This window comes from Tinamus guttatus, unplaced genomic scaffold (assembly GCF_059628265.1).
Source record: "Tinamus guttatus ecotype Peru unplaced genomic scaffold, ASM5962826v1 Tinamus_guttatus_pri_ptg000115l, whole genome shotgun sequence".
NCBI lineage: Eukaryota > Metazoa > Chordata > Aves > Tinamiformes > Tinamidae > Tinamus > Tinamus guttatus.
The window spans coordinates 9,724,758-9,796,846 of record NW_028288649.1 but is presented as its reverse complement, the minus strand read 5'-3'; the positions used below and the strand labels follow the sequence as shown (position 1 = coordinate 9,796,846).

Below are 72,089 nucleotides of genomic sequence, written 5' to 3'. Positions count from 1 at the left end.
TCTCCCCCTTCAGCAGCCCATACCGAGGCTTATGTGATCCAGCCATCACTCAAGCCCTAAAATATGAAAATAAGGACAAATATTGCCCCAAGCCTGCATAGATTGCTAAGAAATTGAAATAGCAAGCTTCTTTCCCCCACCACATCCCCTTTACCCTGAAAATTTGCAGTGCATGGTTCAAAGTGAACAACAGCCAAAGATAACACAAATACGTGTGCCAGTGCTTTAAAAAAATGGCATTCAAGTCAGAAAATCCCATCAAAATGGTGTCACAAACTGCTGTTCTACTTATTCTGACAACCTTTAGCTTGCAAAACTATTTAATGAGAGGAACACTGTCAAAAATTTGGCCACTTGCATAAAGATCAGAGGTGAACATGAAAACACTCTGTCTCATTTTTAGACAAGGATTATGATGGTTTTGATCATCTCTCACGTACAGAGTTTGGGTTTGTGTCAGAGATACCGATTTAGATGTGGAGTTACACAGACACACACAAAGTGGGACAGGGGCTTGGGGAGGTCATTATTTCTCATTCGCTAGTGCTGTGTCCTACAGCTCAAGTGCTCCGAAATGAGCAAATTACTGTCAGATGTTAATAGACTGGTGGTGATAGAATAGCCTAATATAACAGGTAGGGAAGAACGAGCATTATCTAAGGAGGCAAAACAACAGCAGAAGACTGGAAAATCAAGTCACGATCACAGAGGTCAGCAAATAGATAAGACGAATTCTGACCCTTGATTGTGACTATAGATAGGAACAAAGTGTGATCAGGAAAAGAACAAGAAATAACGCTATTCTGACAGTCTCAGCCTTTCATTAAGTCACTTATGTCCATCATATGGCTTCCATGGCTTTGTCAGATCAGTATGAAAGTCCTAAATTTAAATCCAAATTTAGCCGAGTATTTCTTTGTTATAATTTGCCATAATTTGTTCCAAAGATTAAGCATGCTATAGATTCAAAGCCTTAAAAGACAACTTTGCCTAGACTGCAACTGCTCCAGGGTTATGCACAGACCCTTTGCTGCTTTGTAAGGCTTCCCCCCGCACCTATCAAAGGCTCACAGAAAATACATTTACTCACATAGTTATTTAGAAAACTAACTTCAAAATGGAACAAATAAATTCTTTAAAGTATCACAAGTACCACAGTATTTTTTTTCCCCAATTCTTTGCTAAAATTCACATCTTCAACTCTTAAGTGTTCCCCAGTACAGTCTCAAGAAGAAGTTTGGCAAAGCATGCCAAATCTACTTTTGGTGCAGTTCCATAGTTGAACCGAATAGCATCAAGGATAAATCTAACCCCTGTCAGTTAGATTTAGGTAGAGCATAGTGCTTAACAGCATTCATTTTGGTAAACTTCCAATTAAGTTATAATTTGACTTTGCTAGAAAGTATATTCTAGAGTGTCAAGAGAGGTCAATGGGGCTAACGCAGTCTGCCCAATGGACCTGCCCATGGAGTGCAGGATGTCAGCACAGGGATGCAGGTGTCTCGACTCGCCTCTGAATTTGCCTGATTTTGGCACCTTTTGCTCATTGAACAAATATGGCCACATCCAGAGAGTGACCTGGTCCTCTTAAAACAGAGATCCTCTGCCACTAATTTAAGGAAACAAAAAAAAATATGTCTGCTTCCATCCAGCTGCAAATCTACCATTTTTTCCATTACAGCATTTCACATTCTGCATGATAGTCTTGTGAGTGGGAAAACTACAACTCTGTCTCTCAAGTGCTGCCCAGCCTGATAGGATTCAACTCCATCTGCCACAGGAATACTCCTCTCTGCTTTTTTGAGTTGTTGAGCCTGCAAGAGAGCCTAACTTCAGCTTAATGGTTAGCATCCCCAAATTGGAACAAGAGGGCTTGCAGCAAGAAGACTTGCTGCTCTATCCGAAATGGTGGGAACTTTTTCATTATCTGCTTCTTTTTTAAAAACCCAGGTTTTTAAACCAGTGGTCTAATGTAAAATATTCGCCCATTCCATGAAGCTGTCCCTGAAATCCCAGGCATCTTTCCTCCGTGCTCAATCTCTTACATTCTCTGTAGAAAAAAAAGAGTCAGAAAACAGAAGACAGATAAAAATCACTTTAGTTATAAATGTATTTATGAATCAGCATCACGATCATTTCAACACCCAACTCCATTTTTAATAAATGGAGTTTGGGTTACTACACTCCAGATTTCAACACAGGAAACATCACCTCAGGAGAGGCAGAAAGCCATATCTGGAAAAAAAAATAACCATATCCCCAGTTAGAACAAAAATATTTAGAGTGTAAGTCTACTGTATAGCTAATTTTGTTACTACCTATCTATATCCTGCTTTGGTATGTTATTAAAATTCATCAGACCATTCTCTTTGGAAAAGCATGGTATAATCTCTCACCACATGTAGTTCAGATGCAGTAAAAGAAGAATTTTTTTGCTCGAATACACAGAATTTCAAAAATCATTCATCTCTTTAGAAGCCCTGGAGTCTTTACCCCTCATGAGGACAATACTGAGTTGATCTTGAACAAAGGTGATAAATGTAAAGGTTAAGGTTAAATGTAAAGATAATCTTAGGGGTTTTTTTCTTCCCCCTTCTCTTTTTACAAAGACATGAAATCTCACATAATGTCATTTGAAATCCTCAGCAAATGGATGTTTAAAGCCATTCTAACACACAGAAATAAATGTCAGTACACAGAAAATATCTATTTTGCACTTTAGGTGTGTTTGATGCTTTGCTTCATCTTCTGTACAAGTTCCGAAGCATCCAACAAAAGGCAAGGATTATTTTTTTAGTTTTTGTTGGCAGCAATTCAAATTACAGGATTTCAAAAGGGTTGTTCAGTATAGGCATAGCTTACTGAGAATAGTTTCCTCCCTTTTCCCACCTCCCTATCTGCCCGTCTCACGTGTTATTGAGCATGCACACTTCCATGCGACTGGATGCACTTATGGGGCTGGAGAACACCCCCCATCAAATCAGTGTAGTCTTTGCCTATTCCATTTTGTGTAGCATCAAATGCAACCATACTGCATCCTCTGCATGATTAATATGTCCTACTGAGGGTAAGAGAACATTACGTCCATATTCTAAGTTAAATTTTCTCTAAACATCTTAACTGATTGCTACAAAGCTTTCACATTTATCTTAGCAACACTTTTGGCCTCTGGAATTTGTTTAAGACTTGAGCTACTGGAATCTTTGCAGATATTTTATCTACCTCTGTGTCATTTAGATAGGAATTACCTCCTGGATATTTCTGCCCTCCTTGCAAAACCTTCTTTTTTGTTGTTGTTTTTTTCTTAAATATTTTAGTTTTCTGAGCTGAATGTTACATGTTTATTTAAGTATTTAGAGGGGAAAGGAAGTTGATGTTCTGTAAAGGTTTCTCACTTAAACAGTTTGCTTGCAAGAAGACTTATATTCTTGTTAACTGCTTTCCATGAAGGTTTATCATTCAGATTTTATCAGATGTTTCTGATGCTCACATGAAGTAAAACTTCATTTAATTTACGGTTAAAGTGTAGCTCCAGAAAAAAAGAGAGCAAAGGTCTGCTGAATTTTGACACTCTACAAGAACGAGAAGAAATATGAAGTTGCCAATCTTGTTAATGGCACTTGAAAATTTGCTTTCAAATGGCTTTTTTTCTTTTTGCAGAGTAGCACAGGTCCATTTTGGAGGAGTCTGCAGGCTACGGCAGCTCTGTAATCTGTTGTGCAGTGCCTGCCAATTGCTTCTCCTGCCTCACAGAACAGCTGTTGGCGAGTAACAGCTCCCATTTGGTCTGCTGGTTGTGACTGTCACCCTCCACAAACTATCACCTGTCACTGTGTCACGGTAGCTCCTGGCACTGGAGCCTGGCATCAAAATGTGCTGTATTCTCTTTTATTGTGGGCATAGGTGAGACGGGGTGAGGGAGCAAAAGTCAGGAATTGATGCCGCAGCTGCTGCGGCCCCTTCCCATAGCCGCGAGAAGCTCCGTAGGGAACGGACTGGGCTGATGACGCACAGCCTTCCCTGCGGCAGGGAGGCCCTGGGGACGTGGCAGTGAAAGGGAACCCGTGGAGGTTTCCCTGCGATTAGGCGAGCCAAGCACAGCTTATTGCACCAGGAACAGCTCTTTATGTTTCCATCTCCTTAAACAATGATTGGCATCAGTCTAAACAGTCAAGCCTGGCTCAGCCACAGAATAGCACTCCATCTGCTATGTTAATAAAATGTAAAGACAAGGTAGGCACAGTCCCCCAGATGCACCCTACTTAGTATGTCTGATGTGCCTTGTTTACTCCATTTTTTCCCCCCTCTCTACAGAAGTAGAGATTTTGCCTCAGCATTCTTCTGACCTTGACTGGAAGCCCTCAAAATACGCATGAACCAAGTGACAGGTCTTAGTCCAGCGCAGCTCAGCATAAATGCAAATATTCTTCTCCTAGGAAGAGGCAGGTCTGTCTCAACACAGGAACAAGCACACAGCTGCTTCCATGCATTAGTGCAGCTTGCTCCTGGATTTCCCAAGTCTGAAGCTAATGGCATAAAGATGGCATCTTAGAGCTCTAACACTATACTTCTAGTTAAAAGTATAACTTTTATAACCTGAGTTTTAAACTTCGAGTTTTGAAAACTTGAAATTATAAATGATATATATCTCTCTGGACATGAAGGTATTATCCTCCTTATCTTTATGTCACAGTCTGTAACTACTGTAAAAATAGTGATCTCGTATTATTAATACATTGTTTAGATAAAATCCTGGATGTTGAGATTTTCAAGAGAAACAGAAGATTTTGAGCGAGATTTATGCACTGAAGTCTTAGGCCCATTTAAACCTTATCCTAGATGTAATATTCCAAAACCTGCAAAACTTTTCCAGATATTAGCAGCCTTTTCAGGTATTCAAATGCCTTCTGGTTATGTGCGTCCCTTTAGAGCGTTTTGATGACCAGTATCAGCAGTTCATAAAAATGCATATTAAGATACTAATTATATCATTAAGTAAATGTGCATTGATATAAAATTAACCAGAAGTCACACTATAGGAAATTCTACCATTTTTCATATCAGTTGCATTGGAAAGATATCATGGAGGAAGAAAGCATTTTTAGTAAAACAAACTTTTTAATTTTTGCAGTTAGTATCATAGAATTATAGAATGCTTAAGGTTGGAAGGGACCTCTAGAGATCATCTAGTCCAACCCCCCTGCACACGCAGGGTCATCTAGAGCATGGGGCACAGGACTGCGTCCAAGGGGATCACCTCCCTCAACCTGCTGGAGCAGTTGCCCACCTACCCTTTAAAAGTATTTTTAAGGTAAGATATACCATGCCTCATGATGTTCATATTTTCTGAAAGTAGTGTATTTTTATGATGACTCTCCTGAAATCTCTTTCACTTAGTTGCATCTCCTGGCTCCACATCTCACAAATGCATAATTAAACTGCACTATTCTTTAGGAAAGCTTAAAAGATCAATGCTCCGCTAAGGTTATTCACTGATATTATACACAGAACAAATCTGAATATACAATGCATTCAAAATCTAAAAGTAACATAATAATATCTTGTTTACCTTCTTTGCTGCAATATTTTTGGAGAAACTCAGCCACAACTGATCTACTCAAGAGCTGCATAAAGCTTATTTTTATTGTTTTCAGAAAATAATTCCTTCCTGCCTCACACTTCTCTCCAGGAAAAAATATTTTTGTTTTATTCATAGAAGTATATGCGAGAGTCCCAATTCTTCCATATTCAGAGGAAAGAAGAGAGCGGGGCGGAAAAAAAAGCAATATGGAATAATTTCTCTAACTTTCGGGCCCTTTTTCAGGCAGCATTTATCCCAAAGTCACCTTTTTTTTTTTTTTCTCCCTAATAGTATTTCTACCTCTCTAGTTGAACTATATTCTTGTTTTTCTGCTGCTTCTCTTCTTGCCACTTGTCACAAAACAAAACCCACATGGGTTCAGTTTCTAGACAGGATTTCAGTTTCCTATATTGGACAATATTTTTAGAACCAAGTTACTGAAACCACTAAAGGTTTTAATAGCTTCTGGAAAGGAAAGACGCTTATCACAGTCCATGAAATTTTCCCCTTCCACAATAGGCTGAGATTCTGATCCCAAAATACATCAACTACTACAGACTTTGAAGCGATTTCTTGGAGGCAGTCTCATTTAGGTTACCACTAACCTTTCTCATAGGGCTTTTGATGGATTATCATTATTTGGCAGTCTGTAAGTAATAATCATTCAAAAACCAATTTTGAGAAGAGATTGAGAATCTGGAACAAAATTAAAAATAAAATAGCCCACGCACAGTGAAAGAACTTGCAGGTAATTTATACCCAAGAAGTTTTTCACACAATGAGACAACAGTTTCACTAAGCATACAGCTTTGCAAAATTGAATTTCTTTCTCCGCAAAATTATTTTTTGCCCTCTCACTGAGGTGGAAGCAAGTGATATCTACCATGGCTTCAATATTCTGAAAGTTTTTGCATCTCTAATCAAAAATTTAACTGTGTAAGTTAGATCTCAGAGTTTCCTTAGTTTTGAATATACGGATTTCTGCTGTTATTTGACAAAAATTACAAGAGAATGCAGAAAGAGAATTTTCTCCCCTCCTCAAAAGTCTAAGTTCAAGGCTCTGAACTTTACAGAGTCTGGGCAGGGTTTTTTTTTTTGCTGTTTTTGAAAGTCTTTCTAAACAGAATGCCACTTGTTTATAGAAAGTGGCATTGAACTTTTGGAGGCAACCAAACCTGGAGTAGTACAGCAGAAGATTTGCTCATGCTCCCTTTCTACTTGTTTCTTCCCCATATAAAATGCTTTCCTGACCCAAAAAGCAACTTAACCCTCATTCCAAATTATCTAGTCACCAAAGCTCAGTCATAGAGCCACCTTCCATGGTCACATTACTGAGACACCAGCATAGTCTAGAGGAAGGCATACTGTATTCAGGAGTTTGGCTTATGTATATCAATAGTTCCAAAGATTTTGAATCTTTGGATCTTCCAAAGATATTGGATCATGGATCTTCAGGAACTTTCCCTCAGTGTTCCACCAAGGTGGAACCACAGAGAAATTTTAAGAACATTTCCCCAGTAAAAAGCAGAGAAGCTGTTCTGGCAAAGATGCATATTACTACTGTCCAGGAACTTCCCAAACTCTAAATAAACACTAAAATACAAAGATTTAATATTTATTTTATTCTAAATGTTTATATTTGTAGGTACCAATTATGCACACACAAGGTAGGAGACTTTCTTACAAAGTTTGGCATTGTCCTCCTGTTTTAAAAATCTGATGGTTGGATCTTTATATTGCACCACAAATATAAGAAGAAGAAAAAAAAAGTGGTACAGGACACAGTGATTTCTATCAGTTTGGCTTATCTTTAGGCTGTGGGTTTTATTAAAGTCATGTTTATTTCACTTTCAGAACAAAATTGTTGAACACAGAGCCAAACACCCTCCCTTCCCCAGACATGTATTGTATTAAGAAATACTTTCACAAATCAATATAGAACTGGCTTAAAGTCCTTCAAAAGGAATCTTCAGTGCTGTAGACTTCTTAAATGAGCTATTGTAAGTCACATCATCCCTGCAATGCACTGAATAACATATAATCTTAAAGATAGGAGAGTTTTTTTTTTTTAAAGAAGAACTTAATCAATTTTATTGGTTAATACATGTTCTGAGAATTGTGATTTACTGCTGTGAACAAAAATTCAAAATGAATATATTTTTCCTAAAAAATAACCAAGATATGGAAAAAAAAAGGGGGGAAACCACCACTCATTTGTTGTTCTCTTGCAATAAAATTTATGACATAAGGGCTCCTTCCATGCAAGTTTGTGTGAATGGGATCTATAAGCATCTAAAAAATCAGACAGAGAAACAGCTGTCAGAAACCATGATGCCAAAGAAGGGAAAAATAAGTGCTGAGAAGAGGTTGTGTGAAAATTTCCCAAGGGATGAAAAACTCTGGAAACTGCAAGGTCACTAAGCCCGGATCACAGAATTCTGCTGAATCTATATGAGACCAACAGCATACGCCAGCATCAACAACAGGTCGTGCAACTCAGCCTTCCTGGCAGACGAAGCTGCAGGAATATTTATGCTCCTGCTGTAACACTGACCTCTCGAGCACTTCCCTGGAAGGCGGTGGTACATAAACACAGCCTGCTGTTGCTGAATGTTCAGCTGGGGCTGGTCTTCCAGTTTTCACCCCAAAAAATAAATCACGAGAGAATGTGCAAGTGAACTATATTAAATTAATGTTTTGTGTGAACAGTTAACTGCTACTAATAAAAACAGCCTATCGAATATGGATGTTCTAAATAATGCTAGTGAATTGTTTTTTTCCCCCCTGTGACATCTACAACCCATAGGGTAACAAAATACTGCCAGCATTTTCCTACCACACTCTAAGAAGAAAATTTGAGATATTTGCTCCTGATGCTTTTATGATCATATTTATGTGCATTTTTGACCTAGAGATCTTTATGCCAATATAACACATCTATTCAGTCTCCAGATATGTTTTCTTAAGCAATGGCTATTGGAAGGATTATTGCACATACAGCTCCATGAACTCCATTTAAAAACATCCTCATAACTGTATGCTTCCACATTTACAGCTACATTTCTACCAGCTAACCTTATTCCAGCGTGTTTCATACTCACTGGCTACCCAGAGCTTGCTTTAAGAAAATTCACATTGCCTCTAAGTAAGTGTAGTGCCGCAAGTAAATCTAAGAGCAAATTGTCAACTAACACATTCAGTCTAATTCAAAAGGAAATAACAACAGGCGAGCTGCTTTCCATAGCACCGTGCTGACTGGCACTGGCTTTGCTGAGTGTTGCAGCCTGATTGCATTCCACACACACACATCTTGCCAGTGTCAGTGTCAAGGCAACCAGCCCAGTTTCCTAGGTTATTTTGTCTATTTTGTTTCACTACTGAAGGGACCTTAGCTTTTCTTCCTGTTTTCTGAAGCTTCATCAGACTTGCTTTGTATATTTAAGAAAATCAAAGCCAATGTTAATTTTGTAACAGTTTCTATTTTTTTTGTCTGTGAATATTTTAAAAGCTTTTAATAGCAATGGTTGAAGACTTTCCACAGCTCTACTCTGTAAAGTTTAGTTTTATATACATTAACATGTATTACTTATTTCTACTAAATAATGAAAATATAAATATATACAGATACAACAAACCGTCTATTGTGTTATTGACTCATACCAGGAGTCAAAAAAGAAGAGGCCTTGGCCATCACAGCTTACTACATATTATATTAGCCAGAGACTAATAGTGAACATAATTTTACACTGATTTGGAAATATTTGGAACAATAGTTCCAACTGTATTGGAACTTTATGGTGTCTTTGTCATCATTTGGCAAAGACAAGAGTATAAAAAGAATTCAATAAATCTTCCTCTCTGTTAAAAAAAAAAAAAAGTACAATCAGAAGTGTTTCCATTTTAGAAAAACTTTCTTTACAAGGAACAATGTAAAAAAGCTTATTGGCAACATAACAAAACAAACAGGGAAGAAAAGTGTTTCTTCCACACATTACACAAAGGCCTTGTGCCAATATCCTCAAAGAGAATAGATACTTGAAAGGACAGCAGATTTATACTCAAAACATTTAGTAGGAGATTATGTAGTTTTACAGAACATCTCATTGTGCATAAGCAATTACATATTCAACCTTTACCTACAAAGGTGAAGGTAATTTTACTGTATATTAAAAAAACAAACTGCCATTATTCTGACTCAGGTAAGTGCTGCTAAGCAAACACTACCGCTTTAGTGCAAAATTTAGTTTCAACTGCATTTTTCTACAAAACAAAACAAAATAAAATAAAACAACAACAACAAAATTGCCTCCACAAACCTGTTGCAGGCTGACAAAGATTTTTTTTTCCTGATTGTGAGTCTCTCTTCAGTAACACATACATGAAAAAAAATAAAAGGAAAATGAATGTAAACTAAAGATGACCATCACAGAATCAGTCTCACTTGCAGTCTCATGTATTTGTGTTTTATAGCACCTATATTCTTTTGGATAAGCAGTACAATGTGGGAACTCAAGGTACCTACTGCTTTCCTGAAGCCTGCTGAGAAGTCCAAGATTCATCTAAACACTTCTGCTATAACTTGCCTACTTCCTTCTGTGCAAGAAAAAAGATATTTGGAAATGTCTAAGGAAAAGCAGAGATCGTAAGAAATCCAAAAATATTCAAAATAATTACTTTTCAATTTCATGCACCTTGCCATATTACAGCAAATTATATTTTTCTTTCTTTTCCACTCTCCATAAGTAACCCAACTGAAACTTGAGTTTGGACTAACACTTTAGATTTTAGGCAAGTGATTCATAATGATAATTTAGTGGCCTAAGTTTGATTTACGTCATTTTTGTTGCCGACATCCACATTCCATCATTCTTACTATTTTTGAACTTGTCAGGGGAGCCAAGCTAGGATTACTCTTTTTTTTTTCATATTCTATCAATGGTAGTAGATTAGGGTAGTTATTCTTGTCTTTCCTAGCAGCTTGAACAAAAAAAATGATTCGTCATTTATATCAGATTAATTCATTCCTTTACTGTACCAATCTTGAGAAGAAGAAAATAAAAAAGAGGAATGATTTCAGTGGCTCAGAGCATAACTATTCAATTAGCTTGAAAACACCACGCAGAGTTGGTAAGTTTTCTTTAACATATGCCATTATCAGATGAGCAACATGATGTAGCACAGATCAGGGAAGTTTCTTAGTATTTTTCAACAGCACTTTAATCCTGTTGTACAGAAACAGTGCAGTACCAGTACTGACCTTGTTAGTAATTCCCTTTTCTTCAATAGAAAATAGCTTAACAACTTGGCCTCTAAGCTATAAACCAGAAGAGAACCCAGAAGGAGCTCCCTGCTTTATCACCTACTACTTCATGTGACCTTACACAAGTCATTGGGAGAACACCGGGAGATTTAGAAAAAAGAGCAACACCTTCGACTCCAGACCATGATACAAAGATAAATACCTCAAGAAATGTCAGATATTTAGTTACTGTTTTAAATGATGGCTACTGAACTATCCAAGAGACATCTAATAGCATGAAGAAAAGCACAGCTCACACAACCGTATTAGGCAGCTGTGTTTAGCACGAAAGTCCACAATAACACTTTTTATCCATGTAGTCTCCTCCCCATCTCAGAGAAGCAATGCCTTTTACTATCTTTGTATTTAGTAGACTTCACTTAGTTGTACCAAAGATAAAAGACACAAAAATGCATATGAGCACCAGGAGAGAGAGAAAAAAAAAAAAAAAAAAAAAAAGAAGCAGTCAATGTTCTCCAATGTCCTTCATGAAGAAAATGTATTTAAAACTTCAGGGTAGGCCACTAGGTGTTGCATATTGGCACAAAGCCATAGCCCAGACGTATGAGAGCCACTATGCATGACTAGAGTGTGTAAGCTCTATAGAGAGGATACTTGGATTATTTCTTGATGGACAAGGTGAAGCAGCCCTGACTGCTTCACTTCACTGCACAAAACAATGATTCTCAGTTGCCTATCTTGTGTAATTATGTTCAAAGAAAAGGGAACAACCCATATCACCCTATTCTCTTCTGTCTCATGAGACACAAAGAAGTGTCAAATCATAAGCTTTTCCTCAGCACTGTGACATCAATTTTACTTTGAAGCAGCAAGCAAAAACCGAGATGAGAATTCACCAAAACAAAATGAAAAGCAAGAATAGATTTCTAATCCTGAATGAAATCCAAAAATCAGAATACAAAATATATATTGCCACATTTGCTGCTGTTTATAGGAATTGATTTTGTTAGAGTCTTCTTATGTAGAGAAGCCAATAGTAATTCTACACCAGCCTCTACATCAAAAGAGGCAAAAATATCCAGGACGCAGATTTCACACCTAAGGTGGTTAGTGACATTAGCCAAAACATTTAACCTTGGTAAGAAACATCTGGTGTTATGAGGACAAAATTCAAATAATTAGATAACATTCCAGTTGAATTTCTGCATCGACAGACTGCTCAGCAATCACCTTTTATTCATTTATGGTTAAAAAACACCAAGCACCTTCTGTTCTATATACATATATTCATAACAGGCTGACTGTTTTCCCAGTTTGAATGCTGTCAACCATTTACAAAAAGACAATGTGGCCATTCAGTTTAAGATTCACAGTACATTTTATTAAGCTGAAAGATCTGTATTTATATGCTCCTAAACATGCGGGGTCCAGACATTAATCTCAGAGGTATAATCACTGTTTCGTACAGCTAAGTGTTATATCCAGGATGCCACTGAAAACAATAATATTGTTCAAGTGTACACCAGCCAAGCCACAACACCACACTTTTCACACTTTTGTTGAAGAGATGAGATCAGGTCTAATTTAGCTAAAACAACTTTATTAAATCAATTGGTTTAACCCAGTTATAGCACGGTACATGTTCTGCATTTCATTGACAAATTTAATCTACCACCTCATAAGAGGAAAAGGTAAAAAGTAGCTTACACCACATTCAGCCAAGAAATAGCCATGCATTGTGTGCACATATTAGCAATAACTACATAGGGAATTAAAGCAAAAACTTAGCATACTGCAAATTCACATCATCTTACCGTGCTGTAACTTCTCTCAATAGGCAAAACGAAAGGATAATGTAGTAACTGTGTTTTAGGCACAGAGGGTCCATCAAAAATACAATAGTTTGCATTTGTGAAAATATAAGGCAGATAAAAAATCCCATCAAACCCAGATGGCAACTTATGGTACAGCACGAACAGCTATTAGTGGGGTGAGGTAGCAGAGGGTCAAGCACACTGAGACATGAGCTTCAGAAACGTTGATGATACATATCCAAAAGTCGTGAAGAAGAAAACAAATAAAATTTGAGAAAGTATGTTTGGATATGCTTTAGGAAAGCTTCATGTTTTAGGGAAACTTCTTATGTCCCAGGAAAACGGGAGAAACAAATAAATAGGCATGCTCTATCCTTGTGTTTCAGGTCCTTGATTCACTTGTATATCCCAGGTTCAAAAGTTATGATTTGCCCAATTTGAAAAATATAGCAGCATATTTTAAAAACTTCAACAACTATAACTAAAATCATTAAAAATAACTATATTCTACATTTATATAATAGACTCTGGACACATTTTCAAGTTTTTTTTTTTTTTGAAACCACAAGGAAAAGTAATGCATTGTTTTGTTTTCTAACAGAAAAAAATGTCAGAAATAACTTTTTTGCTTAAATCCAGAACTGTGGCTTGAACAAAGGAGCACAACCACATACATGCCAGAAAAACTAACAAGACTGAAAAATATCATTACATACCTCTTTTTATAACATCCTAGGTGAATTTATTGCAGTATTGGCCTGTACCCAACCACAGAATGGAAAAACCAGTCCAAGAGAAAGCAGAAAGCTAATTCTGCTATGGCATATAAATTAAGGACACTCTGCTCTCCACCTTTTGCCTATACAAATAACCGATGAATGAGATCTCAAATAAATTATATAGTGAAGAAACAATACAGGAGAGATAAAGGGAAAAATAAAAGAAGGAAAAAAGGGTTTTTTTTTTTTTCTTTTATTCCTTTTGCCTTCAGAGAGCTATTTTCAATTAATGCAAACAGCTGTGACTCTTCCCCAGGTGAAAGACATGCTTCCTTTTCTGCCTAGGGGCAAGATATTTACACTCTGACCCAGCTTTCTACTGCAATTAAGGTAGACGTACCTGCCAGAAAGAGCAATAGAGAGGGCAGGGCTCAAAACAAAGAGAGCAAGACCAGTCTGAAACAATTCTACCAAATTGTCCCTTGAGTCCAGTCATTTTTTTTTTCTGAGAATGTTGCATACATATGAATATAAAAAATGTTTAATTTGATACAATGTAAAATTTCATTAACAAGATTATGGTGAAAATTACTCATTTTTCTATTTTACAGAGGCCTTTGTTCTAAATTTCCTATATTTGTGAAGTTTGAATGACAATAGATTTTGACATAGTTACTGAACTTGCTAGTATATTTGGCTATTAAATATTTTCCACCCTTTTTAAAGGGGTTATCCTCTTATATATAGACCAATAAGTACTTTTTTTTTTAAAGGTTTAAAACTGCAGGGAAGAGCACAGTAAATGAAGTTTTGTTTTTCTTTTAGAATGACAAAGATAATTAGCAATTACATCTGGTTTTGTTAATGAATACATACAAAGTATACTTACAGAGAACACATTTCCTGGCTTTTCTACCTTACCTATCAATTTAGTGAATGAAAAAGTAACCAAAATGCAAAAAAAACCTATTTGAATTAAAATACAGTGAAAGTAAATAAAGAAGACTATAGCAACAACCGAGCTGGCTAGACACAGCATTAAGTTATACAGCTAGCCTGCATAACATCTTTCTCTAAAAGTAGAGAAACTGCATTGCGGTTACATGTGGAACAAAATGAGTATTAAAGAAACTGATTTAGAAATAGCTTCCTATTGTTGTTTAAGAGCAGTTGCAGCTGTGGCTTAATACTAATCTTAGCCCATTGCCTCTGTTGATGTTGTTTCACTGTCTTTGGGTACTTAAAATCTAAAAGAAATGCTATGCTGAGACCTCAGCACTAGTTGTTGCTTAGAAGCATTTTAATGGAGTAAAAAAACAAGAAGAGTAACTTATTGGGTTTTTTGGATTTCTTTTCTTTTTTTTTTTTTTTTGGTCCCCCTTTAGGGAAATCAACAACAAACCATTCCGAAAAATATTCATTTACTCCCTCTTCTTTGTGATACAGACGCAAATCTCTGGCTTACTCACTTTTTACTGACCGTCAGGTGACAAGCAAATATATGCTATAGCATCAGACAGTAGAGATAAACCACACTCTTCACAAAGAAGGATCAACCAAGGCATCACACTTCATGTAGTTTGATCACCCTTGAAACAACAGAGCACTAGCAATCAGTAAAAAAACATAACCTCAGTTACTTCATTATTTTGGTATCTAACTTAGGTACTCAAGCATTTTACCAACACATTTAATACAGCCTCATCATTATGTGAAGTCCAAAAGCCAGAGCAGGTAGGAAGAAACATTGGATTCAGCGTCGTTTGTGGCTAAGTTCCTGACTCATCTGTAAGTCTATATGTATTTAAAATCATATTACCTCAGGTTTCAGCTCAATGTAAATTGTGCTAGTTATACTTATTTCAATCTATAAAGAAAGCTTGTTTCTCCCTGCATCATTATCCACTCTGTATCTTGGCAGTTTTTTTCTCTCTGATTTATACCTATAAAGGTGATATTACTGTTAGAAATCAGTGCCCACTGGCAGAACTGTCACAACCCATAGAATCAATTACTATAAATTATCCTTACTATACTGGCAGTGCTAAGTAGAGAATTATCAGAGTCAGGAATTCTGAGCAATAGAAGAATCTTTTCTTCATCATCCTGCTTTGATTTCAAGGCTGAAGTTGCTGGAAGCAGCAAGTATACCAAAGTGCCTAAAGTGTTTATCAACCTTTGCATACATATAAACACACAAGTGTGCATGCACACACACAGTGTCCCAAGCAGCAAGGAGAAAACGCTGTGGAATCATGGAAAATTCAAGTACACTATTTTATTATAACTTCCAACTGTTATTTGTCTTGATTTTACCACATACAACTTTAGTCTATTTTTTTTCCTTTTGTTTTCCTGCTAGTATGCAGCAGTAGTAACATGAACATTGGCGTGATAGAACTATTTCAAAGTTTCATCCTGTACAGAAGGACATAAACATATCATTACAAATTTTCAGAGAAGCGCCTTGCTTCCACAAATGTGCTGCACTTTAAAAGCTGTCTAAGGCATACAATAAGTTCAATAGTAATCATATAGGCAGATAACATACAAGAGCTGGAAAACATTGCTCCTCTATAAGTGGGTGACAGCACCTCTAGCTCCTATTTTTCCCTGAATATGGACATTTCTGGTCATTGAGAGCTAGGATTTGCTGCCTCACATAACCAACTGGTGATCTCTCAGCATTTGACAGTAGCCTGTTTTGCTCACACTGATTTGGGAATTTAACCGCAGTTGAAAGCTTCAACAAGAAACATCTGCGAGAGGCAGCAGCCTCAGACCAGCCTTCTTGTGGGCCATTCAAAACTGACCTATAATCATAGTTCTTGATCCTTTAGCTCTCTGCATTTTTATGTTCAGAATTGCTCACATTCCAGGTTTTTTCACCACTGCATTTATCACTTGACTTCCACGCCTATCTACACCTATCCGCAAAATGTTCTTCAAGTATCTTGCAGTTGTACACGAAGCACAAGGAAGCTCAGATGCACCCTAGGAGTGGAGATGTATTTTTAAGGGCTTCAAATATCTTTCAAATGGTTCACTGCTAAAAAAACTAAAAATAAAAATAAGGATAGGGAAGGAATTTATTTGGTACACACTAAGATGGTTTTGTGTCATACTGTCTGTTTGTGTATGATGTGAAAAGGCAGAAGAGTGAGAAGTGGAGCAGACACAGTGTTAGACAAAAGGCTAATTCAAGCACAAGGAGTTGTAAAGGGAAGTAGAGACCAGAGAGGGTAGAAAGAACAAAATACCAGAGCGGGGTAGCTTCATTGGCAATGATTATTTCATTTAAAATGATGCCAATAAAAAGAGTGGGGAGATGATGTGAAGATAAAGAACACAATGTTGAAGTAGCTGAGACAAGTGAACTGAGATTTTAGAATACTTCTAGAGAACAATTAAAAAGGAGTATGCAGAGACGAGAAAGGCTCATCAGGAGAAAAATCTTAATATGACAGTAAGAATCCAGGAGAGAAAGGAAAGTAAGGCTAAGAGAAATGTTTAAGAGGGACGACATGGAAAGAGAAGCCTTCATCATCATGAGATAATAGTAATTTCAGGATAGATGTCAGAAATGAGAGTTTTCAGAAAAAGAGAGGAACTCAGAAGTTCAGAGTAAGACACTTTGATTGCAGCCAGAGAGATGAAAGCCTTGGCAGTGAATCAGTTCAACAGAGTGAGTTTGAGAGAGAAATAATATTGCTAGTTCCAACAAACTCACTTTCATTTAACCTAATTAGTTATACTGGTTTCAAAGCATTGGAAATAATTTTAGACTACCACAATAAAATAGTAGATAGGTGAACACTCTTTGATTAGATAATTTCATTTTCACTTAGAAGCCTCCTCACTGAACACAAGTACAGAACATAGTTCAAATGATTTCCGGTTGTTCATGGTCAAGTTCTGACCATGAACAGTTTGTCCACTTGTCCAAAACGCAGTGCCAATTTGTTGGCAACTTCTATGTTTAGCCTGGAGGAGATGACTGAGAGGAGATTTGATCAACATGTACGACTACCTTCGGGGGTGAATGTAGGGATGATGGGGCCAAAATCTTCTCCGTGGTGGCCGGTGACAGGACAAGGGGCATGGGTGCAAGTCGAAACACAGGAAGTTTCACCTCCACATGAGGAAGAACTTCTTTACTGTGACGGTGACAGAGCCCTGCAACAGGCTGCCCAGAGAGGTTGTGGAGTCTCCTTCTCTGGAGATCTTCAAAACCCACCTGGATGCCACCCTGTGCCACAGGCTCTGGGTGTCCCTGCTGGAGCAGTGGGGTTGCACTAGATGATCTCTAGAGGTCCCTTCCAACCTTAACCATTCTGTGATTCTGTTTGTGTATGATTCAAATTCAACTATAACGGTAGATTCAAACCACATCCAAGTCTTTTTACATGAAATCTTTTTAAATTTTACCAGCCTTTAAGAAAATGCTGTTAAGAAAGAAGCTCAAAACATTCCTGATGGCTCAAAACATTAGGATTTGGATTTTTTCCTCCCCCTATAATCACCAGAAATTCAAGTAACAGTCAAAGGAGAATTCAGATATTGGTTCTATTTCATTGTCATTAAACAACTGTGTTAAAAGCAATTTCGGACTTACTTCCAACTCATTTCTTTTCATATGGATGTTAATTTCAGGAATCTAGCACTAAAGTTGAATCTCTGAAATCTTGCAAACTAATGTAAAGGCCTATGTTATTTAAAATGTCTCCTTCTTTTGAGCACCAAGATTTTTTGGTTACTCTGTGAGGACCTTTAAAGGCCCTAACTTTCAGAAAATGCTGAGAGTCCATCCTTTGAAATATAAGACCCTTTAAAGGTGGTTCAAGTGGGCCAATAAAATCAAAAACAAGTTAAGTCTCCAGTACTTCTCTTAAAACAAGCAGACACACAAAGCAACCACCACCGATACCATCATTTTTGAACACAAAAGTTTTTCCATACTTTGCTTAATTCCCTCATTTCTATGATTTTATAGGAAAATGAGCCTTTTGGCTTTCAGTATATTAAATGAAATCTGTCAGATGATTCAAAAAAAAAAAAAAAAAAAAAGAAAAATCGCAAAATTGTCTTTTTTTGCTAAATACAGAGAAAAAATGTGAAAAATGTGTTGATTTTTGGCTAAACTTGTTTTACTTTCGTATTTCTTTCTATTTGTTCAAGCAAGAAAGTCGGTCATGAATTAATAAACACCCAGTTACTGAAAATCCTGTATTAAACCATTACATGAATGTGTAATATACAAAACATATTTATTACCATAGGTATAGATAGGAAAATATGATGCACCATTAAAAAGTAATTTTACCAGCTTTTCAAAACAAAGTAATTTTACATGCTGACTCCTTCAAAAACGAACAACAACAAAAACCCCAGCATTCATATTTTGATTGATGAAAACCTGTGTATTAAAATCCAGGATACAAGTATTTTTTTAATACTGACTGAAAAATCTTTCCTGTAATTGTTGGTTATTACAATAGCACAAAACTTGGAGGTCCTGAGGTTTCTTGGAGGGGCTGGGAGAGGGGAGAGACGGGGTTGTTCTCCCATTTTAATTGCCATATTAATTGTTTGCCATGACTGATACATAGTCAAATCACAAACTTACCTTAAAGGGATATGAAGTTATTATACATGTTTCCATTACTGATTGCATCAATGTTAAAATGGTATGTTTCCCAAAGACATAACTTGAACCTACTGTGGATACCAACATGCTAACTATCACAGGAAAAAATATTCACAGGTTCATGTGCATAACACACGTGGAAGCATTTCCAGGTTCTGAGTTTAATTTAACACTAGCTGAACCTGACTGAAAATATGTGACCTGCTCAAATCTGAATGGTGAAATCCACAACTGTGACTCAAGCCATATGAATACTACAAAAAGCATCTTCTGATGGTAAGGCAGGTAAGAAAGTAGGGTATTTGTGAACACGTGACAGTACTTAAACTATTGAATTTTATTCCTCTCAGACAACAAGGTTATGTATGGACCAAACGGAACTCACAATATTAAACAGCCGAGAATTGCTTTTCCCCTCTCCTTAAAATTCAATACAGGGAAAGTCATCATTTACTCTATTATTCAATAGAAGTGAAATATGCATGTCCCACCTGACATTTTTCACTTTGGAAAATGCAGTGTAAGCAATCTTATCCCTCAAATAAGAGCCACTGTTTCTGTTCTGAAGTCTGTGTTGGATGTTATTGCTGTGCACATACTGCCAAATGCAATTCGACAGTCCAGGAGATGTTTCTTTCCTACTGTGGAAATCCTAGAATGCCCCCTACCGATGGAATAATCACTCGTTTTTATCCAACACATCTACCTTTGCTAACTTCCTAAGGGACATCATTACAAAGGGCCCATTTTACAGAAATTTTGGGGCTTTTTTCAGCCAAAGTCATATTCAAATAAAAACCGGCAGCAGTGGATAATTAGAGGTGGAATTTAAACTTCTATTTCAGATGCAAGCATTTTTTCAATCTGACTCTCCAGACTTTCAACATTTAAATAGTATAAAAACATATTTTATTTTTTTTAAATAATCATTAAGAGCAAATGTTGAGCTAATATTTTGCAATCCACAAATCAGGGCTAAGGCAAAAACAGTAGGAAATTCAATTCACAATTAATTTTGAGAAAAAACATTCTTTTTCACATAGTAACTTACTGGGTGCGTCCATGGAGGACACAAAGGATGGCTAGGAACAGGAAAAGCTAAATGAAGCACTAAAGATCCATCCCACCAAGTTTATATGCTTAACTGATGTGCCAGAGGAGTTCTAAAATTTCCCTTAGCTTTTGAAAAGTGGGACAGAGGTTTGAAAAATGGAAATACCCCAGAAGTGCAATATTTCTTCTGTTTAAAATAACAGAAGCCCTAGGCAAGCCAGTACTTCAAAAAATTCTCTAAAGCAAAGTGACAGGAATAAAGATTTTGTGCTTAATATCACAAGCTATCCTATGTTATAAATATTTCTGAATCATCATATTCACAGTTAAAATGAAAGATATTCTAGAATGAAAGACGGAAAACTGCTGGATGATTCATAATTTCAGAATATTTATCTGCTTGCAATCCTGGAATTAAGGATGTGAACAATATCAACAAATGGGATGCTTGTCAGAAATGCTTAGAGCTGTTGCAGCTCATTCATGCCAGGAAAATAGAGCTGAAGCAATACAAAGTTTCCTACTACTTGTATGCATAGCTACAAAATAGGTAAGGAACCTCTATTTTCCATATCACCCTACCAGCAGCCATCCAATAAAGTGGTAATTACACATATCTCTATAATTTCCTCTGAAATTAAAGAGAATAATAAAATATGCTATTCTATTGCATAGCTAACAGCTTAAGGAAGAACATAGGATATGGTGAGCACATTTTTGTAGTCACTTGAGATAAAGAATCAGCAGAATAAAACCTTTTCGGTCACAATGAGAGGGATATTTAAGAAGCACTCCTGGTCTTGATAATATTGCTTCAATCCATGAGAAAGAGTTAAGAAGAGATAAAGAGAAAAGACATGATTTTACTGCCTTTTATGTGCCTTTCACTAATCACCAGTATGGAAAAGTCTTACTTAATTTAATATGAGGAAAAAAAAAAAAAAGTACATTCTGTAGAGACTTCATTATCCCTTACTTTTCTTTTTTTGCTCCCTCGCTCTCCTCTTCCACCTTTATTCACAAAACAATTTGCCAACAAGCGAATGTTTTCTCCCATGCCTCTGGGGTCAGCAAAATATAATCTGGATGCCTTATGTGCCTGATGTGATAGAAATGAACACTTGCCATTTTAAAGGAGCTGTGAGGAAATTTAGAATGTGCTTTCCAGTCTAAAAGCTGCTAGATAGCTAAACTTGTTTAATTGTTAAAAATATATCACTTGTTAAAAATATATATATATAACTGAGCCATGCCTAGTTTTATGAACAAATGTTTGTCTGCTGTAGTTTATCGAGTGATCTTTTAATACTTTTTGTTCTCAAATAATTAGACAATGATCAGGGTCCTGGAGCGTTGCTAGCACACATACGACCACCCGCAAACACTATTACCATGTGTGTTCCTACCGTCCTCAAGATTAACCTTAGGTAAGCTATCCGAAATGACAAAGCTGGCAAGCACAATGAATGATGGAAAATGGCATGAAGGAAAAATGAATCAGTAAAGAAGCACTACTAATTTTCTGTGACATCATGTTTAGGCTATTGCTATTGTGCATTGAGTTTTCAATACACTGGCTACGTTAGAAATATTAGCCATGGAGTCTGAGCTTTCAGTTTTCATCTTCCCCTTCTGCTAATGGTGTTAGGCTGCATGTTAAGGCACATTAGAGGTGAGCTGTGTAGAACCTGAACTCCTTAGGTATTGGTGATGGTTTAACTACGGTCAACAGGTTTACTTGCACCTCTGTGACTAGTGTCAGAAGAGAACACCAGGTCTGTGAAAGATAATTACAGACCTGCATTCATGTTAGAGGTACTCACCTACAGTCTTCAGCAGACAGCTTCATAGCTACAAATGAATATAAAACTTGGCCTAAACAGTGGCAAGAGGAGTCTCATTTTCCCTGTCTGTAGAATGGAGGGAAAAAATGACAACAAAGCAAAAAGCTCTCGTCTTTCACTTGTAAATCCCTGGTTACTCTATCTCAGAAGACGTCCTGCAGAATCAGAAAAGGTTCAGATAAAAGAAACACGCAGAATTAAAGATTTAGATTGATTTCCATATAAGAAATGTCTAAGCAAGTCAGGACTTCTAAGACTTGAAAAGAGGCAACTAAGAGGAACGTAACAGAAGACTATAAAAATGAGAGCATCAGAGAATGCCTGGAGAATGACTGTTTCATCATTGCTTGCTTCTTTCAAAACAAGAACTATATGGCACATTTGTAAGCATCAGAAGGTAGGTTCAGAACAAGCGCAAGACCTATTCTTTTATGCAATACATTGCTAAGCCATTAAATTCTTGTTAAAAGATGTTGCAGATGCTAAAATATCACACATTTTCAAGGGTAGGCTGGATGAGTTCACAGAAACCTGCTGAAGATTTATTAAATACAAAAACCTATGTTCTTCTCAGGAGTTCAAGTGATTGGGGCACAGGGAGATAACTAAGAACTATCATAATGTTTGCTGTGATCTGCTACTTGACCCTAACCATCTGTTTTTGACCAGAGCCAGAAGGGACATAGGGTAAGAAGGACCTTTGGGCTGCACACTACAGTTGCCCTTCACCTCACACTCATCAGGAAAAAAAAATGCCCTTATTTTTGTTACACATTCAAGGCTCGTTGCTCACTAGGGGAAAACTTTTTTAGTAAAGTATTACTATGGGATTGCACAGGTCTCCCTTCACAACTTTTTTAAAAGAAATCACTCAAAGATTATTTGGTGCCATTTTCAAACCCTTCTACTTTTATTTCAGTCCTTTGCTCCATCTCAGATCCAATCAGATTGAAAACATCCAACACTAAACTGAATGCATACATGCTGGGAAAAGTATAATAAAAAAAAATAAAATTGACATGTGGACTCTCTGTACCTAAGGCCATTAACAAAAGAAAGCAAACAAAAAATATACATATAGACCTGAGAAAGTCCACATAATTCACTGGCTATGTGTCACAGTGATTAAATCTTTCAGAGGTCCCTCATATGTCATGATGCAAAACAAGAATCAACAAGAAGAATTTACAAGCCTGTTCAGTGCTTAAAGCCCTTAAAGCAAGCAGGAGAAGAGGTAAAGTGAACAGCACTTCTAATTCATTCCCAGTCTAACCCATCTGAAATCTAAAATCTCAAATCTAAATCTAGAAGCAATCATTCTCTCTGCCAATACCAAAATGCTTCCAATTTTTTTTATGCTAAGAGGGAGGAGCGAACATAACAATTGATAGCTTTATATTTTAGTACTTATCTTACTTCATATAGGCATTGAGATTCCATAGTGATGTTCAAATTTTTACCTACATTATTCCTCAAAAAAATATTGTATTGGTTGCTGGTAAACAGTCTGCTCTCTGAAAGCCCTCTGACTTTTCTGACAATATGAGTTTACTTAGTGACATGCACCTTTAAATATTCATTCTTTTTTTCCTCAGTTGTGAACGTTGAGTAGCACTACCTAGCAGCCTTAGGGCGACACACAGCATTTGAATCTTCTGTCCTAAACTTGGACATTTATTTTTGCACTTTTTAAGGGATAGAATTTTACAGTCTACTTTACAACACTGCTTCAGATCTGACACCCATGACTACATAGTTTCCCCAGTATCTCATCTGTAAAGCATTTTGTCACAGACCTTTAAAAGATCAAATAACTCATTATAATCAGGTGTCTGTTAGGTAGTATTTGTTGGTGAGGAATTCTGGAATATTAAGAGCAAAACTAGGCCCAATTCTATAATAATAATCTTTAAGACAACTTGCAAAACTAATGTTTAAGTACTTTCAGAAATTTCTTCCTGATTATAAGAGGAAAAAAATAATCCAAAAATGTAAGAAGTGTCCATGCTCAAAATATAATGCTTTAGATTTAGAAATACTGTAAAAACAATAATGATTAACAGTTGTATTCTATATTTGAATACTCTGTCTTCTTTCACTGCTATGAGTATCAATTCCCCAATACATATTTGTCATCAATCCATTATTGAGAAAGACGATAAACAGTGAATTCCAATTTTGTAATTACATCATATTTAAAATATTTATTGCATTCAGCACCAGAATTACAATTGATGTTACAGTAAAGTGCAATACCCCAGAACTAGCATTAGCTACTGCTTTCGGTGTGTGATGCATGCATTTCATCCAATACATTTCTGATGCTCTCTACACAAACCTCTCCACTCTGATGTTTCCTACAGGCTTGCTTCCATATTTCTTCAAAGCTTTCATCTGAAATGTGCACACCAATATTCTGGAGAATTTGCTCAATCTACAAGATAAAACAACACAAACAATTCTGGTGTTTATTTTAAACTTTTTCAGAGAATGGCTTTTATATATATTAGAAATCTCTATTCAGTAAAGAACATTTTTCACTTCTAAATATAAACTCTACAACAAATCATGATATCCTTAACCAAAGAAGTTTCTTTTCAAGTATATCTGAATTGTATCTATATTAAAGTTGTGATGACAAAACTGTCGTCTTAATAAAATAACGTTGAAGCAACTTTAACAATAAAAAGTCCTTTTTATCCACTATAGTTTTATTGTTCGAAGTTATCAACATAAATCTGAATACATCATTGTATTTTGCAGTGAAAATACTACAGTGTAGATCCTGAATTGGTATATGTAAATGTGTCAAGTGACTAAAAAGAGCTAGTTTACATCATTCTTGGGTCTTGCTACACAGTAAGAAAGTTTTACACTAATGTAATGAAGAAAATCTGGACCCACCCCAGGATATTTTCTCATATGAACGAATCCCACTCCAGTCTTGGTTCCACTGGGTTTTGGACTTGTTGGGTTTCAGAAGCATACTGACACTTACTTATAGTGCCTTTGTTAGTATTAGCGTTATGTGGGGCTTTTTCAGTTCTTTTGTGTGTGTGTGCGTGTATGTTTTTTCTGTGTTCAAATTCTACAGATTTTTTTGCATACTATTCCACACTTTGGCATAGTAACATCTTTAACAGAGTTAAACTAACATTGTTTCTGACAATCTAAAGTAGACAAGTCTAAACTAGTCTTTTGTATGAATAAAGGCCTAATCCTCAGCCTAGCAAATCTGCAGCTTCATAAATGAGAGTTTATGCCAGCTATCTCTTGGTTATTCTCTTCAATGGAGTGAGATGAACTCCAGTGAAGAAAACAGAGAGACTAAAACAACCTTGCAGCTTCAGTTCTGAATGCACTGGAGTGCTTGCTTATATCCCACTAGCACTAGGAACCCTAGTATATACCATTTCCTCTGGGAGCTTGCCTCCTTGAATCAGAAACTCAGCGAGCACAATTGCAGCAGTGCTATAACTCATAGTCTTATGACAAGTGGTAATAATATTGAACTGTTTCATACTCTGAAACATGGAGTGCCACATCATGCAAGTGAATTTTAGTCAGACTTCTCATTCATTTCTAGACATCTATTAAAAAACTGACAGTAAGATGTGACTCTAGGTTTTCAAACAATAATTTAATTAGCTATTACCTACTTGAAAGTATTAATGCTCCATAACAAAATAAATCAAAGATGACTGCTAAAATACAGAAACTGTGTAAGTATGCAGTGTGTGATTTAACACACTCTGAGGTGGTTCTGTACAGAACTCTAAACACCCTGCAGAGTTTACAACAGAGTATGACATTTCAGGCCACATTGTAACTTCAGAGAAGAGCTCTACCTAACATCTGACAGGCTTATGGTCTTCTCAGCAAAGCATGAATTCTATTTACTGTTAGCTACATTTTGCATGTAGGGATTCCCTGCTTCAGAGCTAGCTTACAAAATGGTAGATGCTCATGTACATGACATTCTGACAAACTATGTTTCATGAACATGAAACCACATCTTTTAGCATGCCCAGTCACTAATGAGCAACATGTCTTTTTGTAAAATGCATGTTCAAGTTAAAGACCCGCCTTTAAATGTGAATGAATATTTAATATAATGAAGTGACTATGTCTAGTGTCATATCTCATTATTCAGAAATACAACCTGGTCAACTTGGGAGAGGGCACAGTGCTGTTTTGTGACTCCGTATATCTTCTGTATGTATAGTCCTCTGGGGACCTAAGCCTATGGCCCAAACTCAGCGTAAGGGGTACTTAAACAGTTTACTGAATTGAAACCTACACTTGTAGACTCATTGTAAAACTCCTTGCATTTATACATATAACTTCTGTCATGAAGTAACCTCTATTCTTTTCACGTAGTGCTATATTGCCACTAGAAAGGCCTGGAAGTTTTGTTAAGTCAGATCTCAATTAAGTGAGTAACTGTCATCTTTATGAATAACTTGGAACGTGAAGAGCGTATATTTTTGAGATGACTGAATGAATGCAAAGAAATATGGTAATATTTCAAGAACGAACTTTACAACCTGTTTATTCGGCAACATGTCCTTTCACTCCTATGTGGCTATAGGGATTACACCTATCTTGGAAGAATATTCTGAAGAAATGTACTATACCTCTGACTTTGGTCTTGCTTTGAAAAAGTCTCTTTCATACACTCCTTTTTGACTGAAGACAGAAGGACACAATAATGCATAAGCATTGCCTTCATCACCATAATTAATTCTGTCACTAATACGGCGAACTCGAGGAGCAGGAATATCTGAACGAATGGTTGGAACACCACACACTGGATAATCTGTGGAAATTGATAAACAGACAACAGAGAAAGTCTTTATGTAAAACAGACTGTTACAGAACCAGGAGCAGCCTGACTGAATGACTCCTAGCCAGAAAAGGTAAAACGTGTTTATTAAATAAGAGCTAACTTGATATTTTGCTTCAAATACATTCAATATGATTTTTCATTTTATTCCTTTTTTTTTTCTCATGTTTTTAAGACTTCCTAGCTTCAACTAAACCATGAATTCTGAAAACAGTAAACCTTGCAGTAATCTTGCAATATTCTTCTAGTACACTTTCAGTTATAAATATTTTTGGATGATTCTGGAGAGATCTTGTTCTCTTAAAATGCCTAGTTTAATTTCTCAAAGGTTAACCTAGGTTACCTTTCAAATTCTGAATGCTGAACCTTCAAGGTATGCCAACTTCCAAGGCACAATTCTAAACAAATTTGGTTTATTAGATAAATTTAACTAACTTACTATATTATATTACTATATTGTACTATTTTAGTACCTGTATTAGTATTTTTCAAACTTGTTTCTGACTTTGTCTTAAATAACGCTCAGAAGAAGAGCACATTGTACTTACAGGTTGTGGGGAGCCCACCAACTACAGCATTATACTGAGAGGAAGTTGTCTGATAATCTGCAAACACACTATCTGTTGGTCTTGTAAGTGTTTTTGGTGTCTTTTCTGAGCTTCCTGGTTCTTTTAACACAAGATCTTCCTGCTTCAACAGTGGTATATCATTTGTCTTTCTGTTTTCAGGCAGTTCAGGTGCAGAAGCATCTGTTTTTATGCCTATGAGATGTGAAAGTTATCAAGTAGCCTGGATTAATTATCAGCACACTAGAAACTGGGAGGTAAATAATGTCTGCTTAAATCTTAAAAAAAAAAAAAAAAAAAAAAAAAAAAAAAAAAAAAAACTATAAAATATGTGACAATTATCTGTGTGTTTCATAAGGAGTCTAGGAGGTTTTTTGTTTCATAAGGAGTCTAGGAGGTTTTTACTTCCTTCTGATTTATGTGACACTGAAAATGGAGCACAAAACCCACAGAAGTCTGAAATATGTTTGCATCTAATAGGGTCTACTAACTCTTGGCATGCAAGGACTACACATATGCCAAGACTTATTCTTCTAAAGCAAGCACCTTGCATGCTTCAGCAGGGTCCTTCTGGTAGTCGTGGTAGGAACAATTTCCCAGTACTCAGTCACCTACCTTTCGTAATTATTTTTTCTTCAAACTCTTTAACAGCCATTTTATCTTTCCAATTCAAGAAGTTTACAAATTCCAAATAGTTAATCAGACCATCTTTATCCAAATCACAATAGTCAAATAAGGCATCCAGCAGCACAGCATCTATATTCAGATTCAGCTGAAAACAGGACTTCCGCAGGTCATCTTTGTCTATCATCCCATCACCATTCTATTACAAATAAAATAAAATAGTTGGTAAAGTAACCACCATGAAAATATAGAAGCACTCAGTGAAAAGGAAATGCACATACACAGTTTATATATACATTCAAACATACCTACAAATGAGCCACACCAGAAAAGTAGCATTGCTGAGAACACAAAAAATAAGTAATTTAGAAATTCAAAATCTGAATACTAAAGTATTCAATGAATAATTTTCATCTTAAATAACACAGCAATTTGAGATTGAAAGAAAGTCAGTGTGACACTGTATTGTGACAAGATAACAACCTAATCACAAATGTTGAGGCAAAGCCAGTATTTCTTTTGGAAGTAAGATGTCAGTCATTCTATACAGATTATTATTAAGATTATATATGAAACATCAATTATAATTCCTTTTTTTTTCCCCTGGGGGGAAGAGGGAAGAAATCTACAATTTCTGAAGTTTGACTTCTCAGTAAGAAAGTACAATTTAGAAGAAAATATGAATATAATCTCTTCAAACATTTTTCTATCAAGAAAATAAAAAATTGAGGGGTAAAAAACACTAAGATTATTCTCATTCACTGATGACTCTTGCTTTCCATTTTCTTGGAAATCAATAGAATTCTGAGCCTGAAACCATGCATCATGCTAGTCCTCTAGGAAGACCAATTTCCGGGCCAGTTTTGAAACCAAATATTTAATGTTCTCTCACTTGTATCTTTCACAGTTTACTAATGTGATTTTTTTTTTGTAGTTTAAACAAAAATCTCACCTTTTAGTATTCTTACAAATATGTATTGGCCAAAAAACACACAATTTAATTGCAGTTTTTCTGTATCCTGGTTAATTCAGTACATCATACACAGCACATCATACCATCTTTCAAAGAAGTATCTTACCATCAGGATGCAAACAAAATCACATATTAGTAAAACACATTTGACACTATTCTGTTTGTGTCACTCTACAAATATTACTCAGTTCTACAAGTTTAGTCTTTCTGTCTGCACAAAGTCAAAGAGGGACCAACTCAATCACATCTCCAAATACTACTGTGAAAGGCTGTTGTAGTAGCTAACCGTTTTGTTAAGCAGCAATTTGAGAAACTAGATTTTAGAAGTCTGGCTGTCTTAAAATTACTGAGCTACCACTGTAGCAAATCATCTGGTGCACACAGCATTTCTGCTAGATACTAAGGTATGCACCTGCAATTTTGTAGCAAGTATATAATGCGACAATCTTAACTGGTTCTGAAGGTTTTTTGGTTGTTTTTTTTTTAGATTTCTTTTGTGTATGTAAGTAGGGGTGACACCTTTGCTTGGAATTTTGGCAGACAGAAGTGTAGTTGATGATAATAAACATTTTCTGCCAGCTCCTCTACTCTAAGATTTTCAGTCTAAGATGCATACGAAAAAAATCAGAAGACAAAAGTAAAAATGTGCAGAAAAAACACTATATAAAAAGAAAAAAAATGAAGTACAAGATCAATCTCTGTGTTAGCACACAGTTTTAATACAGCTTTATCTTAGCATTGTGATGAATCAGAATACGTGACTGTATACTAAACTCATAGTATAACTATGAAATTATCATATATTTTCTAGGTATATTTACTTCATTATGATTGTGTTTCCTGTCCACAGTGGGAAAGGCGAATGTCACACAATCCTTTACATGTATGTTCTTTCAAAGCACTAACCTTATCATAATACCTGAATGCTTCTAGCAACGTGTCAAAATTGTGGTAGTTGGCTTTCTTCAAACTTTGCCGAACAGCAGTAAGGACAGCTCGCTCTCTGTCTTTACCACGCAGGAATTCACTGGGAATCCTGCAGTGAAGAAGATCACCAGCTCCTATAAAAATGAACACTTCTTCAATTACTTTCATATATACAGAAAGTGCACATTTTCAAAAATGACTTCCAATCTTGAGTAATTCTACAACATAGTAATTTTTATGAGAACTATGATTCTACTTTTCTTCTGAATCCTTGGGCACCTGTTGTTTGGATCTTATGACACCACAAAATTTCAACTATCTCATGGTCACTTTCCTTTTGACTATTTGTATCTTCACTTTATTAACAAAAATAGAACCAGTTCAGAGAAAAATTGGGCACTCATGCACAGAAATCCATTACATTCACAGAAATGTCCTGTGAATCTTTCTTCCCTAATCATGCTATACTCACACAAAGGACTCCTCACATTATTTAGACTGAGTTTTTTACATTAAAAATACATATATATGCTTTCAATTTGTTAGCAGTTTCCTTTTTCAAGAACTTATTTTCTTACATATTGCTTGTTATTATCTGTACTTTTTTTACACAAGAAAAATCACTGTGTGAAAAACATGTCTGATTTAAGTAGACCCTTTAATACTGTCATTTAGATGTCAAGGTGAGTTTTCTGCCTCTTAAAGTTCCCATTTGGTTTATATTAAGAAACAGATACCTTTAAAAAAAATCTGAACACATGAAGTTTCTTTATTCTGATATTTAGCTTTTTCACTAGGAATTTCTTTTCTTCTGAAATTACACCCCAAAAATAATGTTATTCTGCTAAATCTGTTTACCTTGTTTCTTTGAGTATAAGTATTTAAGAAAAATATATATTCTGTACTACTGATACTAATTACTTCAGAATAGTCTCATCAACAAGACAAGGTTTTATCCTACAAGACTTACCATACTCATCTGGACGGAGTAACATTCCAAATGTATGGCCTGCGGGAACATTCATAGTTTCTGCTATACTGCCAAGAGAGACATACTATTTTGTTAAATATGTTACTAGTAGACAAAAAAATAAGCTATTATTTAAATATATATATGATCTTCTACTGTACTATTAGGAGACATATGCATAGGAATTCATCTAATACAAAGATTTCATCTTGAATTCATTAATAGAATCATAGAATCATTAAGGTTGGAAGAGACCTCTAGAGGTCATCTAGTCCAACCCCCCTGCATACGCAGGGTCACCTAGAGCACGTGGCACAGGACTGCGTCCAAGCGGGTTTTGAATTATTGAATTCAATAATAATTCCAGAGAAGGAGACCTCTCTGGGCAGCCTGTTCCAGGGCTCTGTCACCCTCACTGTTAAGAAATTTTTCCTTAAGTTCCTTTGGAACTTTTGGTGTTTCAGTTTGTGGCCATTACCTCCAGTTCTGTCGGTGGCCACCAATGAAAAGAAGCCGGCCCCATCCTCTTCACTCCCTCCCTTGAGATATTTGTATACACTGATCAGGTCTCCTCTCACCCTTCTCTTCTTTGGGTTGAACAGGGGCTCCCTCAGTCTCTCCTCATAGTGCAGTCAGAAAAACACCCTTTCATAAACCCATTTAAAAGATTTGCTGTTAATAACATAACACAGCTAAATACGAGGATGTACAAGGATGATTCTGGAACACCTGCCCTATGAGGAAAGTTTGAGGGAGCTGGGCCAGTTACTCTTTCTTCCGAAAGAAGGTAAAAGCAGAGAGATGAGAACACAATATAACCTAAAGACTGTCATGTGTATTTTCCCCTTATGATCATTTTCATATTACAGGTGGAATGTGGATACTGTAAAATTTGCAAAATAAAATGAAATCACCTTGTATCTATACTGTAATAATAGTGCTAGGTTTGAGCTTGCAAACCAGATACTCTGACCAATCACACTGCTTCATGTTGCTCACACTGTAAGTCTAGTTCAAAATAAACTTGACCACAGGGAAAGAAAGAGGAGAAATTACTCTCACTCAAGTCCAATCTCCGCAGGTACTATGCACATAATTCTTCAGAGTCACTTAAGCAAATGATTGTGAGGTTAAACTTTGATTAAAGAAAAAAGACAACAATGTTGTTTATGAGTCTCTGGACATAATTTTACAAAAATCTCACACAAATCTTTCAGACTAGAAAGTCTTTGCACACATTCAGAAAGCCCAGCTTTGTAGCACAGATGAATCTTGACCCCACAGTACTTCAGGACTGTTGTAACTCTGGTTTGCAACCTTAAAAAGATGTTCTGACCACTTGATGGTGAAGTATTGTCATGATGCTTCAAGAATCTGCAGTTCCATTGATTTAATGTATGCTGCTAGATAATATGATTTTCATTTTATGTCCTTTTCCATGGAACTATTCAAGTGAGAATATAGTCAATGTAAGAAAAGATCATCAAAATCAGTGTCAGAGCAGGTAAAATAGTCTAGCCACTAAATCAACAGCCTAAATATTTCAGTCATTTCAAACTTTCCTAACTGGAAAAGACAGAAAAAAAACTAATAATAATTTTAAAAAGGTGTTAAAGAATATTCTACAATAATTCCTCTCAAAGCTATATAAATCATATTTTTTTTTAATCAATGCACATAAACACATGCTTAGGTTATGTACTTATATGGCTTACTAAAATACATGGCTTCAGTTTCTCAGATTTAGTAAATTATTGCCATTTTTAAGAAAAGACATCATCCAAATTTTCCTCAAAATGAAATATATAAATCTTTCCTTACTTTATAAATGTTATATAAAATGACTGTTTTCAATAATTCATGCTGTGATGAAGCCTTCGTTTTTCTCTCCTATCTTTTGCCTGTGTAACTACCACTTAACCTGGAAAACTGTAGAATTAAGACTCCCTCTTCTATGGATTTTGATTTACCAGGTGTACAGATTGTGAATCCATAGTTCAGACCTTCAATGGGCCATTAATTCATTTGCATTAGTCCTGCTTGCACTGGTGCAAATTTGATCAGATCTGATACAGACCTTTTCAACAGCAGGTCAGCTTCACAACATAGCCACAGTACAGACCTCAGCAGTATCTTCTGTACAAATTTGACTACTCAGTGCAAACAGAAGGTCCCTTTCTGTTAAGCAAATTGCTGCCAAATGGAAGCTTTGAGTATTCAGTAATACTGTTTACACCAGACAGAACCGGGTATTTGAGGCTCAGCAAGTAGCTTGAGTGAATTTGTTCTTGGAAGGCATCTTTGCTTACTTACGGATCAAGCACTTTTCCAACCTGAGGCTGAAACTTTTCCTTGAAATCATCACTTCGTTTGGATACGATTTTTGCTGCCTTCTTTCTACAAGGTTGGAAAATAACTCTTAGACATAACTGTTCTGCAATATTATTGTAGGTTAGAAGGAAACAGCAACTTCCTTGCATGACAAAAAAAAAAAAAATCAGTAATCAAAAAAATCTTACTGTTTTGAAACCTCCCCAAAAATAAAGTCAAACATGAAGGCTCTTCTTGAAAATTCACACCACTAAATAATAAGCTGCAACTCACGACTGTAGATCCACGAGCCAATTCAAGGATCTGGCTACATTTCGTCCATCTTCAAAGTGAGGGGTTTCCTTTCCAAAAACATGAAACCTATTGAAATTTGGTGAATCATATTTTCTATTTATTACTTCTCCTGTAGAAAACATAAATATTTCAGCCTGGATAAAAAAGAAAATCCCAACAAGAAAACATATTCTAAAATAAGTTATCTTCATTCTTAAGAGAAAATAACGAAGAAACTAAAAGCAAATCAATAACAACACTTTTCATTATTTAAATAGTCAAATTAGTTAAATAAGGGAGCAAAGGGAATTGTGGATTCCATGCTTATCAAGTAGTTTAATGTCCAAGCTAAAAGTGAAGACAGAAAACACTTGAGTTGTAAAGTTGCCACCTGTGCCTTCGTTTACATCTGAGTAAAGTCTCAGGACAAACCCAGTGGAATTAATGAAGTTTCACATGCAAGGAAGTACTACAGTACTTCACCTAAGTACTCTATGCAAGTCAGCTGCAAGCATACATTTCTTGCCAAGAAGAAAAAAAAACGTCATTCCGTTTCTTTGCTGCTTTCAAACTGCTTTTGAGAAGAACAGCAATCGCAACTTTCAGGAAAACATTACTGACTGCTTCTAATAAAGGCTTCCTCAGGCTGCACTTCAACACATGCCTTTTATATTATGGTTCAAAACACTCTTTTAAAAATAAAGACAGCATTTATGTTCTTACTGCTCAACTCATCTGTTCATTTTTTTTTTTTTTTTTTTTTTTTTTTTTTTGCCTTTTTTCTGCCTTTCCATGATCTTGTGGAAAGGAATTGTAGAGAGACAGAGTGAGTAATTCCACTAAAATGCCTCCCGTGTTAAATAGGGTGTGTGTGGGGGGGGTCAAATTAAATTATAAGTTTTCACAGTTTATATCAATACCGAGACTTTTTGCTCCTGCAGAATTTGGCATTGAGAAATATGGTTACTATCATTTCACTTCTCAATAACTGCAACCATATGAAACTTAGATCATTCAACTGAAAAACCTGTGTGGCAGCTTCTCTACACATTTGTCCAACACTTACAGAATTGTTAGTATTACTGCAATGGGCAATTTTATTATTATTATCCTGAATTTTCAGGAATAAAAACTTAAGTCTCATAGTCAAAATAAAAGCAATGGAACTGAAAAATAAACAACAACAACAACAACAAAAAACCACAAAAAAAAACAGAACTGTAACAGGCTGTAACAGTAACATGTGCTGCGTTTCAGGATACTATTTGTCACTTTATTCCTGTCTACACCTGCAAGATAACCAGCACTGAGCCATCTACTCATGTAAATGCAGAGGGTGAAGAAGTGGTAAAAATGCTTGGGTTGGAAGTGGCATGATCATAGCTGTGGGACAAGTAGGATCCTGAATTCCAGACAGCCTGACAGAAACCTGAAGTTCCTTGTTTTAAACAGGCCTTCACAATGAGCTCACCATCAGGAGGTCCAGATGCCACAAAATTTTGTTTGGATTCCTGGTAAGAAGGAAAAACCAGAGGTGAAAGTACTGGAATCAGGAGAGGAGGACTAAAGGTTTGTGGTTCCAAGTCTGCAACTGTTCTCAGTGAAGCAATGTCAAACTTGCTAAACAACCACATGATCAAGGACTTCCCAGGTTTCTGCTTTTCAACTAGCACCCCAAAAAAACCAGATTCCCAACTCCCTCATTAAGTTCTAGCAGTGCCTAATATGCCCACCAGGAAATGCTCTACAGTTCTAGAAACAGACTGTGTTCCCTCAAACTTATATGATTTTTTTTTCCCCACAGAGCCACAGAATGGTTGAAGGTGGAGGGGACCTTGAAAGATCATCCAGTCCAACGCCCCTGCTCAAACAGGATCACTTAGAGAATATTGGCCAGGACCCTATCCAGGTAGCTTATGAATATTATTTTCAAATAATTTTTGAGATACAAAGCGTTACTTTTTATTATATTACTAGAACTTACTTTACAATATGTTTTGAAGACACCAAGAAATACAGATACCCTTATTCATATTATATCTTTCATATAGTTGTTTATCAACTATCACTTACCCACATAATAATCATTGTGTGACTTGATGTACAAATCATGTCCTTGTCTGGCTTGTTTATCTACTTCTTCATATGTTTTTGGTGGATTTATAAGTTCTCCACCTGAAACATCTGAAATGAACATATATATATAGTATTTTATTGAGATGATGTTAATACTGCAGATTATCAAGGGCAAGAATCATAGAAACTGAGACAAACATAACTGCTGCAGGGAGATAAATGGTCAACGTGATTTGCACCGATCTGTAAAGGAAAGGCTCATTGCTCAAGGCAGTATCCTTGATCAATTAGACCTATTGGAATAGTCAGAAAAAGGAAAGTAAAGCTATGAAGGTAGATGCAGAGCACAACAAAAAGCTGTATTGGTGATAAAATTCTCTTAGTTATCTCTCAATTCATCATACTAAAAACGTTAGCGCATTTCCACCACCACTATGTCAGTAACTGCTATAAGAAGAATAAATTCCTATTAAACTAAAATTGTTGGAAGCATAGAGTATGCACTAAACATTAAACCATAGGTTATCTTATATTTAAGAACAATGTGTTTTAATACTAAATTTTCCTACCGCGGATAACCGTTGTTCCAAATGTGGTATTTGTTATATCCAAGCCTGCGGGTAACATGGGAGTTGGATCGTGTGATCTGCCCAAGGCTGCCTGGCGATTACTCAAATAGATTGCTTCTTTTCTATCTTGTATTTTTTGTTGAAAATTAGTTTTAGGAATTGGATTTATCAGCAAGCCTGCCTACAGAGGTGGAAAATACAGGAAGTTTATTCATTTACACTTCAGTATGGATATCTCCTCAACACGCATACAAGAATAACAGTGTGACAGTAGGTGTTCAAGTGAGATGGTTAGACTGACAATCTGACTAGTCAAATTGCAAAACAAAAGTATACTATAATACTGATTTTGTGATAATGTCACTAATAATCAATTGTATGCTAAATCTCCAGCTAAATTAAGTATTGTAAGATAGAATTTTTGCTTTTAATATGTATTTTTCCACACATTAGTTTATAAAGTTTGAGATAGCAGTCCTTCTGTTCTTAGTGCATATTAGAAACTATAGTCAAATTGTAATATATATAAACTTTGAACATGACTGCAGTTTTAACATTTTTGGAACAAAGTCTCCTGGGTCTTTATTATTAAAAAGATCTGTTGTCCATTGGTTGGACAACATATTTTTTTAACATCTAAGCCCAATTACACTAATGCAGAATTTAAATAAAACATTTTAAAACTACACTAGTACTGCAACCTGAAAAGACATACCAAGACAAACGACTCTTGCCAAAAGCTCAAAGTTCAGAGCTTGCTTGGGACAAAATGTTTTCTTGGTGCGGCCGAGGGCTTGGGCGAATAGAAATTATTTGTACAGTTAGATCAGGAAAAAAAAATAAAAAAGAAATTTGAAAAATTCCTAAAGTTTATTGTGATCCTCCAAAACCATGATTTTTCAGGCTATCTGAGGGTTTATTATTAGTCTCTTGTTGAATTTTAAATATACAAAGGCAGAGGGAAAAAAAAAAAAAAGTAATAAATGACCACTCTATAATCTGTGCTTACAGAACTTACCAAGATTTGAACTCTTCCTCTAGTCAGTATTTAGTTAATAATAAAGAACTCTCAACAGATATTACAGGTTAAACAAGTGAATCTATTCAGCATAAAACTTCTGAGGAAGTAAGAAGAACCTGTGGGTTCTTTTTGTCTGTTTGCTTTTCATTTTGGTTAGGTCCAATAAATGTCCTGTTCAACATCCTAAAATATCATGTCTTATATGTTTCAAATTGAAGTTTAAACCTGTAAAGTCTGGAGCCCTACACACTTCTTGCCCTCAATTTCTTCATTTGTAAAACTGAAAATTACTAATTTTCAAGCCCAAATATTGCTCACATAATGTGTTTTTAGATCACATGATTATTATTCAAATCTCTAATATGCACTAATGAGCTCTTCAGCTGTTTGATTACATCTTACCAATCATTTCTGAAGAATATATACAAAAGAGTCTGACATGTTCAAACTATCGCTATTTCACTAGCAAAATCATTTCAACCCAAAAGCAAGAAAGAAACATAATAATGCTGCTACATTACAATCATGTTCTTGGATGATTGCTCTCTTGCTAGGCTGCTAAAGAGGTTTTCTCTTTATTCAGCTAAGGGGAAAGCAACAAAAGTTGTGTGAATAGAAAAGAGCTCACTAGCCCTCAGATTAAATGAAAATGAAATAATTCAGTCAACACTCTAGAAGGTATTTAATAAAAATCATTGAATTTCAAGTGTTTTCCTTTTTCAGTCATGCTAATTAAATCCCAGAAACTGGTCTCAGAATTTAGATAAGCTAAAACAGCAGTGAACTGTTGCAGCACGAATCACTTTGTTATGTGCTTTTAATTCTGATCATGAAGAAACTAGCTGCATTTATTAAGTAGGTTCTTAAGTGGTGCATTATTATATAAGAGATTCACATTCTTACAGCGAGTGAAGAACGTGAACTAATGCCATGTGTCAAGTGAGATGCAACATCCGGATCATCTGCTCTGCCATAGAATATTCTTTCAACACCAGGCGCTGGATTTGTTGTATTTCTAAATTTTTTCACAATAATTGGAGTAACTGGCTACAAAAAAAAACAAAAAAACAAACAAACAAACAAAAGTAAGTCTATTCCACATGTTCACAAACTGTTAATAAAAATAAAGCATATTCCAGCTATTTCAGTGTGATTTCATAGACATACAAATAAAATAGACATTCTAGAGCTGCAACATGTGCCTAACTGTAGAGCCTGATGCTTTGAACACAAAGTCAACATAACTAAATTTTATCAAACCAGCAAGCAAAATGGTGAGAGAGTTCATAAGCCTCAGCTTTCCGGTCTCATCTTTACAATGGATAACAGCTTCCTTGCATAAATAGTCTTCATGAGAAGTAGGCGCTAATTTACCAAGACTTAAAGCACTCGGCTTAATTCACAAAAACTCCCATATGAGCAGTGCAATTTCATAAATTATTGTAACCGAGATTTTTTTTTTCTGTAATTATCCAACTAAAGGCAGAGCTGCTACTTAGGTGATGTTTGTGTACTCGCCATCCTGGGGCTCTGCAGGTACTTGGGGCCAGTGGGAAGCTCTGTTCTGCCAGGGCATCCTTGCTAACAAACGCTCTCCATCAGAAGGGATCGTAATTCCCAGTAACAAGTCCAGAATCAGGGAGAGCAATTATGTTTAGCCCTATCCAAGCAAACATGGTGAACTCTGCAATACATGCAAAGGGAAAATGAACTCACAGAAGTGCTTTATGACCATACTAGCTATTTCATTTGATCTGACAAAAAAAAAAAAAAAAAAAAAAAAAACAGCTACAATCCTTAACATTGCATTAGTAATTTGTAAAGTGAAGGGAGGGAAAAGAATTACTTAGATTTCAATGACTTTTTTCTTTTTTTTTTTTTTTTTTTTTGAAGACACCTACTGCAACCTAGGAGAAGCAACACATCATTCCTACTTAAGGCCCGCCTAAAAGCACTACTGTGAAAAATTTCACACTGGGCACCTGAAACTCACCCTAGGTAAAACCTCTGTGAGACAACTTGCAGCCGTACCGCCAGTCGGGAACAACTTTCCAGCCTAAACAACACAACGGAAAATAATAATAATCAGGTATCTCTCAACCCATTACCAGAAGCACAACCTCCCACGTGGGATCCTGACACCTTACAGGAAACCTTTTACGAAAAGGGATTTGGGGAAAATTTGGGGAAAGGGTCACGAGCGGAGCCTCGCAGCCCCATGAGCAGCCCCCTCCTCCAGGCTTCCCCCTGCGCCCACGGCGAGGCCGCGGCCCCGAAGGCCCGGGGATACGCGGGCACTCACGGCCGCGAGCTGGGGCAGCCTGTCCGTGAACCGGCCCTCGTAGACGGGCCGCCGCGGCCCCGCCATGGCGCCCGCGGCCTCGGTCGCCGGGTAACGGGCGCGGGCGGCGCCCCCTGGGGGCAGCAGCGGGAGAGGCGCGAACGGCCGCGCCCGCCATTTCCCCCAACGGGAAATGGTCACTTACTGTTACTATTTACTCTTACTTTTAAGTGAGTTAACACGTCATAAGTCGAAAGCACTTATTGTGCTCACAGTTATCACAGCCTTTCAGAAACAGAGGTGTAAAATTAGTTCAGAAAGCAGCTTAGGTAAGACAGGACTACTTTCCTTACTATGGAACTCCCCCCTGCTTTTGTAAAGACTATATTACCTGCGGTTCTGACATTTAGCAAACTCTCCCCTTCTTCCCAACAAAACATATAAATTTAATCACATCCTGCTCCATTTGCTGTAACGGCGTGATGGCAAAGCCAATTGTAGGCAAGCATATGGCCTTGCTGATAATTTATTAACAAACATTACCAGCTGTTGCCGTTTTATTCTCAGCTCTAATATTTGTTTGATAAGGATTTAAAATGAAGATAGCTAAATTAAAATTGAATTCCTGGGAAGCTTTCCTGCAAATGGAAGATTAGCAGGTGAGCAGTGATTGCTCTCTGATGGCCAGACATCCATAGACCATTTAAGGATGTCTGTGTAAACTCATGTTTTAAATTTAGAGTGCTCCAACCAAATAAAGCAATAATTGCTGATAATTCGTTAAAGAAAATGACTGGTAATGTCTTGGCTTGTGATCTGTTCTTCTCTCATATACAGTTTCTATTTAATAGGCTTAATTCAGGTTGGAGGAAAACTGCAGGTGTTAGCAATCAAGGAAGCACTTGATCTGACCGAATGGACTACTTGGACTGCTACGCTGACAGAAAAAAAAAAAAACAGAGAGAGAGATACAGAGGAAGGGCAAAGTATAATGCCATAAATATAAAATAAATAAATAAAGTCGAAACCAGGGCTTGAACTTCTATATTTTTCTAGCTATCTTTAGCTAGTTTAAGATACTAACGTTTTAAATATTAAGTTCTAATACGTCTGAATTACAGTGAATTTTTACAGTGTTTTCCTTTTTTCCCCAGCAGATGGCCACACTTGCTAATTGAAGGACTCCACTCTTGACTGTAGAATGGGATGCAATTAAGCTGGAAGAAAAAGAACAAGACTTGGTAATGGAAAAGAGTACCTATTGCAGAAGCAGTGAGAGCAGTAGTCCTCAACCTCTTCTGACTTGTCCCCCTGCATTTTTTCAGTGGAGAAAATGATCTCTCCATATAGGAAAGCCTAAGGACAATATATGTACTTCTATCAGCTCTTCTAGATACTTCTAAGAATCTGCTAGATTCTTAGATACTTCACATGTATACTTAGAAGCAGATCCTTAACTCCCTCAGATTGAAAACCTGCTTTAGAAATGCTCTCATTTGCCAGTCTCTTTTTGGAAAAGGGAGTTATCTCTCTGGCTGCTTCCTATAAGATACATACACAGATACTAGATGAAACATGGAAATGTTATTTGCAGGCACTCTTTCTCTTAAAAAATTACAGCAGCAGGATGGCTCCTTTAGAAAAGTTGCACAACTGCTAGTAAAACAGTAGAGAAGAATATATGTCTTCCATTGTCTATATATATAAAAAACCCTTTATATTAGGCTGAAAAAAACTGTATCCGTGTTTTCACTCTCCATGAATCTCAAAGTTACACAAATGAAACTTAAATAGTAATGAATGATTAATGAATCTGCAGAGACCTTGCCTTCATATAAATTGCATTAAAGGCAAGTAAGATTTATGAGGGGGAGTCAGGCTAAAGACATTTTCATTACACTGTGTGTAGATATACAATATGAGAAAGTGTTGTAAAAGCTTCAGGTTTTCCCCTTTTTCCTAGGCATTTTCTTAAATCCACAGTGCAGATACAAAATCTGAACTCAAAGTTTCATGTAGATGAATGAAAAGGTGACTCTTCTCTCGATAATTTTGCTTATTTCAGGAATCCGTGTTATATTAGTTCTTTATTAAATTGAAAGTTAGTTGGTGTGTAGGAAAAAATATTGGTAGGGTATGTAGGATATGAAGGAACTGTAAATTTTAAAGAAAGGGTTATCAAATTCATATTCACCTGTCTTTAGTAATAGACCATAAGTTATAGCTGAATGATGCTCTTTTGTGGTCATCAATGCAGGTACACTAGGAAATAAGGATTTATGCAGTAATTAAACCAAGCATTTCAGTATTCAGTATAGAAGGACTTAAATAAGAATTACTAAACATTTAACTAAAGAAAGAACATTATAAACAGGATTCCTAGATGTATTTATTTTTAACTCCTGACTTTTACTCAGACTGTATGGAAAAGCAATAGAACTTTGTATTAATTCTATAAATTAGTGGATATTGTTACATGATTGAAAAATACAAAACAAAATCTAGTTCATTTTGATCCTCAGTAATGTTGTATTTTTTCAATATACAAGAATCAAAAAAGTTATTGAAAGCGTAGTTTTATTTAGATAAAGTAATGAAGTAACAAAACTTAAACTCAGTTTTAGAACAAAGATCAAGCCCTTCTGGAATCAAATTGATTTAAGCGTGCCTTTGTCCCTTCCTATGTTAAAAAACTGAACTCCAAAGGTCTGTTCTGTGAAAAGTTCAAATATATACATATTTTTATATCAGTACCTTTTAAATAAACTGTGTTTGACATCTGAAAATTATTACTATCTGCCACAGTCCCATTCCCACAGTATACTGCTTTTTTCTGTTTTACACAGGCTGAGGAATGGAAACTGCCTAAAATTCTGCATTTCACTTTCTTTATGAAACACGAAAATTCCATATTCTGCAACACAGTTTTCGTTCTGACTGCGATGATGGTTGGAGACGGCAGCCAAAGCACAAGAGACTTTGTAAATTCCCTAAGTCTCTGAAGGCCAGAGAAATTGACATAAAATGCTGCAAGTGTTATGAAACTTTTGCAGGTCATTAGGCCCTCTAATGCACTTTGCTCTTGTTACTGCTTGGTTACTTTCTTTTTTATTCTTTTTTTTAATTCGGCCTATTTATTTTGGATAGAAAATTGTTGTTTTGTGTGTGCTGCACACATTTTACATGAAAAAAGCAAGAATATGCAAAGAAAGCACACACAAATAGAAATAGGAGAAAAACAAAAAGGATGAATTTAAGAGTAGATGGGTGGATACATGAAAAATTGGGGACGTGAAAAGAAGGAGAACATTCAAACAGGATAAAGAGATTCTGCACATCCTCAGTAGTCATCTTCCACTTATTATGAATCATCTGAGGTTAAAGACAGAAAGACTGAACTAAACTCTTGAGAGATATGATTAAATTGGTGAAAATATGACCCAGCATATTCGTAATTTATTTCATTTCTTTCGTAATATGCAAAGCAAATTTCACTGCTGGTATTTTAACAATGATGTATGACCCAAGATTATACAATGTATGAAAATATGATGCCTGACATAGCTATCCTGGAGACATCAGATGAAATGATCCAGGCAACAGAAGAAATTCATCACAAACATTCAACCTGTCAATTCCAAAATACTGGAAATTCACCCATTTGACTGCTGCCTCATGCTCTCCTGCCTGTATCTCAGGCATGTACAGTGAATCTTTTTTTTTCTGTTTTTTGAGTTGGTGTCAGCTTCATCCAGCTGAGAGTGATTTGGGGTTTCACATAGAATGAAAGAGACTGTAGCTCTGCCTTGCAGTCATGGCATTAGTTACCCAGCAGGAACCTTACGTTTGTGATATACACACGCTTTCTAGCAGCACCCTAGTATCGTAGCTCTACTAATAGACGACCTGATGTCTCAGGGTTCATACAACACACAGAAGTCTATGCAAGTACAGACAAAAAGAACATGAGATTTGTGTTCATCCCAAGCGTTTCAGCAAAAAAAGGCCTACTGCAATTTATCTCAAATCCACTCAAAGAGTGAACTTGAAAAGAAAAATTCTCTAACTTCTCATCATGGACAAGTAATACATTAATTATTCCTTTCCTACTGTTTTTTCTACTAGTATAACTATATCACATTAATATACTTCCTGATTCAAAAACCATTCAGCCATGAAGTTCAGATACATTTACTGATCAGAAAGATTATTCTATATCCAGAAAGCACTTATATTGTTTATATTAATATCTGATCCTCTCAGATGCTTCATTGTGGTTCTCCTCTGAACATAGATGCATTTATTTTATGCTTTCTTCCATTCCTCTTTTTTTACTTCCTCCTTTCCGAGGAGTGTAAACTGAATGCATGGTTCCAGAAACCACAACCTAATGAAATGTTGAGAGGTTACTGCCAAATAGATGATCCTTAGCACTTCTTTTATGCACTCATATTCCTGTACTCATCTGTACAGATTTAGCTAGCCTGCAGCCTCTACATGAGCATTTGATCTCTACATTGAAGTTCACAGTGCAATATTCACTTTTCTATCCAAAACTGCTCATATACATGGGGAAAATGTCTCTGTTTATCCAATGTTTTCATCAGTACATCCTGCAGTCCAGAAGAATTTACTGGGAACAGTCAGAGGGTTAGTGTGAAAATAATGTGTTAAATCGGTGATATGAATGTGTTAAATGTGATTAACAGCCTCATATAAATGGCACCTGCTGTAGACATTCTAAAGGCAGTCCTTACCACAAACTTAGAAGCTCAGAAAACTCACACGCTTTCAAACACGTTCCTCTGGAATAAACTCTTTTAAATAAAGGTGGGGTCTGGCATTTTATATCACTGATGGAGTGAAAATCTCTTTGCGGGGAGGAACTATATACTGGCCTTAAGCATGGCAACAACAAGAGAAGATAATTCTGCACTAGCAGAAGGACTAACTGGGCAACTGACATTAAAATCATATTTTAAGGTCATAATGAAGCACCGCCATAATGGAGCCTCAGCTTGAATATAACATAGGCTTCTCTGAATTTATTTTTTGCTTTAACTTAATATGTGGTTGAACAAAAGCATATTTTAAGAGGGCAGCAACATTCAATCTTAACATTTCCAATGATGGAGAATCTAAACAATCTTTAATAAACTGCACCAATTATTAGGTACTGTAACTGATAAACCTGCTGAACTTCTTCCCGATTCTGCTTTGGCTTGCTCCAAATGCCAACCTTCAGACCTTATTAAGCCAGGAAGATTGGAGAAACTTATTTTAACTGTTTCTTATGCAACCTGTTTATAATGCGTAACCAAGTGTCCCTTACCCTTCTCCTTTATAAGGTCAGTAGATTGGGTTCTTATCCTTCACTGCGAGAGTTTTGCAGCCTTCTCGTCATTCATATGGGCCTTTCCTGATTTCTCCTGCATTTTCCAACATCCTTGCTCAGTTATAGACATGGAAAAGGCATGTAGAATCACAGCAGGCTTTGCAGAACACACTAGCAATACCAACAGAAATGACATGTGTACTGCAATCTCCAGCACGAGGTGTATGACCCAGCACTTGTGTGTGTTGAGAAATATGCTTTGCACCCATCTATGGAGCAGTGAAGACTCTCTGAAACTGGCAATCCATTCTCCTCAGTTTTAGCACTCTCCTGGTATTGATCCTATCTGAAAACTTCATCAGCAGTTCTGTCATTAAAGAAAAACGTTAAGTGGATTCCCAGTTGCAATTTGGATATTTTATTACGCACTTCCTTCTCCAGCCCAACCTGGCTCAGGGCTGCGGTCCTTTGAAAGCACTGAGCTGGGACACAGCCTTGCGGCCCCCGCCCCGGGCACCCGAGGGGCCCATCACACGCCACGCTGTTCCTGGCAGACAGGCACCGAGGAGGCTCGGCTGCCCTCAGACACGCTTTTCCCTGACGCCTGGCAGCAGCAGACACGACGCTCGCCGCGAACCCGGGTCGCTGCCCACAGCGAGGCCCAGGCCGCGCCTCGGGGAGCCGGGGAGGCCGCGGGCCCGCGCGTTGCCGCGGCAACGGCCCCGGCGCGCGGGGAGGGCGGGGAGGGGTGCGGCCACGTGACGCGCGGCCGAGCCGGAAGCGCGCGCCGCGTGCGGGCCGTGACGTGGCGGCGGCGGCGGAAGTGCGCGCGTGTTTTGGTGCGGGCCGAGGCGGCGGCAGGTGGCGGCGCGGGCGAGGCTCGGCAGCGCCCCCGCCCCGGGCTGCGCTCCGCTCCGCGGGGAGCGCCTCCCCCCACGGCTCCGGCCCGCTCCTTCCTGGCCCCGCATCGTCCTCCGGCCCCGCCGCGGGCACGCAGCGAGGCGCCGCCGCCTCCCGGCTTCCCTCCCTCCCTCTCTCGCGCGCGGCCCCGCCAGGTGAGGAGGTGGCGGGGGTGTCGGCGCGGGGGTCGCTGCGGGGCCGCCGGCGGGGGGATGTTGCTCGCAGCCCCTTTTCCTTCCGCTGCTACTGGCGGGCGGTGCGGGAGCGACGGGCCGCGGTGCGGGAGGAACGGGCCGCGGTGCGGGCTGCGCTGCCCGGCGGGCGGGCGGCGCGGAGAGAGGCCGCTCTGGCTTTTCCCGTCTCAAAATGGCGCCCCCGGTTTTCCCACTTCCCCTTATTCGCCTGCGTGCGGCTGGAAGGGAGCGGCCGGCGAGGGAAGGTCTTGGAGGAGCTGAGCCCGGCATCACGGCGGGGAGTTAGGGGCCTCCCCGCATGTGATGCGTTACAACTGCTCCGGCCTCTGCGGGGCAGCGGGCATCTCTCCCTATCCCCTGTGGGAGAGGGAATGGGAGGATGGGTCCTGCTCTCGCTCTGTCGCCTGCGGCCCGGAGAGGGGCGATAGATAAGGGAGGAAGGGATACATTCTCATCATGCATCAGCATCCAGGGAACCCTGAACCCATCACCACAGCAGCCTCCTGGCTCTTTATCTGGTTACTCCTTAATAAAGGCCCGAAGTCTGTATGTGCCTGTACGTAAGACTTGGTTGGAGCTAGGCATAAAGCTGTGTATAGTATGGTGGAAAGACAAACCTGTGCTCTTGTTGTGCGTGTTTTTTTTGTGTGTGTGTGTGGTTTTTTTCTTTTTTTTTTCTTATAAAGAAAAGTAGGATAGCTTAAAACTATCAGAATGCTGTTGAAAACAGTAGGGCCATGAAAGACAAAACTAGTCCCTCAGCATTCCCTCTTCTTTCTTCCTTTTTTTTTTTTTTTTAAAAAGCATTTAAAAAAAAAAAAAACTTGGGCTGACAATGGAAAAGAGAGATTGAACAGTTAAGCTGAAATTAATCAGTTCTGTTCAGGTAACCCTCGGAGAAAGTAGAAAAGCTTTAGCATCCCTGTGTGTTTTTTGTTGTTGTTTGTTTGTTTTTTCCAATTTGGTAGTGACTTTTTAGAGGTGTGGGAAAGCTAATTTGTGTATATTTTTACCGTATGAAAAGAAATGTCAAGAGAATATGAAGGTTAACTAAGATGACCAGAGACAATGACTATATAGCTATCATTATCTGTGTCTCCAGTACAATAAACTAGCTTATCTCAGAGCAACTCATAATATGCATAATTCTTATGAACCTATGAGATAGCTATTATCTGTAATTGGAAGGTCATGAATTTCTTCTGCTGTTGATTCACTTGTTTAACCTACTGCTTCATTATGTTCCAATATAAACAGGCTTACACGTGACAAATTTTTTTATAATCGTACCTGCCACTGCCTTGAATGCTTCAATGCCACCTGGGAAAGGACTAACAGAAAAAATGTCTAATAGGAGTACCTATCACATAATTTTGTTTAAAATATTTAAAACAGCAGTATCTAGATAGCCCAGTATAAAAAAGTTTAAAGTAGGTAATGGCAGTAACCTCAGTGTTGTGTAACTATTCTAGATACTGTCTGCACTGAATTTCAAACACAGTCATCCAGAAGCAGTCATTTACCAACTCTGATTTGCCAGAAACTTGAAACTTGAAAGCATAATTGTGTCTAAAATTCATTCAGTCATTGTAGAAACACTGTTAGCTGTCTTAATCCCATTGGTAGGCTGGCTTTTGTTACTAGTGATATTTTGGTTCTGGTACGTTAGCTTTCTTGTAGTTTCAAGTTGATTCGAACGCTTCTGTGTTTAATTGGTATGAGACACTAATTTGAACACTTACCTGGCTGAATAGATTCAATTTGTGAATTATCGCATTGAATCGTGAGACTGTAGGTGATGATTTATATATTTGTTTCAACCTCAAGCATAAGAAAATTCGTATGTTGATCTGTTAAAATGTCCATCAAAACACTTCCTTCTCTTACATAAAATTTGACAAATGCCGCCTAGCCACATAAAAGTTCCTTCTCTAAAGAGATTGTGAGAAGAGAATAAACCCAGCATCTGTTAAATTACTTGACAGGACTAACAGGAGTATTTTCCTAATGATATGCCCTGAACTTTCTGGCGTTTAAGCATGGAACTGCTATTGTGCTGGGGGCTACTCAAGAGTGAAAATTCCTACTTAGCAGGAGGTCCCTTCATATTGTCGTAATAGACAATTAAGAGTGCAAAATGATCTTTAGTAGCTTTCACAGAATGATTGAGGTTGGAAGGAACCTCTAGAGATCATCTTGTCCAACCCCTCCCTGCTCAAGTAGGGGCTTGAAAATGCTCAAGAAAAGGAATAAATTCTGTCATTTCCATACATATTAAGCTGTTTATCTATGAAACTATGCATGGCGTATTGAAAACCTTCAGAAATTGAAGGACTTTCCTCAGCAGATCTTTATATATGTCATTTATTTACATTGCTCCCCTTTACATTACTCAAGCCTTTAAACCTAATGACCTAATATAGGTCAAACGGTTGTATACTTTTGTGTAAGTGATTGAAAGTGTCTTGCTAAGGCTTGCTTTCTTCACATATTCCAAAAATTAAAAAGATTATTCAGCATACAAAACTTAAGCGGGTACTATATCTTTTCCTGGAGACTTTCATCAAAGTTCAGCATAGGTGCACTACACTGGTGCAGCTGCTAAGCAGTTAAATAATTGGTTGGAAGGCCATTTGTCAAAAAGACTTGAATTTACAGTCTGTGTGTTTGGGATACCAAAAGTACTTTCCCTTTATTCCATGTGTGTTTTGTTTTCTTTTTATGGTTCCCAGGCTAGTATTTTACAGATGACCTGAGAAATATGAACAAACATGGCCAGAGGCTAGGAGATTGTATGGAGGCTGTAGCATTGCAGACTACTTTTAAATACTTGTGAGGTGTTATTTTCAGCAAACAAATCTGAAAAGAACAAGCAGACAGTATTTTGTAATGACTATATGCCAAGCTGTAGAGCTGCTTTTCCTCAGATTAAGAAAATATTTTTGTCTTTTCATGTTTGGTTCCTGCCATGTTCCAAACTTATGGAACAGTTTCAGTATTATCTGAAATTCAAAGCATGATTTCCACTTAGGTTTGTGGAAGGTGATGATGAATTTCCTGTATATAAAAATGAGCTGGGTATGCTTTAATGTGTGGGGTGTGTTATTTGTGTGTGTGTGTGTGTGTGTGTTTTTTTTTTTTTTTTTTTTTTTTTCCCCCAGATGTGTGTTTTTTCTCCCAATCTGTTAAAAAGTGAGTGGTGTGATTGTGGTATTTAGTATTAGATATATTAATGTAACTATTAAATGAAGGATATTTGCACTGTGCTTCCAGGATTTGATGGTTTTGCAGGGAGAGTAATTGCTATTGACTTGATAACTGAATAATTTCATGTATGATATCCGAGTGTTTAGGGTGATCGATGAAGGGTGAGAGGTGTTATAAAGCTGTCAACTTAAAGGTTCCTCAGGTAAACCTATAACTCCTATAGACTGGACAGTTTACAAAAATGGAATTACATGTGCCTTGACAGCCCAATTCAACTGTTTTAAAATGATCTATACTCTGAATTACTCAATGGCCAACTGAAATGAATAGGTGGTGCATGAATTAAATCAGTCTGAGCTGTTTTTCTGGAATGCCTGCTTTTGTTTGTAGTAGTCTATACCATAGAGAGGAAGCAAAAGAGTAGCCAGAGAGAGTAGTCAGAGTCCTCACTGCACAGCGTATAGAAGTCACTTGCTCACAAAGAGTGCTAATCCAGTTGTCATTAGATGGCTTATATGACTTCATTAATGCTGCAGAGCCTAGAAAGATGAATTAAGATGAAGGTTTTTAAAATTATTTCATGATTGTCCAAACACACTATAATGCTGCAGTGCAAGCAGAAGTATTGTATGTTTAAAACAGAAGTAAGTTTAACAGTTGTCTTCCTTTTCCAAAGTTTGTAGAGAAACAAATGGATAATGCTATTGTGAACTGCCTTTGTTTTGACTGTATTTTAATGTTTTCTTTCTTGTAATGTATTTAAGGATACATTAACTGTTGTCATTCATCGATTTTTATCCAAATTAATCAATTTGGATAAACTTCTCGATAGCATACGAGGAAAATAAATAAAAATAATAAATCTTGCCTGAGAACCAACGTACCAGCTGTGCACCATTCTTTTTTATGCCATAAGGATAAGTGGTCTGGTATTGTTTTAGAATAACTAGATCCATTCTTGTAGTGTAAATTAAATTTTGTTTAAAGTTTTTAGATTGATGGGAAAGAATTACACTTTTCAATTATCATAGTAGTTGATAATAGTGAAAGATATTCAGGGGATTTTTTTTTTGCCTCCAACTTTTGTGCCATGCTTTTTCTTCCTTGTGTTTGTGAGAACATATATCTAAAATTAGATATTTTGATCATGTTGCAATAGGGAAGTAAATTCTATTGATTTAATGATATAATTGTCAAACAGGACAGAAATTCAGGGCAGACAGGGATGAATACAAGATTGCAATATTCTACATGGAAGATGCTAAATTATTTTGAGGTATGGGAAAAGAACAACATAAGAGAGAAAAATATATTTAAGATACCAGATAATATTTTCTTCCTAAGCCTCTATATTCAGATTCCTTTTTACAATGAGAAAGGAAGTACTAGTTAAAGTGTTTTGTGGGTAAAGAAATAATTCTGTGGTTTCTTTCTGACTTGATGTGTGGGAATCGGGAGTTCAGGTAGAATTTTTTGAGGACAGATATCTGCTAATGGTGAAACATTCTATGGAACCGGAGAATCTTTTATTAATTGTGCAAGACTGGTGTTGGATTTACAAAAGGATAGTTGATGAGTGGAGGAGTAGTGCGTGAGCTAGGTGTTGTACTTAGTTTTCTGGTGGCTTATACAAAGTGCTCTGGGTTTCCTACTGTGCTGAAGGCAGTTCAATTTGAAAGGCTTTGTATCTTCTCAGAATATGTTTGTTAACTAGAGTAAGTATGATTTGTACATCAAAATACATTTTCTTTTTGTAGTAAACTACAGAAGGTCTTGATGTGCGTGATAGAAGGGGATTGATAAAGCATACTTGCGAAGAACTTGATATACTGACTCAGTTTCCAAATTTACCCAGAGATTTTTTATTGTTCTTCTTTGCTGGTGCTCACTTATGAATAATCAAGTATTGCTAATTAGGAAAATTCTGTGGTTTTATTTATTTATTTATTTATTTATACCTGAGATTTTAGCTGTAACTTGCAAGGCTGAATTTGTTGTGCTGTTATACTTTGATTTTTGTTATGGTATGAATTGAGAGCCTGAGTCTTGCAACAATGATTGGAGTTTTAATGTCCTAATGAGACGCTTGAATAGGACGACTAGGTATGCAAGAAGATTACTGATTTTTTTCACAGTGACAGTGACTGTACTCTGGGCCACTGACTTTGGTGGTTATTAGGACTGGTTGCGTTGGTGTTGCATTGGTGAGTTAGATTTTTTCTTATTTGGCTTGTGAATCTAATGCCACCCACTATCTTTTCATAAACAGGTTGTTACTAGCAGAAGCACCCCTGAGCTTTGCATCCTGGAATTGCTTTCAAGAACTTGAAACAAAGGACTTCTTTCTAATTTGGGCATGGCTAACCGAGGAGCAACAAGACCCAATGGGCCAAATGCTGCAAATAAAATTTGCCAGTTCAAACTAGTACTTCTAGGAGAATCTGCAGTTGGCAAATCAAGTTTGGTGCTCCGTTTTGTAAAGGGACAGTTTCATGAGTTTCAAGAAAGTACTATTGGAGGTGAGAAAATTTTGCTACTGAATCGACTTTGTATTGTCCTTTGCCATTGACAGCCTTGAATGTAATGTCAGGTCCAGGATGGGTCATTGACAACAAGGATTAAATTTGAGAACTATGTCTTTAACTGTGATCTGTAAATATCTAAATTAAAGGTTGTAGTTGCTATGCAGCTGTAGCAAGCATCCATGTCACATGGAGAAAGTAAATGTGTGTTTGAATTGCATAGTTTTCAAAACTGGGATTGATTGATGTTAAATTTTGTAAATGGATGTGTAGCTGTTCTAATAGCGCTGTTTACTTCTTGAATGAAATCACTGCTTAATAAGAAAAAAGAACTAGGTTTTTATAAAAACAAAGTGCTTTATCTTCCAAAAAGGTTGTATTGTTTTATACAGTTTGACTTTGCTTGTGAATTGAGAGAACATGTTGCTTTTCTAGATGCACTTTTCTTTGTTAGCAGCCACAGGAATAAAAGTGCTGCCTTTACATTTTATAACTGCAAACAAAATGGTTCACTAGAATGCAAAAGAAGTTCCAATTCCACAGTGAACACACTTTTTTGTTTTGTTGTAATTATTTTTTCATCGGATGTTTCCTTCTGTTATCTTGTGTGTTGAAACTTTGTGCTTTCTGATCTTTTTCCTCCTTGATTACATTTGAACTTCCCCTAAAACCACCTCTTGGTATACAAACTTAAACAGATACAGATTTTATAGACTGGTCAGTGTTTCCTAGTAGTTGCTATTACTGCTTGCATGAATGAGTCTGTGTTCCATTGCCATTGTATTATTTATGTGAAGCCCTTTCAGTCATCTGTAGGTATCTTTACAGATGAACAGTGGTTGAAATGTAAACATCTACATAGCTTAAAGAAATAAAAAGGACAAGCTGAACTTGATTGCATCAATTTTTTTATATTGTGTTTAGCTGTTAGAATGTTAAAAGTTATTTGAAAACCTTTGTAAAATTTCAGTGATCTCTGATTCGCTTCCTTCTTGCTTTTGCTTTGTTTTTGTATCTTTGTTTTGTATTGATAGAGTAAGGGATAATCTAAACCCTATTTGATTGTTTAAAAGCTGTATAAATGTTAAATGAGAACTTACATCCAAGTTAAGATACATGGTTTGTTAAAAACTCTGTATTAACTTATGCCCTTCTTTTACATAAAATGAAAGCAAGGAAATGTGCTTTTATAAGCTTAATGATAATAAATGCAGGAATATTGGAGTTCAGAAACTTTGTTGTTCAGAGAAAATAGTCTTGTTCGATAGCCTCTGTTTCAGGAATGCTTTTCTTTATATACAGAAGGATTTTTGAACAAAGAAGAGCTTATGTGTATTGTGAATCTGGATAAAATAAGTGGAAGAGTGCAGTTAGGCAGGCGTCGGCAATGCGATGCTGGTGTGTATGATGCCTAGGCTTGGCCCCTTTGGCCTACGGTAGCAGTGCTTGTGACTGGCTTATGAAAAAGTATGGCTGGTAAGATCTATTTGGTTTCAGATAATTAGCCCAGTGAATCAATTAGTTATCAATTAACTATGGTTTTGTGAGATAAAAGAAACCTATTTTGTTTACATAAGTTGGTTACTGGCATTTCTGTGGTGGCTGAAAGGTTCCTTTCAGCAAAAGCAGGAGGATATCAAAGAGTAAGTCCCTTGTTTTGATTCTCTTTCTGAATATAGTCCTTCATTTATGGAGTGTAGGTACTTTCTTCTGTTGAATCTCTGTAAGATTTCAAATTCCACTTGCTTAATGTCTCATTTTTGTCTTGGCGGTATTTAACGTTGAGATGGTTCTGGGAAGGAAACCCTTATTCTGATGCAGAATGTTGGCTTGGGTGTGCGGTTTTGTATTGTTTTCTGGTGGTTCTTGGCTGGTTAGGGAGCCACCAAGAGGAGGATGGTTTATCGGAGCTTAGGTACTTGGCATTTAGAGAGAGTTCCAGTGCTTTAACATTGGAGCATCAAAACTTTTTCCCTTCTCCAGCCTGCCTGCTCGTGTCTGATGGATGCCAATACCACTGAAGCAGGAACATCTGACCACTTTCTAGGCAGTTTTGGGATGGCAGTTAGTTTCCTTTGTAAAGCAAGATTGGCTTGCTTTGGTTTACTGCAATAAGTTGGATTGAAAGTTGCAGCAGTTTGTGAGTGACTCACAGTCTCTAATGTCTTGGGGTATGTGGGCAGGGTGGTATCCCAGGTATGCAAGGGTTATGGACAGTGCAGCTTCAGACATTTGATTTAAATATGCTACAGTTTGTTGGTATGCTTACTAGTGAGACCCAGTTCTACAAAGCAGGAGGCTTTTTTAGCATTTCATCAAAGCAGGAGGTACTAAAAACAACTTTCTTCTCCTTTATAAAAAGAGCAAGCCAGTCCAAAGTATCATTTCACTAAATGTCTGTTATGATTGGATAAACAAGTCCAAGCATTTATGCTGATTTGTTGAAAATTTCTATCTAAATTCTTAAAGGTTTTTGAAAAAACCTTGTAGAAGGAGATCTCCTTGCTTATTGTTGTTTTCTCCCAACAAATTCTTGAGACTGTAACTTATTGATAGTAGGGGTTTCTATGTTGTATGGATACTCTCCTCCATTTTTCAGTCTAAACAGAGAACTTGTACTAGGAGTAGCTTTTTGAACATTTGATATTAATTGCTTACTATTTTCCATACTTGTCATTATTTAGGATAGTGACAATTATGTAGATAAATGCCATCAGTTTTCATGGCAATGGATGCAGGTTCTCTTGGAACTGCAGGCTCTGAAAAATATGCCGAAATAAATTCTTGAGGTGACTTAGTGTGAAAAATATGTTTATGTGGCTCCTTTAAAAGCAAGAACTTTCAAGAAGTTACTCTTGCTTCTAAATCTCTTAACTAGGATTTATTGTGAGCTGGAAGTCGAGGATTTAAGATACAGTGAAGAACTGTGTATACTTGCATTTTCTGAGTATCTAAGCTATTGGAGTATAGCAGGGCAAGATGCTGTTAGTGGTGCTTTATGTTGTCTGTTACATCTCTATGTAGAAGGCTTGAGGGAAGCTTTGGGTTGATCAGGTTCACTATTACAAAAAGTTTGAGGATTCTTTCTAATTACTTTTCCCTTTAACTTGAGGAGAGACCAATTATCCAAAAAGCTATTCTGTGTAAATTAGAATTGTTCGCTAGTCACTAAAAACTTTGATAGCGTCAGGCCCATTATATTTTAATAATAGGCTTTGAGTGTTTAAGAAAATCATATTTCATATATCTGTAAACTTAATTTTATATGAATGTGCAGGTATAAACAGAGTTCTGTTTTCAGCACCTCTGTCTTTTTTGTAGCTGCTTTTCTAACCCAGACTGTGTGTCTTGATGATACAACGGTAAAATTTGAAATTTGGGATACAGCTGGCCAAGAGCGATATCACAGTTTAGCACCTATGTACTACAGAGGAGCACAAGCAGCTATAGTTGTATACGACATTACAAATGAGGTAAGTACAGTATAGAGAAACGAAGGGGGATCTAGAAGTTAGTGGACTTGAGTTGAGCTGGATTCTCTCACTGATTCTGTCACCAACTTGTGTGAGTCAGTTCATCGTTTTGTACTGGTCTGTCAATGTTAAATTCTGAATAGAAACCTTTTTTGCCAAAATTGAATTTACATGATTTTGTGTGTTTAACAGTTTCTTGCTGTTTACATTGCAGTATGAAAGAGCTACAATAAATGAAAGAATCCAGCTGGTGGGGAGTTAGCTTTGCAGAACCACTGAAATTGTCCATGGGCCTTAGAATGTTTAGCGGTTGAAAGTGTTTTTGACTTCTCCAGATGTTTTATTGTGCTGTAACAAAAAAGAGGCTGTGTCTTAACTGACAACTTTCTACACAGAAAACTTGTATTTTTGATGAAGCAGTGTATGTTGTCATTATTTAGGAACCAAATATCAAAAGAAGATTGAAAAAACTGGTTTTTGACCAGTTAGATTCTCAGTCTGCTGTGAGGTACACTTCAGTGTCCTTTTCTTCAACAGAAGCATGTCTCATCAGAACAAATTATGCCTGAGCCAATAATACGTGATAGTAGCATATGCATTAGTAATTGTCAAAGTGTACTTTAACTAGATTATGATGTTAGAAGTGAAATACTTTAATACTTATATAGCTATAAGCAATGCAGCTTTATTTTATTTTATTTTTTGGTACAGTGAAGCTTTCTATTTCATTATATTAAAGCAGAGATGCACATACTTTTGGAGACTGGGCTATTTTCAACACTTGTATTAGTGGGCCATTATGCACTTCATTTCTAACTGGGATGACTTTAAAGGCACTATGTTCTACAGAACCTTGCACAGTCTATAAATGAATGGCTTGAAGAGCATTTTATATAGAGAAAATTCTTTTGAAATCAGTTCCCTAATTTGTGCTACTTTTCTCACCTTACTGCTGGGGCAGTTTATTTCTGATAGTGAAAAACACTATTATCTTATTGTTAAAAGTTACAGGTAAGGATTGGAAAGTGACCACAAAGCACTGAGACCAGATCTTAGGCTTATCTGTTTTATTTCTGTTTGAGTCTAGGTCAGATAAGTATACTATGATCTTTCCTACATTTTTACCAATTTCTTCTGGTAAGATGAGACTTAAAAACCTAAATCCCCAAACCCTGTGCCATAATGCACTCAGTAGTCTTTCAGTGTAACTGCTCATAAACTTGACTCTGCTGTGGGACAAATTAAAATTCTCATTCTTTTTTAAGCATTACTCCTTCCTTGTGGTATCTATATAAAAGCCCTCCTAACTTTGGTTACTTTTACACTATTGTCCTAGCTAAGCACATTTGTGCAGCAAGATAGGAATGCTTTGCTTGAAAAGCTCACTTGGCAAGCTGGAATTTGCTTCTAGACAATGGCAGCAGCCATTGTATTGATCTATTGCTTGAAGCATCAATAGCAGATATTGGGATAATAGGTCATTTTGAAAGCATACTAAAACTCAGCTGCACCACTCTGCAATCGTTAACAGGAGTCCTTTGCCAGAGCGAAAAATTGGGTCAAAGAACTTCAGCGGCAAGCAAGTCCCAACATTGTAATAGCTTTAGCAGGAAACAAAGCTGATCTAGCTAACAAAAGAGCTGTGGATTTCCAGGTATGTATGCATAGCTTCTGTTTATAAAGTGCTTTGCTGGAATAAAAGTAAGCAAGCCTCCAGGAGGCTTATGTGCATAGTCTAAGTACTTATTGTAGAGGTAATGCTGTTAAATGGAAACATATACAAATTATGTGTAGTAATATTTTTAAAGTAATTAAGTTTGACTTTGAAGAATAATTTATTTGCATATCTTCAAGGCTAATAGAAGTTTTGTTCCTTGATATGAGCTCTTCTTGTCTTCCACCCCAAATTAGCACTGGGACTGGTAAACAGTATCTAGAGTTCAGATTGAATCAGCATATGGTATAAAGCTGGTCAATACCCCAAGCTTGCTTAGGCTATCCTGTGGAAGCAGCATTCTAAGTTTTAACTGTGGTGTTCATTGATCTGTGTGTTTTAGTCGATATACCTACATTGACTGCTACATTTCATCTTTTAGAACATTTATCCAAGTAATTAGAAAATGGCTGCCATATCAAATAGAAAACTCACTGCAGATGATTCTGGTCCATTTATGATTGAATCTGAATAAATTTTCTTAAGATCAAGGGGTTTATTTGTTAGTCATCAGTTTTCCTATTGTTTTGATCTATATTTGGCATTTCATGCATGAAACTGTTTTGTATAGCAGTGAATCGTAGTAACTTTTTTGTGTATTCTCCTAGAATTCAAGAACTTGTTTTTCTAATTGTATACTGTCAGTAGCAACACAAAGCTGTATTTTAATATAACTTCATATATTATGAACATTTACAGTAATTTATAAATTTGCACATGTACAACCTCCTGAAGCTTAATCAAATTCAATTGGTTAGGTTCCTTGACCGAAATAGAACTGGTTTGACATAATTTTCAAGTATTAGTGTTTTTGTTAAGGTGGCCTGAAGTTCAGAAGAAGCCTATGACCTTCTCTATTTCACTGGACAGCACTTCTGAGACTTCCAAGTGTTCGTTATTATGTTATTTCAGATATTACATAGATCTTGGTAGATGTCATTTAAAAGAGTACAAAATAGTATGGATGATACACTCTTTTGTCATAGCTATAGCTGGGGTTTTTTGCCTCTCCACTATTGAATTCAAAGGTAGTGACATAAGGAGTAGGGATTTTTAGCTGAGCTAGATATTAGGAAGTGACAAAAAAGGGACAATTTGAGTGCAAAAGTGTATTTCAGACTGATAGAGGAGCTAAATGAAAAGATATTTAGTACTGTTTTATATAATGAATTTCTGTAAGAATAGTGGAAGTGTTTTGATAAATCTGCCTCAATGGTAGAGAGTTTCAGATTAGCTCACAAACTGCCTTCTTTCTTGGGTGACAGAGCTTTTGACTTTAAATGACACTTTCCAGGGCATTCTTATTCTCGTAGCCAGAGTCATGGGTCAAGGTTTAGTTAGTAATAAAAGCTTGCTTTTTTTTTTTTTTGCTCTTGGCTTTTTGATATGGATATTTTTAAGATAAGTAAAGATTGAGTGCAGTGTTAAATGTTTAACTATTGAATCTTTATTATAATTTCATAGTTATGAATAGGACGTTGTCATCTAAGTGTTTCAGCAAACTTCCTGTCAAAATGAAATAAAATTGTCACTTGGTAGCAGTAAGAATACTGTAGGTACTAATAGTGTGATTTAAAGAAAATGAAGTAATGCATTCTTGTTTTAACTTTCAGGAAGCACAGGCTTATGCAGATGACAACAGCTTATTGTTTATGGAGACATCTGCCAAAACATCTATGAACGTAAATGAAATTTTCATGGCAATTGGTGAGTTTAAGAACAAAATTGCAACTTAGCATGAATCGCAGGAAAACAATTTCCCTGTCCAGGACGCTTCTTGTCCAGGCTGTTTTACTTTCTCACTTAGTCTTTCAGCGGCACTGCTTTGTTGTTGTTTTGGTGGGGTGCTTGGTTGTTTTGTGGGTTTTTTTGTTTGTTTTATGTTCAAAAGTCAGATAAACTTCCTTGATGCACAGTTCAACAAGATTTAGGTATTTTCGTGGACTAAATAGGAACAACTGAGTGAGATTGCTTTCAAATTTAGTTAAGGAAGTTCTGTTTATGTGTTTCAGTTCCATGATCACTTATGCTGTTTCAAGTTCAATATGTTGTTACTGGGGGAAGGGCTACTTTTCCCATAGTATAGGTAATCATAAACATAGCTCTTCTAAGCATAGAATATGTTTAGGATTTGTTTATCAATTGTGAGTTTATCAACTTATCAGTATGAGAATGGAAGTTAAAGTGTATAAACTTGTTTTCTAAGGGTACACTGGGTAAAGCAGATAGCGTGCTGGCCTGTGCCGAACCTAGAATACTGTAGCTTTTAAGAGGCAAATTGAACTGAAGCTGAAAACATTACTTCAAAATAGGAGAAGGGTAATGGCCTTAAGTCAAGCATACTGATTTTAGTCTAAACCGAGTATTTGCTAAATATGCTTTTGTGTTTAAAATCTTAGGTGACTTCCAAATACAGCAATCTGAAATCCAAAAGTTGTGCCAAAGATGAATATGTGTTTAAATTTGTGTGAAAAGTAAATGTGCTAACATCAGATTTTTAGCCTTTACATAGCTTAGGGATTTCTGCAAGGATAATGATATTTAATAGTAAGTAACATTATTAAGAAAAGAGTTTTATATAAAATTGTAAGATAGAACCATTGTATTGTAATCTGAGTGAACTTACATTTTTCTGCTAAAGGATACATTTTGGAGTCTCGCCAGTTCATCTAGAATATAAAAGTATTACAGAGCAGATGATTCTAGATTCATAACTGCTTGTATGAAAATGTATAAAAACTCATTCAATGGCCATCATGTCTATATTTTAAAATACTTTGGGATATGCACTGTATCAGCCTCATAAAACTTACATTGTGTGAATTACATTGATGCCCAAAGTTGTATTTCATTATTAATAAGTATGAAAGCAGCAGAAGAAAGAAAACCTATCTTTTTAGGTCGGTCCATTATCCTATTTAGCAATAACCTTAATAAGTATATACTTGTCATAAATGCTTGAGGCAGGTTTGCACTTAATAATATACAAGTGCTGAATTGCAGTGCATGTGCATTTTTAAATAGTTGTTAAACTATTAAAAAAAAAAAAACTCATGTGATATTCAGGATGGCCTTTTGCACAGCACAGATGCAACTGTGAGGACCCTATATAAATAAGATCTTCAAAATGGGAGAAAATGAAAAATGAGAACATGGACGGAAGAGAGCCATGTAAGCTGCAGTTGCTGCAGGCTGACTATTTTAGAGCTTGCGTAGGATTTCCAGTTAAAGAAATTGCTCTTAATCTCTGATTTTACAACTCAGAACTACAGTGCTGTTCTGCATTGTTCTGCTGATGCTCTGTCTTTTTGTACGGTGTGAGCAATGATGTGTACTCTGGATTTCTCCTCCATGAGTTAGTCCCTTGTAGTCTGCCAGTCTTACTTCTGTCTGCTCTTACACTTCAATTTCACTCCTTTTGAGGAAAAATCACTCTTTATTAAAGCTGGCCTCTGTAATTACTTAAGATTCCGACTTTGCAGCCAAACTATAGGGCAGGGATACTGGATCAACAGAACATGGAAGATTCTGTCCCATAGAAGTCCTTTCCTTCCAGGTCCTGTTATGTAGAACTTAATTCTCTGTTCATCAAAAACCTGCTAGAAAACTACTACTCAAGAAAGGAAAAATCGTCACTCTTTTTTCCACTTTGTCAGGATGGAGAAGGTAGCCTAGAGCTACGAGGATGGCAAGGAAACAATTGCAGTCAATTGGCTCATGGGGGCTGGAGAGAAAGGCCAGGAAAAAGAGAGATGTAGTGTTGAGGGCCATTTTATATGTTCCATGCAAATATGTGTTCTGGCTAGGTAGCTGAGTATCTTAGTTTTACCTCTTTGTCCGTTCATTCCTTTTGTATTATTTAGCCCTAAAATCCTGATTTAACAGCCTGTTCTGTACTTCCCAGAGAAGTCACTTCCTAGCATGTCACACCTGGACTTTTTCCTATTCATGTTACTAATGTGTTTTTGTTCTTAAAAATGATATATTTTAGCTAATGATTAAGATGATGTGTTAACTTTTTTTTATTACCAACACACTGTTCAGATTTTTACAGTGATGATATTGATACTCTTGTAAAGTAATGAAGTGCTGATAGGTTGTGTACTCAGTTTAACTATTATTTTGTATTGTTTTTATAGCAAAAAAATTGCCCAAGAATGAACCACAGAATGCAGGCGCCAGCTCTGTCAGAGGAAGAGGAGTAGACCTCACTGAACCCTCTCAACCACCCAAGAGTCAATGTTGTAGTAACTAAAAGATCAATTGCTTTAAACTGTTCTCAATATTCTTCTGCTTCCTAACTGTCAATAACAATGGAGTTGGAGTGCTTAACCAGGCCCAGTTCAGCTTCCAAACAGCGAAGAGACTTATGATAATAGTCAAGTTTATGATGCAGAATTTTCTTTTGACCTTAATTTTAACATGCATGTGTCACTGGCTGTAATGTTCCAGCAGTAGAGAAGAGATGGAAGTGGAATAAACTTGCTTCAGTTGAAAGGTTTTAAAAATCACTTGCCATTAGGGATATAGAAGAACTGTTTTCCATGGACCTAATTGGCCAGTTCCTGTAGCTCCAATACTGGTTACTGTTATAAAGAATAGAATTGGGACTCTTCGTACTTCTCAATTATGCTTTAAAACCTTTTTAGAAACAGGATCTAAAAACTGATTAAATTTATTCAGAGTATTGATGCAACCAGTTGTTTCTGCAGGTATCCTCTGTTTAGTTATACATTCCATAGTTTAATAATTTAATTACAAATATATTTGCATTAACAATTTTAAGAACCTCATGCTTGCAGGAAGGTGGAATTTTAGTTGGTACACTGTATGTAAATTTTTATCAACCCAGTTAGTTGTCTAAAGAAAATAGTGATTAAATCAAGTTTGACTGCATTTTAATGTGTTCAGAAGGTGCAAACCAGTAAATTCAATTTCACAACATAGGATTTTTTTTGTCTACAAACCGTAAGAGCTCTTCAAGTAAAACCACAACAAACTCGGTGTCTGTGACTTCTTTCTGAGTTTTGATCATTGCTGGCCATTACAGTTTCTTATGTTTCCTGCCCTCCTTCCCCCTCAAGGAAAAAATAGTGCACTAACAATTATGTACATTCAACTTGATTTTAAATTTGGATATTAATGTACTGTAAATAGGGTACTCTGCATTGTAGTCTACATTTGTTTAATACTTTCTGTAATATTTAAGAGTTGCTTAAAGGTATACAGAATGTACAGTTACTTAAAGCTAACTTTTTTCCTCTCTAATCAAAGGGGGTTCTAAGTTCTTCCTTTATGGCTAGAACAGTAATAAATGATGCTCCTGTATCTGTAACATAAGTACTGCTGTCTGTCAGTAATGAACTTTGCAACTTTGTTTTCCAAAGTACATTTTATTTTGATCTGTCCAGTATATTGCACTAATTCTTTTAGTTATTTTCATTATATGAAATCTACCAAGTGTGTCAGAAGAGATGAATTAGCCTATTTAAATGTTGAGCTGATAGCAGAAACTTACTTGTGCAGATTTTAAATTTGCAGTAATCTGGATTTAGCAAGGAAAATAACAGTTCACCAGTGTTTAGTTTTATATTGAGGTGCTCAGGTTTGAATAAAGTGGTTAAAAAAAAAAAAGATTTGTGATTAGTATTTCTTTAAGTTTTAGAAGCTTTTTTTGCATTTGCACAGTTCTAGAGAAGGTGTCTGATTTCTAACACTGAATTGGCTATGTGCATCTTTATTCAAGGTGGTCATGAGCAACTCCATGGCAGAATATAGGCTTGTAACATATGTACACACCACCTACTGCATGTGTCAGCATTTTAAATGTTGACATAATTAGGTATTTTATCACATCCGTTCAGAAGTACGATCAAAACGGTGACGTTGTCCCGCGAGCCCGCAGCTAATGCAGCCCGTACCAGGTGCTCGCTGACGTGGCCTGCTGCCTCGTCGTAGAGTGTCGCAGCGGGGACCCTGCCTCCTGCTGCCGCAGGGGCGTCGCGCCTGGCCACGGAGGCTCCCGTGCCCTCTCCAGACTGCGGGGTTGCTTTGGAACCAGCTGTCAGCACGGTCTCTGCTAGCGGTTGTCCGCTATAACTCGCAGTTTTGTCAGAAAATGTCTTGGAGTCTGCGTGTTCTGCTAACGTCGCATCTGAGGCACAATTAGAAAGGCAGGGTTTTGTGTTGTCGTCGGGCTGCTTTGTTTCTGTAGTCTCTATCGCCAGTGCGTTCATCTCCGGTTGGTCAGTGTGACTTGGACCTCTTGCACGGAAAGTGTCTAAGACTGTGTCATCTCGCCCTGCAGTCTGTGAAGGGGGCTGAAAACTGCTACATAGATGGACTTCTTGGTCCTCAGACTGCTTTGGTTCTTCAGAGCCCCTTTGCTTGCTAGAATCAGACTGTCTTACCTTGCTGTTCTGTGAATGTGTTTCCTTGTTGCTGAAATGAGATAGTTCTGTATCAGCTTGCTTTCTGTGGTCATCAGTTTCTTTAAATTCATCTTCACTATGCAGATAGCTGCTCCTAGAAAATCTTGGTTCATTTTGTGCCATGTTGCCTTTTGAGGTGGCAAGAAAAATATCTGTATTGGACTGCAATATCTCTGCTCCATCTTGTTGATCATTAGTAGCTTTCGAGTCACTTAAGCCTTCTTCAGAGACAGACATCAAACATTGACACTTCTGCAGAGGAGTCCCATTTTGTTGAATGCCTCCATACATTCTCAAATAATGAGTGAATGCTTTTAGTGTTAAAGCAAGTACTTCATGGTAATCCAAAACTTCCCAAAGCCCATTGGAAGCTAAAATAAGGAACTGACAAGAATCATCGATGGGGACAGAGATGGTGTGAGGAACAGGTATAACAGACTTTTTTAGTACTGGATCTCCATGATGTCCAAGACCCCTTGTGGTTCTCAGATGCCCTTCTACTAACCCATCTGGTTCATTACGGCTGATTTTGCCACCACCCTGTAGTATGCGTTTTCTCTCGCGTGTATTAGAAGTGCTGTGCTCTTCTGAGAGGCGATATGCTTTTCCATTTTTACATAAGACTGCATGTATATTACCTAAAATAAAGAATATTTTATGGCAGATTGATTTTAATAGATATTGCGACATCAGTATTTAGCCTTTTGCTAAGGACTGTAGAAAACTGAGGTCACAGTTGAGTTTTCTGCTATTGCAGATGATCCTGCTTCCATCAATGACTCTTTCCATTTTACAACAAGGTTTTTTTATTTATTTATTCTGTTATTCAGAAGGCTATTCCAGAGCATCTTTCTTCTGGCTGTAACTAAACTTTTATGACAAATCTAAATGACATTTCACAGATTAAAGTGCAAACTGATAGAAATGTTGCAACTTGACCGGGTTGTAAGCAAGAGTACATAAAGATGATGTCAAGTAATCTTTTCTCAAATACCTTCTTCTGAGGGAATGTGTGCTTTCAAAATGTTACTGCTGAATTAAGCCATCAAAAAGTCTGAGATTTGGAATATTTATAAAGATATTAAAAGCTCTAGTATCTAGAAAATAATTTGAACATAATTTAGAGTATACAGTTTACTAGCATTAAGTCTTAAATTGCTTTCTCAGGTTAGTGTGCCAAGGGAACAAGAATTCTTGCAGTACCCATGTGGAGTCAAGGACTAATTTCCTGCTGTGTTTTTCCATCAACTCTGTTGAAATCTACAGAGTGAAAAGTGGTTGAAATCAGTGGTGTGCTGCAGAAAGAACAAGTGGGATAGTAGCTTTCTAGATATTGTTGGCCACAGTTTGCTCTTTTATATGGTATTTTAAGTATTTTCTGGCTTGATTTGAGTACAGATCTACTTTGAAAGGATTTGTAGATAAGCCCTGCTTATGCAGCAGTTATATTTTCTGAGAAAAACTGCCACGGTCTAGTTTAGGAAACCATAGGTAGAACCATAGGTAATCTGTACTAAGGCAAATTTCTCTAGAAGGTAATTCAGAGTATCACATTGAAGTATACGTTTCCTCAATGATTATAGAATGTGGATACCTTTAATTTATATATTTCCTTACTGTTTTCCTCTCCAGCTTTCTCTAGAGGAGAGTTGAAAAAAGAACTGGAAATATGTCCAAAATTTCCTACAATCATTCAGCTTAGAAAACCAAGTTGGAAACTTAAAGGATATAATATAAAAGAGTCATCAAAAATAAGCTGAACGTGGGAGGAAATGAAGAAGGAAGTTCTAAGTTCATTAGGGGTAGAAGGTTAGATGTGGCTGTAATTGTTTTTATAATAAAGTCTGGCAGGCATTTCCCAGAATAAATGTACTATTTCTGAAGAAGGGAGAACCAAGTGTGGCTTGGTTCATGTGACAAGCTGCTCTTAATTATTGGTTTACCAAGTCTTGAAACTTAAGTCTGTAGAATCTAAGTCAGGGTTGTTGTCGGAAGTTTTCCTTCCCTTTCCTCGCACTGATCTTGTTCTACTCCTTTCTCTGTGGCAGTATGTTTGTGCTGCTGTGTAGTTAACCAAGTTGAGGAAGAGAAATGGTTAAAATTTATGTATATATACACATTTTTTTTTTCTATTTTACAGGTTATAAATCAGCTGGGTCCATTACTTGGCTTGATTCATTATATAGCTACAAAAATACTTGTTGCCAGCATAAAGTAGAGCTATTATTCAACAAATGTTAGAAGAGCGGAAAGGGCTGTAGACCAGTTATTTTAATGGCAGCTCATGTTTGTTTATAGTCTTCCTCAAGCTTGTACAGATTTACCTGTCATTACTGTACACAAATAATAGATTTTTATATATGAGGTCAGTTTTTCCTTTATAATGTTTTTTCCCTCCTAGAGAGATAAAGCTGTCTTTTAAATTTTTATCTCTTTCCTACTGATCTTTGACCATCATGTTCAATTTTGAGGTCCAATGTGAAAAAGTTTTACCTGTTTTCACAAAAACCTGTATCTGAGGAGGAAAGGTGTCTGTTAGTGCCCCTATTAATTGAAAGTTGCAATGTGAGTACACTCCTTACTAAAAACTGAGGACAATAAAGCAAAAAAACACTCTAGTACTGGTGAAATGTCTAAAGTAGAGACTGGAAGATGCTGGAGAATCTAACCATAGACACAAATCTACTTGAAACTATTCACTCATCAGCTTTTTTTATACGCTTTTGCTTGTGTGCTCCTTTACAGGAAAAAAAACTGCCTTGCTTATAATCCCAGAAGTGTTCTATGGGCACAGAGAACTTAAGTGGTAACAAAAATCAGCTACAGCTATGAAGAACTGCAAAAGCTTTATCCAGAGTGCTGCCTGCAGCAGAGGTGGGCGGGAAGAGGGAAGTATTGGGAATGTGTCAATATTTTTCTTTACAAATAGTAACAGATTTTCTTCCCTATGAAATGGGAAAACAAGATCCCCCGTTACATCAAATAGGGCTGAACAGAGCTTCTGTAACAGCAGGAACTCACAGGCGATTGCTGTGTCAGTAATCCCAACAAATAATGTTTTTAGTTTGCTGGTAGCGGAAGATGATGGCACTTGATCTTAAGGAACAGATGAGTAATAGAAGAAAATATCTTAAGCATTGACACAAGGGATTTATCAGGCCTAAAACTAGAAGATTTATGATTGTTTGCCATAAAACAATGACATCTTAAGTCTTCCTCTTTGGGGGAAAATAATAAAAAAAAAAGCTCCATGTTTACACAGATCACTTCTATATTACAGAATATTTCTTAATTGCACCTTTCATATTAGTAAATTGACCTTACTACTTTATCTCCAATGTTGCATCCATATATCCTCTGCCAGCAAATCTCTAATTTAGCTCATTTTTTCTCTTTTTACTGGATGAAGGAAAAGACTCTCCTCTTCCTTTCCTCCTTCTCCACCACCTTTTCCTACCGTGAACACTCACACACTAAAAAAAAAAAAAAACTTAAAATGTACATACCAGTATTGGCAATGTGCAGTAACCCAGCAACACCTTTAGATGTTCTGACTAATCGACTGTGCCTATGTTTTTCTAAAGATTTCCTTTGTATCTCCTCAGTTGTAGGAGAAAGGGAGACTGCGACACCATATGGTCATCGACAAGACTCGTTTATTGAACATTCAGTGTGCACTCTTATACACAACTTAATTAGGTTCATGCATATTGCAAGGCTTGAGCTCAGGATAGGTTAGCTCTTATTTGCGTCAACTCTTTGCCTCCTTATCTGACTCTCCGCAAGATCTCCTTATCTCTTAGTCAGCAGTCCTTCCACCCTTTCAGCTAGGCCTGGCGCCCTTCTGCCCTTTCATCTAGGTCTGGCGCCCTTCTGCCCTTATCTGGCTTGCTCACAGCATGACCACTGGCCTTCAGGAATCCCACAATTCCCCCTTCTTGTTTTTGAGCAAGCCAGGATTCTTGATGGTTCACCCAAAATATGTCTTTGATCGCCTTGTCTACCGTCTGTCTCAGACACTTAATCAGGCAGGGAAGGACAACCAAAATGCATAAGAAAATCAGTAGAATCATCAAACCCGTTTTGATCAGCGATTGTAGCCAACCAAACCTTCTTTACAGCATTCTCAATCGTATTGGATACACATTTCAATAAGCAAGGCACAACTAGTAGAATGCAACATAGGATCAACAACACCATCCCAACACTTAATACCTAACACCGGTGCATCGAGTTGATCTGCTGTTCCACAAAGCCAACAAGTCTTGATTTGGTTATAATTAACAATCTGCCTAAAAAGCATAACATATCCATTAGCGCTAAAAGCAGCATTAACCCCTATAATAGCGTTAAAAGCAATACTACCTCCTAAAAGCTACAACATACAGCTAATAACAACAGTAACACTTCTTCCTCCCATGTTTTCCTTCTGCAGGCTCACACTTTCCACAGCTAGGGTACTGGTTGCTTGCCTGCTACATCTGATCTAGGCGAGTTTGCTTCCAGCCAAGGTCTCACCCATTTCGCTGGCACCCATCTGGTTCCAATATCTATAAATCAAAAAATTTAAAAAATTCCCAATTCTCCCCCTCTTTTTTTTTTTTTTGTTTTTTGTTTTTGTTTTTGTTTTGTTTTGTAGCCAGTATTTCAGCTTTTGGTTCTTCATTCTTCCGGTATCAAACCGGTTCCTGTTTGCCTTTGTTTTGTGCAGCTGCATCAACTTCTTTATCTCAAGGAAACTCTGTCCTTTGTCTTACTTAAGCCCTCCATATCAGCTCTGCCTGGCTATGTCCTTTTTCCATTAACCAGGTTTGAACAATGCTCTCTACACTTCCCCCGTTTTCTTTTTGGGCTACTAAGCTTGTATTCCACTCTTGATTAACTATTCGCGTAAGCATGTTTTGCAAGCATTTAAAGATACATGGTACAAGAAGCAAAATTGCAATAAACACAATCCCTATGGTAATTAAGTGTTGCACAATTGATGTTAGCCATGGGCCCAAACCGAGACCTTTTATCCAGTTGTCAAGGCCGAATCCTGTATCGTGCTGTAAATGTGTAGTCAATTCATGCAATTGTTCCAATTGCTTATGTATGGAATTTGAATGATCAGAAAGGTTCATACAGCACATTCCCTCTAGTTCCTCGCAACCATGACCGTGTGCTAATAATAGGACTTAATCAGTCCTCTCTGCTGATATATATTATACAATAAAGATCTAAAGACTACACATACAAACAGCAAAAACATAGTTTCTGTCGAGTGGCACTCACGTAGCTGTGCACTTCACTAGTGAGTTCCACTGTCTCAATTGCCAAAGCCCATCCTTGTCGCCAATTAGGTGCGAATGGGCTTGGGATTTGGCAATAATCACCCAAAACAATGTGGCTACTGCGAGCCTCTATTCAGGTGAAAGCACCTTTAATAAGCAATGTATGAATAACTACTCTTGAGGTAATACTTGTCGGCAGGATACTGAGACTGAACATCTTCTCGAGTTGGCAGATTAGAGGGTTGCTGACAGGCTCCTAACTCGGCGGGCGTCCCCGCGGAGACAACGTGGGTCTCAGTATTAGGAGTCTCACCCCCCCTCTCTCTGCACTGTCTGTTTATGCCCGGTGCATCCTGCCACGTAGGGCCAGTACGTGCCAGCAGGCAGACCGGGGGGCGGACAAACTCCGCCTTCAGTCACATAACCTTCCCTCCTGGGTGCGCAAATGCGCATATCAGAAAGCGGTCCCAGCTGTCAGTCTGAGGCTCCTGCCTTCCTCATCTTCCTCCCTCTCAGGTGTTTGACCTTCAAACTAGTTTAGAGGATGTTTGCAGTTCCCGGGCAGGCAAACATCTTCTTTCTCAAGATCCCATTATGACTCTACAGATCATACAAATTTCCTCCTTTCAACCATACCTCGTGTCAGCATCATTATACAAAGGACACAACACACAATACAGACGAACATAGCAAACAGAAATAATAGCCCTAATAACAGTTTCTGTCCTCACTTAAAGCATTACAATTCTTCAACCCCCACTTTAAAAGACAGATCAAATTCCCCTGCACCTCCCCCCTGGCTGTTGTCAAGCCCTCAGCAACGTCAGTCTCCTTGATCTCATTCGCCTTCTCTTCCCCGGCCCCCTTCTCTAATTTTTCAAGGCGATTCAACAAGTCCTGGACCCAGCCGGGCTGTTCCTCAGGCTCGACAGGGGGTCCGGAAGTGGGGGCGCAGATGGTGCAGGTGCTGCAGGTGCAGGTCGGGGGGTTTTGGCGATGGATCTCCAAACACCAGCGGTTGTCGGTGGCGTGGCGGTCCCGGTCCTGAAGTGCTTGCAAAGGCTGCCGTGACTCCGGCGGCCACTTTGCTTTTTGCTTTCACATCGGATTTGAATACTAGGTGGGGCTCGGCTTTGAACCCATTCTCTCTGCACCAGATCAAAAGCTTGCAGAGGGCCTGTTCATCAGTAGCTTGCTCCAGGGATTGCACGAGCCTATTCACCAAATTTCCGTAGGACTTCCACAATCCCTGCTTCACCATGGTCTTATCATCATCTAACATTGCATCCCATAGCTTATCACCCAGTTTTCGCCACTCCGATAATTCATGCACTGTATGTGGGACAATAAAGCAACCTTTCGCATACCCCCAGGCTAATAATCCTGGTAATTCTTTCTTTAAGTCAATTCCCTGTACGTTACATTGTTGTAAGGTACGGGTAAATAATTCATACGCCACTTGCCTATCCATTCCTGACGTCAGCGCGCTGTTGCAGCTCTCCAGGCTCCGGTGGCGCGTATGGCCCGAAACCATCTATATGATCTTCGGGGGTGCCGTCCTTCCAGCGTTTGCTCGGCGGATTTGCACCGTCCTGGCTGCAGAGGACCCAACTCCTACTTTCTCCACCGTGGTGCGTCCTTCTCCCGATTTCTTTTCTGTCCGAGAGAGGATTGCCCTTCGTTGCATCACGTCGGGGTCACCATTTGTAGGAGAAAGGGAGACTGCGACACCATATGGTCATCGACAAGACTCGTTTATTGAACATTCAGTGTGCACTCTTATACACAACTTAATTAGGTTCATGCATATTGCAAGGCTTGAGCTCAGGATAGGTTAGCTCTTATTTGCGTCAACTCTTTGCCTCCTTATCTGACTCTCCGCAAGATCTCCTTATCTCTTAGTCAGCAGTCCTTCCACCCTTTCAGCTAGGCCTGGCGCCCTTCTGCCCTTTCATCTAGGTCTGGCGCCCTTCTGCCCTTATCTGGCTTGCTCACAGCATGACCACTGGCCTTCAGGAATCCCACACTCAGTGCTGCCTGTCTCTTCTCTGTGAATTCTCTCCACCAAACAGGTAAGAATTGAACAGCCACTCCAGCGAACTTTGGAAACTTCATTCCTTCCTAGTTGTAAAAGTCTGTCCATTCTCCAGAAGGACTTGGCATATGCTTTGTGAATCCATTTGTAAGTATTTGGCTTGTTGGTCTTGTCATTGTCCTGCTTATCAGAGAAAATCCTCTCTTTCTCCCTGTAATCTGCTGTGATTACTGTGGAAAAAGAATCTAGAATTTTCTGTTCCTCCATGCTCTTCTTGTAGGAGGAATCTACCTGAGCAAGTTGGTCAAGAAATAAAAGTGGAAGTTCTGCTGAAACTGCTTCTGCAGCTGCTGCACCATGATAGCCATCAACTAATCCCAGAAAACATGTGTCTGACCTACTTCCGTAATTGTCCAGTACGATGTATCTGTCTTCCATGTTTCCTTGCCAAGTGGGATTTTTATCTTGGCAAATTGATAATGCTTTTATTAAAGAATTTTTTACATTAAGAGTGCTAGAATTGTTAATGTTATCCAAATCACAACATGATGAGTAAGTCTGCTTATCTGTAAGGAATTCAAATGAATAATCAATCTTCTGCCTACGACTCTCAGAATATCTAGGGAGCTTGGTCAGGTTTGAAATCAGTTCCTGTCTCCGAGCTAAAAGTGTTTCATTGTCTGTCTTTGTCTGTGGGCTGCTGTAGCCCAGACATCTTAGGGCTGAGTGCTTTTTTTTATGATAAAAAAGATGATGTGGATATATCATTTGTTGACATATTGAACAAACAATTGAAATGCTCTTGGGATCTACATTCTCGGGCAAAATCTTGACCTTCTCCAGATGATCTTCATTTCCAGAAAATTCAAATTCAGATAGTTTTGATTTATCTTCTGATTTTCCTCCCATGTCATTCTACAAAAGAGTTTAGTATGTTATGATTTTTTACCATACTATTAGATAATACTCATGTTACCCAAGCCTTGTTCTCATTGTCTATATTATAAACTCTACATTACCATGTACTAATACATACATAGTCAAGAAGCTAGAAAATTGATGTGGGATTATATAAAAATTGTAAATAAATATGTTAAAAATAGTAACACGGCAAACAAGAACAGATAAGTTTAGAAAAGCAGAGTTCATAACACAGCTTGGATGATTCTTGTGGTTAATAGTCTTAGTCACTTTGTTTCCTCTTTGTGATTCAACACATAGCGCTGTGCATTTGCATTATTAAAACCTCCAGTAAAAATAGTTACTCATCAGCTTTTCTATATGGTATTCATCACTACCCAGACATGGTAGTGGAGTGTAGTTCTTACAAAAAGAAAAAAAAAAAAAAAAAAGCATATTTGGTATTAATCTTTGATATCAAGGTTAAAAAATGCAGGCCAGTTCTGCACATGAAATATGAAACAGAGCCAGAAACCCACATGAAATATGCAACAGAGCCAGATGCGTTGTTATATGTACCACTTTATATGAATTCAAATCCCACTCTCAGTGGATCTACTCTCACAGTGGATCTCACTGTGGATCCCACTCTCACTGCTCTAAGGACAGTAGGTGTCAAATGGAAAAAGAAATATTACATATATGTAGACACACAGAATAAATTTACATT

General features: G+C 37.3%; 3 protein-coding genes across 3 annotated transcripts; 1 reads left to right on the top strand and 2 right to left on the bottom strand.

The window, feature by feature from the left end:
* Nucleotides 1-24,187: 24,187 nt before the first annotated feature.
* On the bottom strand, nt 24,188-39,462 carry EFHB (EF-hand domain family member B). Its single transcript, XM_088521215.1, has 13 exons — nt 39,397-39,462; nt 39,088-39,150; nt 37,998-38,141; nt 36,074-36,254; nt 35,502-35,612; nt 33,429-33,558; nt 33,138-33,221; nt 30,825-30,892; nt 29,834-29,988; nt 27,946-28,153; nt 27,313-27,525; nt 26,556-26,737; nt 24,188-24,352 (listed from the first exon to the last, which is right to left on the bottom strand). Exons 1-13 carry the CDS (start codon nt 39,460-39,462, stop codon nt 24,188-24,190), a joined length of 1,770 nt encoding a protein of 589 aa, XP_088377341.1.
* An 11,821-nt stretch (nt 39,463-51,283) lies between these two features.
* On the top strand, nt 51,284-62,354 carry RAB5A (RAB5A, member RAS oncogene family). Its single transcript, XM_010223311.2, has 5 exons — nt 51,284-51,530; nt 54,855-55,006; nt 56,538-56,660; nt 58,334-58,427; nt 60,860-62,354. The coding sequence occupies exons 1-5, from the start codon at nt 51,368-51,370 to the stop codon at nt 60,973-60,975; spliced, it is 648 nt and encodes a 215-aa protein (XP_010221613.2). The 5' UTR covers nt 51,284-51,367; the 3' UTR covers nt 60,976-62,354.
* Nucleotides 62,355-62,542: 188 nt separating this feature from the next.
* On the bottom strand, nt 62,543-71,368 carry PP2D1 (protein phosphatase 2C like domain containing 1). The gene is made up of 4 exons (XM_088521195.1): nt 70,452-71,368; nt 70,052-70,080; nt 66,658-66,729; nt 62,543-63,789 (listed from the first exon to the last, which is right to left on the bottom strand). Exons 1-4 carry the CDS (start codon nt 71,366-71,368, stop codon nt 62,543-62,545), a joined length of 2,265 nt encoding a protein of 754 aa, XP_088377321.1.
* Between the last annotated feature and the right edge of the window lie 721 nt (nt 71,369-72,089).

Coding starts and splice junctions, on each gene's coding strand:
- EFHB (XM_088521215.1), bottom strand. CDS start 39,462: ATGGCGGGGCCGCGGCGGCCCGTCTACGAGGGCCGGTTCACGGACAGG. Junction 33,559..35,501: donor ACACAATGATTATTATGTGG/GTAAGTGATAGT, acceptor TGTTTTCTACAG/GAGAAGTAATAAATAGAAAA. Junction 27,526..27,945: donor AGAAAAAATAATTACGAAAG/GTAGGTGACTGA, acceptor CACATCTCATAG/GCATAAAAACAGATGCTTCT.
- RAB5A (XM_010223311.2), top strand. CDS start 51,368: ATGGCTAACCGAGGAGCAACAAGACCCAATGGGCCAAATGCTGCAAAT. Junction 55,007..56,537: donor TATACGACATTACAAATGAG/GTAAGTACAGTA, acceptor AATCGTTAACAG/GAGTCCTTTGCCAGAGCGAA. Junction 58,428..60,859: donor TGAAATTTTCATGGCAATTG/GTGAGTTTAAGA, acceptor TTGTTTTTATAG/CAAAAAAATTGCCCAAGAAT.
- PP2D1 (XM_088521195.1), bottom strand. CDS start 71,368: ATGGGAGGAAAATCAGAAGATAAATCAAAACTATCTGAATTTGAATTT. Junction 70,081..70,451: donor GAAGAGACAGGCAGCACTGA/GTGTGGGATTCC, acceptor TCTCTCGGACAG/AAAAGAAATCGGGAGAAGGA. Junction 63,790..66,657: donor ACTGCACATTGCCAATACTG/GTATGTACATTT, acceptor TCTTTATTTTAG/GTAATATACATGCAGTCTTA.